This window comes from Peromyscus eremicus, chromosome 16_21 (assembly GCF_949786415.1).
Source record: "Peromyscus eremicus chromosome 16_21, PerEre_H2_v1, whole genome shotgun sequence".
In the NCBI taxonomy this organism is placed as follows: domain Eukaryota; kingdom Metazoa; phylum Chordata; class Mammalia; order Rodentia; family Cricetidae; genus Peromyscus; species Peromyscus eremicus.
Window position 1 is genome coordinate 7,701,166 of NC_081432.1, and position 70,687 is coordinate 7,771,852.

A 70,687-nucleotide genomic window follows, 5' to 3' on the forward strand; every position below is an offset into this window, starting at 1 on the left:
CACGAGAGAAGCCTGCTCCAGACTTCTGCTTCCTCCACCTTCTCAGATATCCCTCCTCCCAAACACTTCCCAGGTACACAGCAGATCCCAGTGATGAACTTGAGGGCAGACCCCGCTGTGGAAGCAGCTGGGTTTGGAAGACGCTGCTGTGGACCCACCAGGAGAATTCAAGCCCAATCATTGTGCAAACAGGATATTCGCTTGTGTCAGGAAGATCAAACAAGCCTTGAGGTTTTTCTTCACAGCCTCCGCCTGCCTCCTTCGCTGCCGCTCTCACTTTATCTGGTCCTTGCAGTGAGCAGGCGCCTCTTGCCCAGTAAGCAGGAAGACATGGCTGCTGGGGAGACACAGCTCTACGCCAAGGTCTCCAACAAGCTCAAGGGCCGTAACACCTCCTCGCTCCTGGACCCCCTCCTAGCCATGGGCTTCCCCACACATACCGCGTGAGTACTTGCAGCTGCCAAGGCCCTACAGCCTGGCTTCCCTGCCCGGGTAGACCCCTCCCCTGCACCACCTGCCATGCCACTTGATAAGCAGATGTTGCTGACTTCCTGGTAAAGTGGTCACCTTACAGTGAGAGATGGTGTCTCAAAAGAGGGCCCCTTTCTCCTGTTTATACATGGGATGGTCTTGACCCTTGAAAGATCAGCTCTTCCCCCTGACTGATAGAGCTCCTAAAACATGTGCACAGTGGAAGCCATGTGGGTCTCCGGCTGCCCACTTGTGGAGTTTGGGGGAGAGTGAGGGCAGATATAACTCCCCTGCAGATCAGTGACTCCAAAGGTGAGGTTCAAGGTCTCTGACTCTGATATGAGCTTCTGTGGCTAGGACCCCCTGATAGAACTACCATTCGAGTTTCTAAGCAGCCCAGGGAAAACCATTTGTCTCTAGGGGAAAATATCTGGAATGTCCGGTAACAAAAGAGAATTGGTGAGAAGTTCCAGAGATGGCCAGACTCGGCACCACCTGGCTTGTCCAAGTCCCCACGCACAGAGAGGGCAGAGATACTGCTGACCATGGTCACATCATCTATTGCAAACCTGCTTCTTAGCTGTAGTCCTTATTCCTAGGGAGACACAACTAAATGTGCTTCTGGGAGCCCAGGGCTCAGGGAGTGAGCCAAACGCAACCTTCAATGAGATAAAAAGACCCTGGCCACTGTAGAGGACACAGTATTGAAGCTAGTCCCTTCTCCTAATATCAGGAGGGCTTTGTTGTCACCAAATGGGGAACAGAACCCAGTCCATCAGGAAACCATCAGTCACATGTTCACCATCCCGCTGCAGATGAGGATACCAAGGCCTAATGTTGGGGAATAGTATCTTAAGGTGTGTTACTTTCGTTTATGTTGCATTTGTTTAACTCTGTGAAGCTCTGTTACTGTGCCTGTCTAAAACACCTGATAAAGCCAATGGTGAAGCAGGGGAGAGAAATAGGTGGGGCTGGCATGCAGAGAGGAAAAATAGAAGAAGAAATCTGGGAGGAAAAAGAAGTATCCAGAGAAGGAGGAAGATCATCAGGCGCCAGCTACCCAACCAGTAATGGAGTAAGAAAGAAAGATATACAGAAAAAGAGAACAGGAAAAGTCCAGAGGTAGAAGGTAGACAGGATAATTTAAGGAAAGCTGGCAAGAAACAAGCCAAGCTAAGGCTGGACATTTATAAGTAATAATAAGCCTCCATGTGTGATTTATTTGGGAACTGGGTATCGGGGAGGCCCCCAAAAGAGTTAAAATAAAATAAAGTTTAAAAAAAAAAACAGCAACAGCCTAAAGAATAGCCTGTGGCAAGCCTAGCACAGGAGCCAGCTCCCAATGCCTCCCAGAGCCACTGTTTTGCTGCTCAAGCTGTGTGGTGGGCTCGCCTTCAAAATCCCTGCTAGCTCAAACAATAAACACCTGCTTGTCTTCAAGCTCTTACTTAGGCGGGGCTCGGAGTAGGGCTCATGGCATGGCCTCTCTGGCATGGCCTCTCCGGGTGGCTACATCCCCACTGCTCTTCACACAAATAGCTGTAGTGCTGGGTAGCACCACGTTGGGTTCCAATGGGGACTGCGGTATCAGCCAATGACTGCTGGGTCTGTGGGCCACTCTGCTCTGTTTAGCCTACCTCAGGCAAACTCAAGTCAACACATCTACATCCCAGGTCCCAGAATAAATAAGACACATGGAGCCCCAAGGAAAGCCCCAATGAGCATTTGAGAGTGGGGGACACAGGAGAGGGATGTGGACCAGTCTGCCCAGTGGTTGGGTAAGGGATGCTTCCTGCTGGGCAACTGGGGTGGGGCTGCATGTGTCAGGGAAGCACATGAGAGCCAGGAGTACAGCCTGCCCCAGCTGACTTTAGCAGCCACAGGTAGGTAGGGTTGGGCTTTGCTGCAGGGTAGCAGGGTGCAGAGAGAAAGCAGAGAGGACAGAGGTCTTGAGTTCTAGGACTCCAGGGCCCAGGAAGAAGAGGTCAAACCATGGGAAGGGGGTGGGGGGTGGGGGGACGAGTTGGGACATGAATCATTGTGTGAAAGATGGAGATCGGAGTTGGGGACTTAGCTCAGTGGTAGAGCACTTGCCTAGCAAGCTCAAGGCTCTGGGTTCGATCCTCAGCTATGGGGGGGAGGGGGGGGTGGAGATCTTGGCATGGCCCTGATAGGACACAGCATGGGTGAGCAGCCACTTGACTATTAGAACTCACCCCTTCCAAAGGAAAAACACAACTGGGCTTTGACCATCCTGTGTTCACGATCCGCAGGCTCAAAGCGCTCGCAGCCACAGGGAGGAAAACAGCGGAGGAGGCTACAGACTGGTGAGTGGGATGGGAGCTGCAGGCCTGCAGGGGAGTTGGGGGACTGCCGCTCAGACTGTTCCCTGGGTGGGCCCTCGGGGGTGGGGGTTGTCTATGAAGTGTAGCAAAATGACACCCATTCCCACCCAAGCCCCCTCTGAGCCCAGGGAAGTAATATTACTCTCCTTGAGACATTGAGAGATTTTCTAACTTAAAAGCCAGATTTAGGGCTCCAGACGGATCCTGCCCAGCATGCTGGGTTCCACCCCTAGTGCATAAGCATGATCCAAATTTGACTCAAAAAAAGTTTTTTTGTTTATGATATATGTTAAATAAGTAGGAAGGTGTCATTTTTGTTGATATAAAATTCACCAGCCGGCGTACTTTCAGGAGGGGAGGCTAAAATCTTTTTAGATTATGGATTAGCCTATAGAAAAATGTCTGCGGTAAATCAAACAGTGGAGGGGAAGATGAATAGGAATCTCACTTACACAACCTAAGTAAAACACAGCTCTCCGAACAGATGGAGATAGGTCTCTTCTGTATCCCAGAATCTAATCAGTATTTATATGTATAATTCAGCTATCATTTGGCTTAAAGGGGCTTATTGGAAAATGTTATCATTTATACTATTTTCTACAGAGAAAATATTTTACTATTTAAAATAACCTTGGACTTTTAAATTATAACCTGTTTTTATGTTCAGGCTATCTGAGTATTATTTCTCCTGTAGTTGTACATAAAATGCTTTTACATTTAAAAAAGGACAAATACTATAGACTTGTGTATACATGAAATATATAGAATATACAAATTCATAGAGACAAAAAGATTAGATGTTATCTCAAGACAGGGAAGAAAGGAATATAGAATAATGATTTCCTAAGTATAGAATCTCTTTTTTGTGTGATGGAAAAACCCCACAAATGGACAGTAGTATCAGGACACAATATCACGAATGTAATAAATCAATACAATTAATGTAATTAATGAATATCACAAATATAATTATTGACTGAATACTTTGAATGTAATCAATGAATACCACAAATGTAATTAATATCATGAGTGTAATTAATGAGTATCATGAGTGTAATTAAAAATAAATTTAAAAAAATTCGCCAGGCAGTGGTGGCGCACGCCTTTAATCCCAGCACTCGGGAGGCAGAGCCAGGTGGATCTCTGTGAGTTCGAGGCCAGCCTGGGCTACAAAGTGAGTTCCAGGAGAGGCGCAAAGCTACACAGAGAAACCCTGTCTCGAAAAACAAAAAAAAAAATTAAAAAAAAAAATTCACTAGCCAGGTGGTGGCAGCGGCTGCGGTGCACACCTTTAATCCCAGCACTCGGGAGGTAGAGTAAGGTGGATCTCTGTGAGTTTAAGTTTGAGGCCAGCCTGGTCTATAGAGCTACAGAGCAAAATCCAGGACAGGCACCAAAACTACACAGAGAAACCCTGTCTCAAAAAAAAAAAAAAAAAAAAAAAAATTCACCACGCTCTCAGGCCACTGCAAATGGGAGAATTTAAAGACAGTCATGAATCCCCATGGTATCTTGGGATACACCTGGAAGGGGGTTAGGGAAGGATGACCCCTCCTTAACTCCCACTTCAGCCACCTGCCCATCACCTCAGCCTCCTGCCTTTGAGGGGTGGGGATTCTTATTCTTAGGAGCTCCTCCCCAGCCTTGGTGTAACTTGACGCCATCCTTCCACCCCGCTGGGAAGTCCCTCCTGCTCTCTTCTGAAGCAGCCACAGTGAAAACCAAACAGCAAAAAGCAGATCCTGGGCTTGGTTGTGGCTCCGCGCTGAGGGCCTGCCAAGCAAGCAAGCGAGCGAGCGAGCGAGCCAGTGTGCACGGGAACCTGGGTTCTGCGTTAGTTTCCTTTCCTGTTGCTGAGATCAAATGCCTGACAAGAGCAACTTAGAGAAGAAAGGCTTATCTGGGAGTGTTTGGGTGTGCACTCCGTCATGGCGGGAAAGCCACGCAGCGGGAGTGTGAGGCAGCTGGTCTCTTCGTATTCACAGTGAGAAATCTGAGAGCAATGAATGCATGAAGCACACTCAGGTACCACACACACACACACACACACACACCGCTGGTGCTCAGCTCACTCTCTCCATTTTACTCAGCCCCATACCCCTGTCCATGGGATGGTGCCACTCATTCAGGTTGAGTCTTCCTTCCTCAGTGGACCCAGCCTAGAAGTTCCCTCATGGATGAGCCCGGCACTTTGTCTTTAGGATTGATTCTAGAGTCAAGCAAATGAACAACCAATATTTACCGTCCCAGGCTCCATTCCCAGCCTTACCAAAACAAAAGAAACATTCTTCCAGCACTGGGTAGAAGCCTGTGAATGGATCTTGGGGTTCTGTGTTCTAGGAGAACCTCTTCCTATAAGACCACAGGCCAAGTGTGCACAAGCAGAGGGTGTGCAGGCAGAGGGCGTGTAAGCAGAGGGCACACATTCAGGGCCTCCACTGGAGAGGGGAATGCCCAGAGTCCTGGCAGTCCGACTGCAGACTGAGGGTGGACAAGCAGGGTCTCTACAAGATGTGGGGAATGCCCAGAGTCCCAGCCTCCAGATTCAAACTATACACTATAAGCCAAGCTCAATACTGGGAGGGGCCTGGATGTCGCCTGCCAGAAACAGCCTAGCCAATGAGATTCACCCAGGAAGAGGAATGAAGCCAGGTCCCCTGCACTTATCTGAGAGTAGTCCTGACATCCTACAGGAACTAGGGAAGCACAGATTACACCATTAAATCAAAAAGTACCTTTGATGCTGTTGGGAGGGGGAGGAGGTGGGAGCCGCTCATGTCTGTGGGAGGCAGTGTGCAGTGTCCCTCAGCACTGGGAACGTGGGAACTTGACCACCTAGCTCCACACAGTTCCACCTCTGTGCAGAGATCTTAAAGGATCAGATACACACGGAGCCCCTGATCACCATGCTAGAAGCTTTGGAAAAGGGATAGCAGTTAAAACGTCCCTTGATTTGGAAATAGCTGGAAGCGATGTTCCGTCCGTGTAAGATGGTCGTGAGGCAGCCTTGGAAAGCCTCACACTGTACCTAGATGTCTATTCTCCACACGAAAGAGCTCATGATCGATACAAACACACACGTGTTTGATGGACCTGCTGCAAATACACCATTAGGGTGAACTCAGGAAAGAGGCACCAAGGGAGCCAAGAGGTGTGCAGGCCCCTCCCCTTTCAACATCCCCATCAAGGGAATGGGTTTACACACAAGGTGTCGGCCCAGTGACAGCACCACACTTCCTAGTCCTAACGTGACATCACAGGCAAGTGTCCATCACAGGGAATTCTCCAAAGCTGTGATTGCAATGTGTGGGTGCTAAGCAAGCTAACTACTGCCCAGCTATTGCCTTACAGGGATTTTCCCATGTGAATTTTGGCCTGTGCTTCTTGCTCCTTCCCCAGGGGACAAATAAATGTCTTAGGGCAGGATTATGAAGACACTGAGTGTTTTCCTCTGCACATGCCGGCTAAGTAAGGGCTGCAGAGCTGTAGCCTGTGGTCTTGCTGCACTTCAGACATGTGGAAAATAGCCTTGAACCTTTGAAATAGACGCCTATGTTAACTCGACCAATAAAGGGAAATTGTGTCTTTTCCGTTTTTTTACCTGTTTTGTGATGAACTTCTATTTGGTGCTGTGCATCCAGTTTTCCTGTCTTTAGAGTGATTTTCTTAGCCAGGTGTGGTGGCTCACACCTGTAAGCCCAGCAGTGAGGAGGCCCAGAGGAGCAGACTGACTCACCACTAGACCCACCTGGTGTGTGGACAGATCTGCCTCAATAAATAAATAAATAAACAAACGCTTTTTTAATATAAATAATTAAATAAATATTTCTTGAGTCAAAAAAAAAAAAAAGAGCAGTATTCATCTAAATTTTGTCCAGTCTTCTGTGGTTTCAATTTTTCCATTTAATTTGAAGTCTGTGGTGAAGTTAAAATGTGAAAAATTTTCCGTGTTTCTATACCACAAAGGTACCTAGACCAGGATTCTCCTGAAGACTGGGGTCTGAGCCCCCTCTGTCTTTGGTTGCGTTGGCAGACTATAAATGGGACTGAGAACAGGTATGCATTGGTCTAGCCTGGAGCCACACAGCTCCACCACTGGACACCATCTTTAAGGGATGGCCACAGCACCAATGTGTTTGTGTGAGAGCAGCATGCCCCTATCTTTGAGCCGGCGTCCCTGCTGTCGCATGTCCTCGATGGGGACAGCTCCAGTTGATATGAGGGTGTTTTCTGTTGCAGGCTGCATGGCCACTGCAGTGACCCTTCTCTGGATGACCCCATCCCCCAGGAGTACGCCCTCTTCCTCTGCCCCACGGGGCCCTTGCTGGAAAAACTCCAAGAGTTCTGGAGGGAGAGCAAGCGCCAGTGTGCGAAGAACAGAGCTCATGAGGTCTTCCCTCACGTGACACTCTGTGACTTTTTCACGGTGAGTCCACCCCAGAGGCCTTCAGCGCTCACCAATTGCAGCTGATGCCAATTGTCTCTAGTAACTAGGCAGCAATAGAACACAACTGATTTATTTTAATCAAGACACTAGCATGAGCTGGCTCCTTGGTGGGAATCTTTTCCTTCCTCTGGCCAACTTCAATTCATCCTTCAGGACCCAATTCATTTTAGTCTTCAGCTCCCCCAGGCAGAAGGAGGTACAACCTCAGGCTCTCTGTGTCTTTCTGTCAGTATCTCTAGGGGTGCATTCGGGTGCTATGAGGGTGATATGCCCCTAGGAAGGCAGATGCTGCCCTGGTCCTTAGCTACCCAGAGATTAGTGAAGTCCTGAACAAAGCAAGAGCCCCCTGTGTGATGACAATATTGAAGTATTGAAGAGTACTGATTTAGGTTGGACATAACCAGGGTCTTCCCTATGTCAGGGCCTGGCCCTCTGAGGAAGAAAAAAAAAAAAAAAGGTCAAGTCAGCAGCCTCCCCAGGTACCAGGTACCATTGCCAAGACAAGAGGATGCACACTTGCTGACAAAGAGAAGGTCTGAGTACAAGGAAGAAGACCCAAAGCCATTTCCTCTATATCTCTGTCTGATGAGCTAGAGAAGGGCCCGCCTGATCTTGGGACAGCCGGGCAGAGCCTTCTCCTGCCACTCCACGGTGCTAGAGGAACGTAAGGCATAATGTGCAAGAAGGAAGCTTCCAGAAGCTGTCTCCTAGAAAACAACACCTCCCAAGCATCCACAAAGCACCTCTGTGTGCCTGAGACTGAGAGATCTCTGGGGACAGAACTAAACCGTTGCTTTCTGGGGGTCTGAGCTGGGAGCCCATGGGGTACCATGAGCTTTCTCCGAGTTGATTGGAGACTTCCAGAAGCTAACACACAAACACTGAGACAAGCAAGGAGCACAGAAGGAAAGAGGAGTGACCAGGGAGGTAACAGGGAACAGTGACAGGGGAGTTCCAACCTAGGCACGTAAAGGAGATTATATTCCAGAGAGACTCTTACCCAAGATGCCTCAAATAACCGATCAGAAAATATGGGGGTGGTGACCCTTTACTCCATAACTGCAGGGGCTGCATAGGAGTATCCCAGTGCCTTGGATGGAGAACTGGCCATAGTGATTAAGCCTTGATTCTCAACAGGTGAATTAATTCAGCAAACACTGAGGATACACGTTCTCTGCTTCTCTTCTCTTAGTGTGAAGACCATAAGGTGGAGTGTTTGTATGAGGCTCTGAGGCGTGCAGGGGACAGGATCCTGAGCTCCTTTCCTACCCTGGTTCCTCTTGTTCTCCATTCTTCTATCAGCTACCTCGGCTTCTTCATCAACGACAGCCCTGCTGATGTCATCAGAGAATTCGCCATGGCGTTTGCCACGGAGGCATCAGTCTTGGCAGGTAGGGCACCCCAGCTGTGGGCAGACACACCATACCCTTTGGGTCCCAGGAGAGCCATACCTAAGGTTTTGGTAGACTATCTCCTGTCTGTGGTGATGGCTCATTAATGTCCAACCTCCAGAGGCTAGTTTGGTTCTTGTCCAGAAACAGCACACCAGCCACCGTCCTCAGACAGACACCCATCTCCATGCCCCTCGATGGGTCTTATAGGCCTCACCTTTAAAGGAGGAAGGAAGTTCCAGGGGTATATATCAGTTGGGAAGAGTGCTGGCTAGGACATGAGGTTCAATCCTCAGTGCTATGTATCCCAGGCATAAGGTCCACATACCTGTAATCTGGAAAGGGGAGGCAAAGAGGATCAGAAGTTCAAGGACATCCTTCACTACATAGCAAGTGTGAGTCACACCTTTATTACATGAGACCCTGTCTCAGAAAGAGAGAGAGAGAGAGAGAGAGAGAGAGAGAGAGAGAGAGAGAGAGAGAGAGAGGAACGAAAGAAGGAAAGAAGGAAGGAAGAAAGGGAAGGGAGGGAAGAATGATGAGGAAACTACACTGCCCAGCAGGAATCCCTATCTAGCATCTCTGTACTAGTTTATACAAGGTCCCCTCCCACCAGGAACCCCAGAATGGGACCTTATTTAACAGCGGGCTCTTTAAAGATGCAATTAGTTAAAATGAGGTCACACTGGGGTAAAGTGACCCTAAATCAATACCTGGTGTCCCGAAAAGGACACATGGCAATGACAAGGAGGCCACTTGAACACAGAGGCAGAGATGGGTGGGATAGAGCCATAGCCAAGGGATGCCTGGGGCCACTAGGAGCTGGGTGACACCAAAGGACCCACTCCCAGAGCCTTCGGAAGGAATGTAGCTCTGTCCTCACCTGGATTTTGAACTTCCGGCCTCCAGATTTCTAAGACAATAAACTGTTGTTTATGCCACCCAGTTTTGATACCCTGTTGCAGCAGGAAGTGAGTGCCATGCTCCCCCATCCTGGTGGCCTGGAACTGAGCATTTGCCTCATTGAACATGACCAGGGCTCTGTGTTGATAATAAGCCTCACTTCCTGGGAGAGCTGGCCCTGAGCTCTATCTATCTCCTGACCCCGAACAGGCTCTTCCTGCCTTCCTAGGTTATGTATGCCTTAGTCTGACCCGAGAGAGGCTAGGAGACTCTCCTGGGATGACAGCTCAGATGTGTCCTGAGTCCCTTCCTGCTCATACCAGCCCTCTTGGTGAAACTGAACCCAGGGACACGGGGCAACAGAGGAAAAACAAAAGCCTATTAAGAAGTCAGCATGACTCACCCCTGGGTCTCCGGGGAAGCCAGACCAGATCTTTTCCAGGCTGTGCTGACTCACAAGGGGAACCCACTCTGCCCAACTGCTGAAAAGGGTCACAAAAGGAATTTCCCATCACCTACCCACACCTTCATGCCACCTTTGCAGGCTGCTTTCCCAGAAGCTTGGGGTTCAGGGACCTAGCCAGGGTCTAGCTGGTGCTAAAGTCCCCTGGGTGGAGAACGCTGTGGTGAACCTAGCGTCATGGTGCCTGTACCTTCCAGAACTTTCATAAGGGGGATGACAAGTCCTGTTTGCTTCATGGCCTGCACGGAGAGGTGACAAGCAGCTTTAGGGCATTGAAAGTCCTCCGTGGACTCCAGAGTCTGGAACCAGCTATCTTTGTCCTCAAGTCCTGGCCATCAAAAAGCAAACCAAGTCAGAGCGTGACTGTCAGCCAAGGCCCCTGTGGCGATGAGGACAAAGGTGAGGACAGGTCTCTCCACAGCCAAGTCTGTGCCATTCCTGTGAAGACACCGGACTGCCTCCTCAGAGTCTGAAATGCTTTGTGATCCAGCTGACCCCAGACCTGGCTGTCCCCGGGGATGCCACTCTCTGTTCTTTATCAACCTGAAAGACTCACAGGCCAACCAGGAGCCAAGGGGTTCTCAAGGTTAGAGGCCATCCGGAAGACTGGGCCTCGGCACGCCCAGGGCAGCCAGTGAGGAAAGGCAAATGAACGTTAGACATGCTGCGGGTTTTACAGGCCAGTGCTCAAGGAATTGTCTTCCTGAGACTCTGCTTCAAGCAAAAGGCGTTGGTCTGGGGTGAGGATGTAGCTCAGAGTGTTTGCCTAGCCACAGTGAGGCCCTAGGTTCAATCCCTGGCAACACACAAACCATGTACGGGAGTGTACACTTACGATCCTGGCACTCAGGAGGTAGAGGCGGGAGGATCAGAAGTTCAAGGTCATCCTCAGCTACATAACAAGTTCAACGCAGTCTAGAACACGCGAGATGCTGTCTCTAACTAAAACCGAAACAAAAACCTAGTCCTGGAGTCTAGGCCCTGTCGTGTGTGCACCAGAGGATGAAGGAGCCGTTCACTACATTTCTGTCCTTTAAGCTAGCATGCAGACTAAGAGCTCTGAAGACCTGAGCCATATCCCTGTGCCTGCCTTTTGTTTTTCTTCAAAAACTCTGCAAGCGTCCAACCACATCCTTCCTAACAGGGAGAGCCCAGTCCTTGCCTTGTCGAGAAAAAGCCAACACTGAGGAGCAGGCATGGTAGAACCCAGGCATGACCAGATAGGGTTTCTGTCTGTGCCAGGCAGGCAGGACTGACATTCAGGGACACCTTTCAGCATGCCTCTTCTCACCTGACATTCAGAACGGGTACCTAGCAGCCTATGTCCCCTCGACATTCAGGGTGAGATACTCAGCATCCTACGTTTCCTTGACTCCACAGACTGCACCGTCAAGCCCTGCACCAAGCAGCTGCACCTGACCTTGGCCCATAAGTTCTACCCTCACCACCAAAGGACCCTGGAGCAGCTGGCCAGAGCCATCCAGCCCAGCCACACCTGCCAGTGGACAGCTGCCCTGTACTCCCGAGACATGCGTTTTGTGCACTACCAGGTGAGAGGACCCGGACCGCCTGGTGGGCTAGCCCAGCCTTGGTTGCAGTAGGAGGTGAATAAATAAATGCTCCTCTGTCAGCACTCACTTCTACAACCCTCCCTGAAGAGAAGACCGGCCTCCCCTCTGCTAGATCCCTCTCCTCATGTGCAGTTTATAAAGTAGCATTCCTTTATAGCTGAGTTGGCCATGCACAATCATTTCAAAAGACCATGAAAGCTCTCCTGTGGTATTAGAAAAGCCCATTGTCAAGATGTGTTAATATGTGGTTTGCTTATTAATTCACCCTGTGTAATGATTTTGGTGGGCTTCATTCCAAGGTTTCTTTCCTAAGAGCTGATTAGTTGAGGAAGAAAGTATGTTACACAGGGAATAAGTGTGAAGGAGTCACCAAATTCCCTGTCATAAGAGAAGTTGTGAATAGCTTCACACCAAGGAAGGTGGATATACACATTTGGTCACACTGTAAGGTCTTTCCTATAAAAGAAACAGATACATGGATAAATGATGGATGAATGGATAAATGGGTAGGTGAGTGGGTAGGTAGGTGAATAAGCAGATGGATAGATGGATGGATGGATGGATGGATGATAAAATGGGTAGGTGAGTGGATGACAGATGAATGGATGGGTGGGTGGATGCATAAGTGGATAGATGGATAAATGGGTGGAATAATGCACGGTTGGATAGACAGATGTCTGAATGGATGGGTAGATGGATGGATGAGGGGAGGAATGGGTAGATGAGTGGATGGACAGATGAATGAATGAATGAATGAATGAATGAATGAATGAATAGGTGGGTTGAGAGGTGGGTAGGCAGGTGGATGGACGAGTAGATAAATGGACAGATGGCTGACTAGACAGATGACAGATGGATGAATGGGAAAATGAGTGTGTAGATGAATGGACAGACAGATGAATGAAAAAGTAGATGGAGGGATAGATGATGGATGAATAGGTGGGAAAATGGGTGTGTGAGTGGATGGACAGATGAATGGATGGGTGGATGGGTGGTAGGTAAACAAAAGGATGAACAAACATGTTGGTGGGCAGATAAATGAATGGACAAGTGGGTTGGTGGATGGGTACCCAAAAGGACGGGTAGAAGAAAGGGAGATAGACATTAAACTTATTGGTATTTGGTACTGTTTCACACTGTTCCTCACTGGCTCCACACTGTATATCATTAGGCAAAGGCATGATGGGGGCTTGTAGGCATAAGACACCTCAGAGGAGCCAGAAGGCTAGACAGGAGGTATCTGGCTTCCTGCTGAAATTGTTTCCTAGCCAAACCCTCACTAAGACATGGGTCTACCACCTCCTTTCTAGACCCTGAAGGCGCTGTTCCAGTACAAACCCCAGAACGAAGACGAGCTGATGCTCAGGCCTGGTGACTACATCTTCGTGGATCCCACTCAGCAGGAGGAAGCCAGTGAGGGCTGGGCCCTCGGGATCTCACATCGGACTGGCTGCCGAGGCTTCTTGCCAGAGAACTACACAGAGCGAGCCAATGAGGCTGACACCTGGGTTAAGCACAGGTGAGAACTGCCCTCTCTGTGCCTGTTACCACCTGAAACAGTGGGCATGGTGGTGATGGGCTTCTAGATGGTTCTGTCCTTAGAAAAACAGTCCCCATGCTGGCCACATTGTTCCTCTGCCCACACAGTAGACATGTGATCTATTTATGGTTCTGCTGATAACCCTCTGGAAATCAGATGGCTTCACTTGCTCTTCTGAGATAGTACTGTGAAATACTTCCTTTTTATGGACATCACACAGTGCACACAGAGGTCAGAGCTGGGCCTCGTAGCATTCTAAGGAGGGTTAGCAATTTTCTAGTGTTCTAGAACCAAAGGACACAAATTTAACTGGGTCGTCTGCTTGGGGTCCTACAAGGCTGTGATCCTTCCCTAAGCTCATGTGGCTGTTGGTGAAATGTACTTCCTGGAAGCTGGCATGGTCCTGATGGTTCGTTTCTTCCAGCACAGTTGGCCAATCTCTTTATTTTAGCATTTAGCACCATCTGTCAAGGCTAAGGATTTTCAGAATGATCAGAACTAGGGTGGTGTTGCTTTTTGAATTTATTGGTTCCTCCCTCAACATATCTGTCTCCTCTCCCATTTTACTATGAGCAAAAAGGAGAAGCATGGTGACAGCTTTGACACTGTGCTTAGAGACAGCCTGAGCTACTTAGCCAACTTCATTCTTTACCAGGTCTGTTCCCCATGAACAATGTTGCTAAGCGTTTGGCTGGAACCTTGCCCCAGCTTCCTATGTCTGTGTCTCAAACCTGTGGCTGTCACCTCACACTCCATATGCACTCTGCTAGTAATAACCATGGCTTCTTATTTGCTTTTTCACTGTGCGTGCGTGCATGCGTGCGTGCGTGCGTGCGTGTGTGTGTGTGTGTGTGTGTGTGTGTTTATGTGCACACAAGCATGTTGTGCGTGTGTGTTATGCATGCTTGCTGGACATTATCTGTGGACAGATTTTTTAGCCTCCCTATATCCAGGAAGCTTTTTCCTGTATCTCTTCTTATCAAAGCTGGCCCGCAGCTTGCAAAGCTGTGGAAACCGTACCGTTTCATTTATGTGCCTATTGGAAGCTAAAGAGTGAGGTGAAAGTTCTGGTAGCTAAAACTTCTGTTTAGAATAAATTAAGAAGCAGCGTATTTTGAATATTTAAAGCAAATGATTGATTTTGGTCATTTTTACAAAACCTTTTTCTAAAAGTGTAGCCATGGGAAAAATAACTAGACTTAGCAAGAAACTATTATTTTTTTTAAAATGGAGATTTTTCCAGAAAATATTAAGTGAGATCCGAAGAGCCCTATGCTACTGTTTCTTCCCATTAATTAAGCTTACATTTGAGTTTGTATGACAGGCCAGGGACAGCATTTGTGCCCTTCCCCCTTCCCCCACCAAATGCAGTTACCAGAGTAGGTCCCTCGCCACCCCTACCCAGGCAGGATCTCATGTAACCCAGGCTGCCGGGGACTTACTATGTTGCTCACTATATAGCCAAGGATTACCTTGAACTTCTGATCCTCCTGCCTCCAGCTCCAGAGTACTGGTATTACAGGCATGAGCAATCACAGGGGTTTCATGTATGCTAGGCAACTGAGCCAACCATGGATTCTTACATGCAGTTAGGAATCTGTCATATACACTGATATAAAATAGCTTTTAAAATGCACGGATTCAGCTAGTTCTGCAGTGGGTCATTCCATGTCATCTTAGCCTCATATGCTAAGATAATTAGAGCTGAGGAGCATATCTACAAACTCAGAAGAGCAAATTCAGCCACGATTCCAAGGTCTTTATATCAACTGTCGGCTCATGATCCACTGAGTCACAAGGGCCTGTAGAGAGAGCGGAAGACACCCTCCTGTGAACGCTGAGTTCCCAGCTTGGGTGGTGACGGGATGAACAATATCACAAAATCAAGGAATCTTTGGTTTCCTGCAGACCCCACGTGATCAGTCAGCAGCTTTAGAAACAGTTGGCAGAACTTAAGACAGGAGATGTTGGCATCAGAGTCCAGGAGGCTGGGGCTTGGGTGGCCTGTAGCCCCCCGTCCTCCTCACCACAGCCGGGGCAGAAAACCTCACTCTGGCAGAGGAGCCACCAGGCAAGGGACAAGCCTGGATTCTGCAGCTACAGCAGAGCCTCTGCAGCGAGCTGTGGCTAGCAACATTCCACTTCCCTGTCAATGTGTCACCTGCCTAAGTGTCCCACCTTGTGACCTGACCTTCCTGAGAGACTGCTTTCGGATAGGAACCAGTGTATAGTCACAAAAATTGCAAGAAAAACAAGTTCTGGCTGAATGCTGTGGCGTACCTGATGGGGACCCCCCGTATCAGAATCACCCCTTCCTCACAGGATAGCAGCAAGCCCCCCCCCCCAGCTGACTGAGGGAGGACTGTAGGCTGGGAGGTGGCAGTAGGTTGGCTATGGCCTCTCACGGTGCTAAACATCCTTTCAAATGTTTAAAGAGGTTTAAAATCGGGGCATGATGATGCTCAGCTTTAAACATGGTGATGCTCAGCTTTAATCCCTGGATTTAGGAAGCAGAGGCAGGCAGACCTCTGTGAGTTCCAAGGTGGCCAGGGCTACACAGTGAGATCCTGTCTCAAGAGAGGCCCCAGCATATCTGAATGTGTCATGAAAGAGTTAAGGGGGGGGGGGTAATCGGACAGCTGTGTGCACAGATAGTTGGCCAGTGGGCAGACAGCTTGCTGTCTAGACATTTGATATCTATCTCTCAAGGCCACAGGACTCACACAGGGAAGAATCACTGGTACGCCACGGCCCAGGGGAAGATGTGCAAACCACGTGGGAAGAGGCCCCTTCCTGCTCAGAGAACACCTCCCCAGCCCTGGAGGTGGCTGCCGTGTAAACACATTGTGATTTACCTACAACCCACTACCAGCAGTGTAACCTCTTCAGCCTTTAAGCTGGTGGCTCCAGGATTCTGAGGACCAGTAGGCCTGATCCGGCACAAGCCTGTTATTTTGAAATCACGGGTTACCGGAAGGTGGCTGCTGCGGGGGAGGGCACACGCCTGAGCTACCTGTTTCAGACATCTTCACAGGGTGCATGTATACAGCCTGGCTGTAGCTCAGAGAGGCAACGGCTGGAAGTTAGAGCCCAGGAGAAGCTGAAGCCATCTTCCAACCACGTGAGGGCGATTCCATCACAGAAGACGTCGAATCCCACAAAGCTGGTGGCAGGAGATGCCGACATAGCAAGGGTACTGTTGTAGGATGAGATGTCTCCCTCCCAAAACTCCTATATTGAAGCCCGGGTGGGTGTTTTGTTTTTTTGTTTTTAAGAAAAAGACCTTTAAATTAAGGTAAAACAAGATCCCTTATCCAGTCTTACTTTGTTCAGAGGGAGGATCATTGAGGACCCAGGGGGAAGATGCCATCTTATCTTCAAGCCCAGGACAGAATCCTCAAGATGAATCACAAGCCCCTTGATCTTGGACCTCCCACTCTCCAGGGCAGTGAGAAAATGAAACCTGTTCTGTCACAGAAGCCCCAGTCTGTGTGACAGTAACCCGAGGATACTAACACGGTGACTTGGCCTTTGAAATGCCACACACTGGGGTGACCCCCTTCTAAGAACAAAGGAGAATGGAAACATCTATTTCTATGGCACAAGTTAACCACTAACTGACTCCCTTAAGTCCAAGAGAAAAACAAAAATGTCACACGCTCCCTTCTCTCCCTCTACCACCAACACGCCCACCACCCTCTCGCTTGCATTTTTAATTGAAAGACTAGTGGACAAACTTGACTTCCTCTCTGACTGTAAAGTTCACAGATGTCCCTCAGAGATAACAATGGTTTTACTGTCTGATCACGAGCCCCGGGTTACACAGGTGTCCTCGCCTTGCCCTCAGGAAGAAGAAAGCAACCAGTACTTCCTGAGTCAGGATGTTTCAGCTGTACCTGCCCTGTGTGACAGGCTCGTTGAAGAGGGACTGTGAGCGGCTCCGGTGTGTGTCACTCTTCAGCTACGGGAGCCACAGACGCCGGCATTTCAACCCACTGGCGTCTGCAGTGTGAGAATGCATGAGGAAAGTCCATGCCCCTTTGGTTGTGTGCCTAGCCTCTAACGGCTGAGCCCTCGCTCCAGCCCAAGTCCATCTGGAAGAGCCCATAAAAGGTTACAAATCAAGACAGGACAGGACACAATGACAGGGACAGAGGACCATAACTTACAGGTAACCAAAAAATACATGGTAAGACTAAATAAATGGCTCAGCAGTTAAGAGCTGAGTGCTCTCAGAGGACCCAGGTTCAATTCCCAGCACCAACTTCGTAGCTCACAACTATCTGTAACTCCAGTCCCAGGGGATCTGAGGCCCTCCTCCAGCCTCCATGGATATCAGGCATATGCATGATGGACAGACATACACACAGGCAAAACTTCAGAATACATAAAATAAAATGAAACATTTAAATGCATGAACTATGTCAAAATCAATAGGTTTTTCTATACCTGGATAACAGGTTTCTCTGCCAACGCAGCAAACCAGATTAAGCCAAATTGAAAAATTATAATAACAGGTTTATTTGAGCAAAGCAATTCCCAGGTGGGTTCTCCCGTCCCAGGGATGGAGGCCAGAGAAGCCACACGCCTGAACTAAAGCGAGGAGATTATATAGCCTGTAGGCGAGGGGTGATGACGCATCCGCCACAAGCTGGGTTTGTGCCCAAGTAAGGTCAAAAGCTGGAATGCTTAGGCAGGGACTCGGGCTGCTGGCGGCAGCAGGGGAGGAAGTTACAATCTCGTCACTAGGAATGCAGAACTGGGCTTTTGGGCGCCTTTTCTTTGTTGGAGATTCTCTGCGATGGTGGGGTTTGGAGACAGAGACAGACAGGAATGGGGCTTTCCTGGTCATGGAAGGACAAGCTGGAGGTTCCAACCTACAAAAATGCCACAAAGGTCACAGGGGTCAGGCAGACAGCTGTAGCCAAGATGCAGGGTGAATGATACCATATTGCTCTAGACAGGTCTCAGGCTGGAATCACAGGGAGCTGTTGACTGCCATATGATAATCTGTTATAAGAAAAGGGCTGAGTAAATAAAAACCTACCTTATGGGTGGTTAAGGAGAGTGAATCACAAGGACCTGTCAACTTCAGAGTTACTTCCGGGTTTGATGACATTTAGGACAAAGTCCTGGTGCGATCGTTTGTTTGAATGTCACAGAAAGAATGAAGCATTTTTATCTGGAAGAAACAGCAGGAGAGAAGAGCTGAGAAGATTCTGGGAGCAAAGTGATGAGGGGGGGTCAGCCTGCGGCTCAGCTCGTCGAGTCCTTGCCCAGCCTGGGTTTGATCCGCAGCAACCCCTAAACCTAGATGTGGCGGTGCACACCTGTAGTCCCAGCACTTGGCTGGAGGATCAGGAGTTCAAAGTTATCCTTGGCTACATAGTTAGTCTAAGGCCAACCTGGCATATGTTGTGAGACCCTGTCTCAAAAATATATTATTTTAAAGAAGACATTCATGGTGTAATACATTAAAAAATCAAAACAGGGTTTTAGCTCGAAGGAAAGGCGACAGCTGAGTGGAGCAGACCAGGTATTGGGTGACAGAGAGGCTTACTTGGCATCCTGGGAATCCATGTCTGGGAGCCCCACAGAAGCTGGTGGGGAAGAGTGAAAGACATCAATGGTATTTATACCCCATCCACATAGTTCACCAAAGTCAAAGCCTGGCAGAGATAAGAAATAAATAGAAAGCGTGTCTCTGGCTTCTGGGCTGGGAGAACTTGGATGGTGCAGAAGCAGCCGGGTATCTCAGAAAGCTTAGTAGGCCTGTCTTTGATGGTGACCAGTCACTGCTTGACATTCATGCCCTCTTTACGTTCAGAATGACAAGGGGCATCACAGGACAGAACAAGACGCTGTGGACTCCACACTCCTGTGAAAGGCGTCTGTCTGAGCAGGTTCCTGCCTGAACCTCTCCTTTGACTCTGGCCCCAGCTGGTCCTGAGCCATATTCTCTCACCCAACGCCGGCTCAGTGGTGCCACGTGCAGCTGCATCTCACTAGAGGAGATCCAGACTTAAAGCAGGCCACGTCAGCCCTTCCCAAACTCCTCATCTCGTGTAAGAGCAATTCACTCTTTCCTATCACTCAGCTAGAAAGCCCAGAGTCGAGCTTGGATACGTGTCAGTGGTAAAGCACTTGTCTAATGTGGGAGGCCCAGGTATGATCCCTAACACTGCAGAGAGAGGATGTGAGCGAGAGGAGGATGGGGGAGGGGAAGAGAGAGAAGCCTGGTGTGGAATCCTCCCCATCACCCATTGCCCAGGCTCTGTATCTAGTTTATCAAGAGCTGCTGTTCACATAGTCACCAAATCTAACTGCTCCTCATACTCCAGGCACAAACCTCAGGTGAACCTATAGCATCTGGCTTCTGCACCCACAAAAGCTCCTCTGTTGCATGCCTCTCCTCCCTTGGCTCCTTCTGCTCCAGACACACTGACCTCTGCTGCCCCTCAAACCCTCAACAGAGTTGAGTCCCCTCACGACTGCCTCCTCAGCCTGCCCCTCCATCCCCATCCACCCACCTGGTACATCACCCACAACCCTGAGGGGCTTAGGGTTGTTGTTCCCACCCCCCAGATAACCAGGAGCCTACTCAGCAAGACCACTCCTGCCTTATTGCAGCCCATAATACTCCACCTTCTGAAACTCAACTTTGCAATCTGCTTTTCCCGAAAAACTGGGTTAGAGTCTAAATATGGGTGGATGCGGAGAAGATTAAGTGGTTGAATTCGGTGGCTGACGAATCATGGGGACCTTTTCTTTTTCAGTGTGTTGCAACCGTTTCCCATGTTTCCAATAATGACTAGAATCAAAATGTTCCTTGTACCTAAAAGAATTGGAGAGTAACCCTGCTGGGTCAACAGGAAGTGAGAGCAAAGGTTCTCAGACACAAAGGGTGGTGATAGGCAGGACTTCTCACAGATGCAACCCAGAAGAGCCCAGAATGTCTGTCCAAGAATCACATAAGCAATTTGCTGTCACTGGGGCTGGGAATTATTTTTAAATCGCTTATAGAAACTTTTCCTTGTATGGCTTCTACCCTGGGGAAATCACTTCTTTTCTGCTCCAGGGAAGAGCCACAGGACCATTGCTCTGTGTTGCTCATTCCCCCTCTCTCTGGCCACCTACCTGTTCCTTCCAGACAGGAAGGAACCCTGTGAGTATAACGCCCCTTGCTGTTTCATATCTTGGGGTTCTCACTCCAATTTGCTTTGACTCTCCCCTACCTGAGTTCCTGAACACCTGTCCACCTCACGGCACTTTAAGTAATTCACAGTTTCCTGGTTACCTGGCAAGTCCTCAGGTGCCTCAGCACCCAGCACCCACAGAGCACATCCCCATGCTCCCGCAGAGCATATCCCCATGTTCCCACAGAGCACACCCCCATGTTCCCACAGAGCACATCCCCGTGCACCCACAGAGCACACCCCCGTGCTCCCACAGAGCACACCCCCACGCTCCCGCAGAGCACACCCCCACGCTCCCGCAGAGCACACCCCCCGTGCTCCCGCAGAACACACCCTCGTGCTCCCGCAGAGCACATTCCCGTGCTCCCACAGCTCTTGAGGGTGTCTGGCCACTATTCCAGTATCCCACCTACTTCCACCTGAACAAATGGTAAATCAGAGGATGGTGTGTGAGAAAAACAGATTTGATATTCACCAAAGGCACAGAACCAGTAGGTTGTAGAGATGGGGGTGAGACACAGAAGTTTTGATTGGCAGATCCGAAATCTGCAGGGTGGCCTGGTAGGCAGGGCCCAGGAAAGATCTGAAGCTACAGCTTGTGTCTGAAGGTGGCCTGGAGACAGAATCTGCCCTTCCGTGGAGACCTCCCTCTATCCTGTCCTAAGAGTCTCACCTACCCTACACACATGGGGTCTATTTTATTCAAGGTCTGCTGGCCTCACCACTACTGTCCTTACCTTCTTAGTGACATTAAAAACAGAGCTTGGCACAGTAACGCACATCTGCAGTCCCAGCTACTTGGAAGGTTGAGGTGGGAGGCTGTCTTGAGCCAGGAGTTCATGGCCAGCCTGGGCAACATGGAGAAGCTGCCGTCTCTAAAATAACATAGCATTTGAACAACACCTGGGTACGGTGTTGAGGCAGGTCTGGCATCATGGTGGTGCTAGGGTGATGAGCTAACCACAGGCTTCACGAGTCCTGTCCAAAGCACTCTGCACATCCGTCTTATTTTGTGGTCTTGATTCTTACTGTAGAGGTTGAGACAGATTTCCCAGGAACATCCATAATCAGATACCACGGTAACAAGATCTTCTGCGTCTATTCACTGCCTCTCCTCTTCCCCCACAGGACATATACATTTAGTCTAGCCATGGACCTGAACTCTAGGAAGGATGGTGAAGCCAGCAGCAGGAGAAATGGAGAATTCCACACCCCGTCAATGTCAAGGAGCATTAGCAGCATACAGGCTTTGCAGGTAACAGGACCCTGGTTGGTTGGTTGGTTGGTTGGTTGGTTGGTTGGTTGGTTTTCTTGTTTTGGTTTGTTTTTTGTTTTGTTTTGTGTTTGCTAGTAAGCCATGCTTGCTGGTTCAACACCTTGGTAGACATTAGCTGCTAGATTTGGCCTTTCTCCCAAGTGAGAATGGACCCCCACACACATAGGAGCCCCTCCTGAAGAATGATGCATCACTGCTAAGGACCCTCAGCAATGCCTTCCCAAGAGCATAATGGGCAGGTACCTTGTGACTGGGAAGTACAAAGGACAGCCTGAAAAGGAAGGAATGTTCCAGAGAGCTGTTGCCTCCTGTGACCTGAGGCTGCTGGACACTGTCAGGCAAACAATTAAAACAAAATAAAATATGGCCTCTGGATCCCTACATCACAGGTTTCTTTTATCCACCGACTCAACCAACTGGGGGTGGAAATCATTATAGAAGACTACATCTTGTCTTAATCAGCTCCCCAGTAGTGCATCAAAATACCTAAAATGACCAGCTTCAAAAAAAATCGAATATTTGTTTTGGTTTGTTATGGTCTTAGTGTCTTCCGTCCTTCATCATTGGGTCCTGTTGCTTTGGGCCTCTGGTGGTGCAACTTACCGTGATGAAGGCAGATGGCAGAGGAGACTTGGTTACCTGACAGAAGCCAGAAAACAAAGAGAGGAAGGAGCTGGGTCCCAATAACTCTTCAAAGTCACAATCCAGTGACCTAACTCCTTCCCACCAGGCCCTGCCTCCTAAAGGTCCCTGTCTCAGCAGTTTCATAGGCTGACAACCAAGCCTTCCACATGCAAGTCTTTGAATGACATTCAAGATCCAAACTGGCTGTGGTGACACATGTCTGTAACCCCAGCACTTGGGAGGTAGAGGCAGGGGGATTGCTGTGAGCCTGAGACCAACCTGGGGTACATAGGAAGTTCCAGGGCAGCCTGGGCTACAGTGTCAGACCATGTCTCAAAAGAAAAGAAGAAAAGAAGGAAGGGAGGGAGGGAGGGAGGGAGGGAGGGAGGGAAGGAAGGAAGGAAGGAAGGAAGGAAGGAAGGAAGGAAGGAAGGAAGGAAGGAAGGGAGACAGTAGTTTCACCAGTACTGAACACATACAGACTTTCCCTGCCACTGTTCTCTAAACAATACAACACAGCTATTGTTCGCATGACATTAAACGACATTAGGTGTTTAAGTTGCCTGAGATGAGTTAGAATACACAGGGGATGTGTCTACGATCAATGCAAATATCATGTCATTGTATACAAGAGACTTGAGCATCTGTGAATTTTGGTACCTGCAGGAGTTCTCAGCCTACCTCAGGTGCACTGAGGGATGCTGTCCTGCTCACTAAGAGCACTTGGGCAAGCAGAGGTTGTCCAACTAGAGGAAGACAATGAAGAAGAGGAGCAAGACTTCTTACCTGGGTGCTCAGAGGAAAAACACATACCTGGGTGCAGCAAGAAAGCTACCTTGGGGTGGGTTCAAACATGGGTAGTCCTGGAGGGCTTCTCAGGAAAGGAGGAGCAGCAGTAAATGAGGAAACTATAAATAGCTTGACATGTGATAGAGAAAGGAGAGGAAATAGCAAGAAAGAGACGAAAGGAAGGGAGGAGGGAATGAGGGAGGTAGAGAGGAAGAAAGATGATAGATAGACAGACAGATAGACAGACAGACAGATAGATAGATGATTGATAGATAGATAGATGATAGATAGATAGATAGATAGATAGATAGATAGATAGATAGATAGATAGATAGATAGATAGATAGTAGGTAGGTAGATTATTGGAAGGTGATAGATGAATAGATAAGATGGTGGATAGTACATTGATAGATAATGACTATGTATTTTTCTTTTGCTGTGATAAAACACTACAACCAAGGCAACTTATAAGAGAAAGTTTATTTGGCTTACAGTTTATATTAGTCTGATTTCTCTAGAGCAACAGAACTGATAGAATACATATGTATTAAAAGCAGTTACTAGAGTGGTTCACAGACTGTGGTCCTGCTAGTCCAACAGTGGCTGTCTCCCAGTGGAAAGGCCAAGAATCCAGTAGGTGTTCAGTCCAGGAGGCTGGATTCCAGCAGTCTCCGTTTAGTGCTGGAGTCCCAGAGGATTCCTAGAGTGTTGCTGGTCTTCAGTCCATCGTGGTGGGAAGGCACAGCAGCAGGCAAGAACAGGAAGCCGACAGTTCACATCTTCAAATGTAAGGACGAAACATGGAGCGCAAACTGAAAGTAGAGCCATGCTTTCGTCTAAGTCCAATGATGTACTTCCTCCAACAAGGGTGCGCTTACTAAACCCTCCCCAAGCAGCACTGCCAACTGGGGACCAAGTGTTCAAATACCTAAGCCTATAGGGAACACTTCCTATTACAATCACCATAGGTTGATAGATGATTGAAGATAGATAGATAGATAGTAGATAGATAGATACTTGAAAGAGACAAAAAGGTTGAAAAGTACATGTCTATGATGGGGCGACCCCAGCCTCATCGCTGTGAATGAAGGCTGTCAGCCTGACCCCAGTGGCTGAACAGCTTGGGAGACACTCTATCTCTAGGCAACAGCTGGCAGATACTGTAGAGTATTAAATCTAATTAATAACTCCGTGTCCCATTGCTCCTGCTCCAGGCTACCATCGTGAGGAGAGGCGTGCTGGTAGTACGCCACGGGGAGAGAGTGGACCAGGTCTTTGGGAAGTCTTGGCTACAGCAGTGCACTACCACTGATGGTAGGTTGAGTCCGGGTGACTCTAGACAAACTGTCTCTGTGTCCTTGAGGGGCCCTAGATCCCAGCAGTACTGTCCTCTAGAGCAGCCATAGCACAGCTGCTGCTGGGAGATGGCTTTGGGGTCACTTGGGTGGGTATGGACACCCACCCACATACACATTGGCCACATGTCTGAGCCAGGCCCTTGGCACCAGTCCAGTGACATGTGGCAATTCTGGTTTCCCCTTTTCTATGATGAGAGAGGTTCAGCCACTTGTTTCTGGTCCCACAGCTCATAGCTAAGGGTCAGAATTCCTACCAGATTGACAGATCTGAGAGGCCAATGTCAAATTCAAGGGGACCACAGTGTCATGCAGCCCCTGTTTTCTGGTCCTACATTTAAGCCCCTGACTGAAGAGTTCCTAAGGTGGGGTACCTCCAGCCAAGTGTGGACTGTCCCAACATCAGCAATACACCCAGGAGGCTTCATACTGCCCCCAGTTAACGGATACCCACTCAGAAGCCTGTCTTGGAGAGACACGCTTCCTCTCCCTTGTGTGAGTGATGAGGGCTGAGAGGATGAAGTAGGCTCATAGTCCCTGGGGCTCAAACCTATGTGCTCTGCATTTGAGAATATGTTACAGGCCTGCAGAGCAATATTTGCTCCATGAATTGAATCCACATCACAGAACATTCCAGAAACAACAGCATTGGCAAGGACTTAGGCAATACCCTTCCCATGTGGATCTCGGTTTGGGGATCTTGAGGGACAAATGGATCTGATTCAGTGGTCCCAGATGTCTGCCACTTGTTTCTACTTTAGGAAAATACTACAGGCCAGACCTGAACTTCCCCCGCAGCCTGCCCAGGAGGAGCAATGGTATCAAAGACTTTGAAAATGATCCGCCCTTATCATCCTGTGGAATTTTCCAGGCCAGACTTGCTGGTATGTGTAGCTCGAATTCTAATAGGTCTTATAATAAAAACCCATTGCCTGATATTGGGGTAATTGCTGAAAGATCAGAGAGACAAAGGAACAAGCCACAGACACCTCTTACCTCTAGGACTTCTCAGCCTGAAAAAAAACCTCTAGTTCCTGTCTCCTCACGCCTTATATACCTTTCTCTGCCCACCATATTACTTACTTCCTATTGCTGGGCTTGAAGGCATGTGACTTCCCACATACTGGGATTAAAGGTGTGAGATCTCAAGTGCTGGGATTAAAGGTGTGTGTCACCACTGCCTGGCTCTGTTTCTCTCCTAGACTGAGTCAATCTCATGTAGTCCATGGTGGCTTTGAACTCACAGAGATCCAAACTGATCTCTGCCTCCCACATGCTAGGATTAAAGGTGTGTGCCACCACTGCCTGGCCTCTATGTTTAATCTAGTGGCTTGTTCTGTCCTCTGATCTTCAGGCAAGTTTTATTAGGATACAAAATATATCATCACAGGTATGTTTAAGTGTGTTCCCACCAGAGAGAAAGTGATAATAAGGATCTTAGCTGTGCACACTGAGCCCCTGCCATGCATCCTTTGACATTAGTGCTGATGCCTTCCATACTCTGCCCATACAGGGACACAGAGATTGTCTTAGTGACTGTTTCATTGCTGTGAAGAGATGTGATCAAGGCAACTTATAAAAGGAAGCATGTAATTGAGAGCTTGCTTACAGTTTCAGAGGATTAGCCCGTGATCATCATGGCAGGGAGCATGCATGCATGCAGGCAGGCTAGCATGGTGCTATAGCAGTAACTGAGGGTTTATTTCCTGATCCACAGGCAGGAGGCAGAGGGAGCCTGGACTTGACATGAGCTTTTGAAACCTCAAAGCCCAACCTCCAGTGACACACCTCCTCCAACAAGGCCACACCTCCTAATCCTTCCCAAACAGTTCCACTAACTGGGGACCAAATATTCAAATATATGAGCTGGGGTGGAGTGTTCTCATTTAAACCACCACAGAGGTGTTAGATGATTTAACTAGGGTCACACAGCTAGTGACCAAAATTGGAGCAGTCTGATCCAGTAATGGATGGTTGGTGATGTGAGCAATGAAATACGGGGAGAGGGACACCGTAGGGAGAGGAGAGATCAATAAATATCAGATGCACCAAGAGTGTCACTTATAAAATTAACACCAAGCTGGGGAGTCGGCTCAGTCGGCCAAGTGTTTGCTGTGCAAGCAGAAGCACCTGGATCTGATACTCAGAATCTACATGAAAAAAGCTGGGTGTGGTGGTGTGCACTCGTATTCCCTGTGCTAGGGACATGGAGACAGGCTGCTGCTCCCTAGCAAGCCAGCTCCGGGGCCGGCCAGCCTAGCCTAGCCTACACGGTGAGTTTCCAGGCCAGTGAGAAATGCTGTCTTAAAGGGTGGAGAGCATTCCTGAGGATGACTTTTGAGGTTGATCTCTGACCTCCATATACACACACACACACACACACACACACACACACACACACACACACGGCACATGCCCTCATGGGTTATATTGCACTCAGAGCTTTGAGTTAATGACTGGGTATTCTCCTTCCATTAGATCTAATCTGGGGAGCTGATGAGATTGTTGAGTTCATCTGGTTTGCATTTTATAAATTCAGGAAGCTGAACCTAAGGGGACAAACGGGCACCCCAGTCTCTGGCTGGTTAGTAAAAGGAACCTAGTAGAACCAGCTCTCCTGCTTCTTGCATGAACACATAGTGCTTCCCTGCCAGCTCTCTGGATGAGGATGCCACATTCATACTGTAGCTGTTTCAGGCTCCCAGTGAGACAACGGTTGGCTCTGAAGTTGGGATACACCAGCCACACACAGCCCCACAGAGTCCCTTCTCCCTCAGGGCAATGCACACATGTGTATGTATATGATGTGTATGTGTGTCCCAGAAGTCCTGTCTTTGTGCCTGAATACTTATGGAGATGTTTGAACAGCTCCCAACGTGTGTGTATCTTGTGTGGGTGAAAAGTCACTTCCAGTGTCACAAAGAAAACATGGTTGGATTACAGCCTATCATTGCACAAGCCATGGATGGCCTTGAAGTGACCAACTAGATGACCATGAAGGTATAAAGCAATGTCCACGTTAAGCCTACAGTGCAGATCTGACTTGAGCAGGGTCCACAGAGTCACTTCTATCTGGAGCCCATGGCTCCTTCCAGACTCACCCAGGCTATGATTAGAACTCTCGTCCTCACGGGTGCAGGACTGGGGCCTTCCCTGGCTGCTATTGGCCACTCTCTGCTTCTGAGGTCACACCCATGCCTTGTAACATGGGCCCCTCCATTTCTCAACACAGCCAAGGAACATGGGTCACATGCCAAGTACATCCCCCTTTGGTTTCCTCTCATTCCTGCTCTGTGGCCAGCTGGGAGGAACCTCCACTACCTACGGGCTCACTGACCCCTGGGCCATCCCCCTCCACCATACAGTGTAATGTAGTCACTAGAGTGATTACTCGTCACAGTTGCAGTTTCTACCCTGACCTGGTGGGGGATCCTGCAGGTGTGTACAGCAGTGGGTAGATGCCCCATACATCCCTGCACACCACCAAGGTAAACCCTCATCCTGGGCTGATGCATGAAGGGTGTTTCCTACCTTGTTTTCCAGGAGAGGCTCTGCTGGACAGCGGCATTCGAGTCACAGCAGTCTTTGTGTCTCCAGCCCTGCGCTGTGTGCAGACAGCCAAGCACATCCTGGAAGGTGGGTGAGAAGTTCAGCAGACCCTCCTTTTGATTTGATCTTGAGGCAGCTCTCCATGGGGAGCAAAGAGGGGTCGGAGGTGAATGAGATGATGGACAGGGAATGGCCACATCTAAGCCAAGAGGCGGTTAGAAACTGCCTTCTAGGAGCTGCTGGAAGAAATGAGCCACTAACATCCTAGATTGCTAAGGTTTTAGGACCCATGGTAGGACCACTGGTGTCACAGGATCAACGTCTGCTGATGAGATTGTTGAGTTCATCTGGTTTGCATTTTATAAATTCAGGAAGCTGAACCTAAGGGGACAAACGGGCACCCCAGTCTCTGGCTGGTTAGTAAAAGGAACCTAGTAGAACCAGCTCTCCTGCTTTGCCCCGTGGTTCCTTTCTGCAAAGTGTCTCAGTACTTAGAAAGGAACATTCGCAAGCCTAGAAAGCTGGGGCTGCTGTGGACCCTTCTAGATCCAACATGCATGACATCCCAGAGTAGGGTCGATGCTCGGAGGGAGCTGTCCAGCATCACCTGTCAGGACACCATTAGCAGATCCTCTCAGCCATGCAAGATGGTGTAGCCACCTGGGCAGCTGGTGGGCACATGAGATCTATCCACACTTAGGGGGTCATGGAAGTGTTTGCTGCAGGGAGGAAGCTCTCTTTGTCCAAGGTCAGCAGTCAGGAGGCAGGGGCCCTGCCCCCCATCTGAACCCCTCTGGATTACACTTTCATCCCATTCACAGCCTTACTTGACAGGCCTTTGGGGCGGGATGTAAGATGCTTGGGGGAGGGTAAGCTGTGAGCAATCAGAATGTTCCAAACATTTCTCTCTGACCCCTTACCTCCTGCCCCATCGGTCACTATCGTCACATCATTCTATCAAGAGTGAGGCTGTGGCATGGGTTGAGTGAGCTGTATTTGAAGTTAGAGTGACACCCTAGGGTGGGACTGCTGCCTGTGGTGTCCCCCTAACAAGGCAGCGTGGTCCATCCTGGTGGGCAACATGGTGTCAGTCCTTGGATTTCTACAGCTGCCTGGTGGTTTAGGTCTCAGAGATGGCAGAACTGAACTTAAAGCCCAGGATGACCTTTGCCAGGAAAGAGTCACACTTGTGAAGGGTTTCCTTGGACTCGAGGATAGGTTGGTGTCCTAGTTTGCTGTTCCATTACTGTGATAAAACACTAACCAAAACCAACTGGGGGAGGAAGAGGCATATTTGACTTACACTTCCATGTCAGCATCCATAAGTCAGAGAGGCTGTGGTAGGAGCTCAGAGCAGGAACCTGGAGGCAGGAGCTGAAGCTGTGGAGGAGCGCTGCTGACCCCTGGCTTGCCCCGCCCCCATGGCTTGCTCAGCCTACTTTCTTAGAGCAACCAGGATCGCCTGTCCAAGCATGGCACCACCCACAGTGCTTTTGGCCCTCCCACATCAGTAATTAATCAAGGAAATGGGCATAGTGGTGCACGCCTTTAACCTCAGCACTTGGGATACAGAGGCAGGCAGATCTCCGGGAGTCCAAGGACTCTACATAGTGAGTCGCAGGACAGCTAGAGATTGGCCTACAGACCAATCTTATGGAGGCATTTTCTCAGCTGAGGTTCCTCTTCCCAGAGGTCTGCCTTGTGTCGAGTTGACAAAACCACTGACCAGCATGGTGGACCTAGCTATGAAGAAACGTCTTTAGGTAACGTGCATGCTTGTTTTGCATTGACCCCAGAACTCAAACTGGAGAAGAGGCTGAAGATAAGGGTTGAGCCTGGAATCTTCGAATGGATGAAGTGGGAAGCCAGCAAGGCCACCCCGACCTTCCTGAGCTTGGAGGAGCTGACAGAGGCACACTTCAATGTTGACCCTGATTACAGGTAGGCACCTTACAATTCTCTGCCATCGAGGCTTCTCTAGTTCATGTTAAAGAAAGTCTACCTACTGAGGTGGGGCCCTGCAGTGGAGAGTGAGGTATATTGAGCTGTGGGTATAGGAATGAGCAGGAGGGAGGCCATGGGAAATGGCGTGAGGGTTGTGGTCTTGCTCAGCCTACCAGCAAGACTCCTGGTGAAGGTAGCTACAGTGAACACACATCACCTAGGGGCCATGGAGGCTGGGGAACCTGACCACCTATGGGAGGTGGGGTGCTCCTGCTACAACTGGCCCTGCAAGGATGGACGTAGAGGGACCTCATCCAGAAGAGGGTTCTTGTGAAGGGGAGTGTCTTTGTCCTTCTCGGGGTGACTGACTGGGATGTACAGAATTCCTGTTGCTCAGTCAGCATCCATGCTGGGGGTGGGTACCACAGCCCTCTGCTGATGTGGAACACATCCAGAAGCCCCTGCTGGCTATGAACCCATGAGCCCTGTCTGACAGGCATCTGGAGGATCATGGTCCCTCTCAGCTGCTCCAGCACACACCCTCTTGGTCACCAGAAGGCTAAGACAGCAGCCATATCTCTCTCCATCCTCCTTTCAGGCCTGCGTTCCCCCGCTGCTCCCTCATGCCAGCCGAGAGCTATGACCAGTACGTGGAAAGGTGCGCCGTGAGCATGGGGCAGATCATCAACACATGCCCACAGGACAGTGAGTGTCCCACAGATTGGAGGAGGAACAGCCTCAGGCTTCTCTGGGATGGGATTGGCTGACTCTGAGCTATTAATGTCCCCACCTCCCTACCCCGATGCTCTGGCCAATAGTATCTCATCTCCACCATGACAGGGAGTGAATGCATACACACATACCCCATGTAGCCCAGGTCTGCATCCTCTGGTGCTGTGCACTGATGGGCCTTGAGAACATCAGGGTCTTCACAGTTTATCCATGTCTAAAAGGCTAGAGTTAACTGGAAGGAAACAAGAGAATCCAGAAGGAATGAAAGATGGAGCAGTCAATGCCTAGGGAAAGTGAGGTGGAGTCACAGCCCTCCTGCCCTAACCACCAGCCACGCTCCCAGCTCTCCCAGCCTCGCCTTGTCCAACACAAAGCTCACACAGAGGTGCTGGGTCCCACACCACTCTCTAGCTGTCTGGAGCCCATCACATCAACCATGCTGAGGCTCCCTGAGCCCGTGGACACTGCAAACCCTTATCTAAAGCGGGTACCATCTCAGGCTCACAGTGATAAGCCAGCTAAAGTGATTGGATAGGGTCTGGGTGGCAGCCATCACATACCCCACCTGTGGTTGACAGGACCTAGGCAGCCAGCCACAAGAAGATAGTGGCTCGGATCACCCTTATGCCATCCTTGAAGCTGGCACACAGATGCTACACCCTCTCCCCAGGTGGGGAGGTGGTACACTCCAAATCATGGACGAGCGACTGAGTTTTCCCACCCACACTACTCCCCACCCCACCACCTCACAGGGGCATGGTAGCTGGACCCGCAAGACTTAAAGGAGCCCTCTGTCTTACAAAGTGCTCCCGGTGCCTGCTCTGACCTCCAGGTGTTTTGTCTACAGTAGGCATCACCCTCATCGTGAGCCACAGCTCAGCACTTGACTCCTGCACTAGGCCACTCCTCGGGCTCCCACCCAGGGAATGTGGAGATTTTGCCCAGCTGGTAAGAAAGGTATGTGTCCCTCTTGTGCCTCTTTTATCTCAAAGTAAAGCAGGCACAGGGTCATGGCACTCTTTGTAGAATGAAAACAAGTGTCCAAACCAGAGCTGGCAGGACCATGAGAGTGTGCCCACCTGCTCCTATGGAGGGCACACCTGCAGGAGCTGTGGGACAGGCCCGCCATTCTATCACCATATGGCAGTCTCAGTTCTTTGTAGTCAGTGATGTCAAGAAGTTTCCAGGTTTGTTCAGTCAGCCCACAGCCCATGTCCCTGCAGCTCTAATTGCAGAACTAAGGTCCTGTACGGAATCAGGAGTCATTGTTTGAGTAAGGGGAGAAGGGTACCTCTGGGAGGAGCACTGACAGACAGAAGGAACCTCCACCCACTCACCTCCTGAGTCACCTCTCAAGGGGCAAGTGTGAACTCACTGTAGCTCTCTGTCAGCATGACCAGGTGCTGGGCCAGCGCTGTGCAAACCTCTGATGGCAGGCTGGTGGCAAGCATGCAGAGGAGCGGGACTTTGGGTGACCTATTGAACAGAGAGGGTGGTGGCCAGGTGATGCATTGTTCATCTGAGACCAGCCCTTTCTCCCCTGGTGACCTGCTCAGGGCTAGCCTCCTACATTCATATTCTCTCTTTCTCTTTCTCTCTTTTTCTCTAACTAACCAGTGATCCCATGCCCTGACTCGACTGGTATAGAATTATAGATGAGGCAGGATGACCACATGAGCTAATGAGTTTGAGCCCCGTCTGAGAAACACAGAGACCGAACCCTAGTTCAACAGGAGGAAAGGAGGAAAGAGAGAAGGAAGAAGGCATAGGGAAGAGGAGGATGAGGACAAGAAAAAAAAAAGATACCTATAAACTTTTAAACTCCAGAACGTTCTTATGCTGACTGTTTAGAGTCTACTTCCACCCCACCCAAATTCAACAGCCTGCAGATCAGAAATTTATTCAAGGTCTCTGCTGAATGATGAGCCTTCCAATGGGGATCAGCATGCAGGACCCTGAATATCCAAGGCCTTCCTTTGTCCAGCCCATTACACCCTGATGGTCCCTGTCTGCAGCTAAGATGACTGGTCCTTGAGTCCACAGTAGCCTCTGCTCAAATTCCTCCATGCAGCTTGGGATTTTTGCAAACCTTGTCTGACCAAAGAATTCATAGACATAAAAAAAAGAGGGTGAGACAGGGTAAGCAAGGTGTGCAGACAGAAAAGCCTTCGACACAAGGACCCTCCTGGCAGGTCCACTTACAGATGAAGGCATGGGAGCCCAAGGATTGACTTTGTATTTTATTCTGTGGTCTAAAAACCTCAATCCTGAGCCTGCAGGTGAAGCAGGAATGAGGTACTTTGTAGCTAGTTGGCAGGGTCCCCGCCCCCATAGGCATGTGGACCTGGTAATTCTGTGGGCAAGAAGGACTGACCCATGGCTCCCAGAATGCTTAGCAGCCCCACTCCAAGTTATGACCAATCTCACCCAAGGTCCCATTTTTGGGAGGGCTGATCATCCCCAGGTGGAAGTAACATGATGGAGGCTGACATTGGTTCCATGGTGCCCTGGCAGCCTGGGATCATCTGGTCCACTTCTATGATGTAGAAGCATAGTCAGTGGGCTTGAAAAGTACCCCAGTGTTGATTGACATGTAACAGAACATTCTAAACATTCTAAACTCTTTTCCAGATCCCATGTCTGGGAATGTGCTTCTGTGAAGAAAATAAAGAGGAAGGGAAGTGGGAGCTGGTGAACCCCCCAGTGAAGACGCTGACACATGGTGCCAATTCGGCTTTTAACTGGAAGAACTGGATCTCGAGCAACTGAGCCAACCCAAGCTTGTCGACAAGGCATGAGGGGCTGTGATTAGGATTACAAAGGCATCCTATCCCCTCGTCTGCCATGACTTGGAGAAGCACTAAGTACACTTGATATTCAGGGGTACCGCCATGGCTCATACCTTCATCACAGTCGTCTGCAGCTCTGCTACCCTGCCAGCCTGACTGTGGAAGCCACAGCAGAGGTCTGGATTAGGACACCGCATTGCAACATGTGTGCTGGGTTGGAGAGAACAGAGGAACTGCCTCACTTCCAGGAACTAAAGGCTCCCCACCCCCCACGCCAGAAGAGGCTACCTTTCTATTTTGTATGCTCTTAGGAACCCTCCTTCCTTCTATAGCAATTACTCTTCAGCCAGGGCCACACCAGCTGAAAGAGGAACAGTAGTCAGCCAAAGAAACGGCCCACCGGATCAAAACCAGGGCAGCTGCTGGCACCAGCCTGTGTGTATTGGTTCTGTGCTGCTGCCAGAACACATTTGCCAGAAACACTGTGATGATCAAGGCAGTGTAAAATTCCTAATGCACATAGACCAGGGTGTGGTTCTGGAGGTCCCTGTGGGTTGCGTTCCCCTACAGATTCTAGAGGCCCCTTCCTCAGCCATTTCCAGAATCTAGAGGCATTTATACTTCCTGCCATTATATTTATAATGTTCTATTGCAAATCAGTTTGGGGAAGTTCTAAGGCATGGTCACAGAGCCCCTTCCCCGAAAGACCCTGTGGCAAACTATGCTCAGTAACCTAGAATCTTCCTTGACAACCGTGCCTACAATGTCCCTTAGCCACAGAGGTCACATGTTTATGGTCCCAGAATTAGGATGTGGATGTCTTTGAAGGCCATTCTCCAGCCTGCCACAGCCTCTGTCCTTCTGAGCACATCGTGGCTATTGTACAAGGGTCTAGACATAAAGATCTGAGCCCTATACACACACTTTGTGCATGTCATTTTTGGCTTCTCCTTCTCACCAATCGGGGGGCTGGGGCTTTCTGAGTGGAAGGAGTAAGTCCCTTGTCTTTACCTGTGTGTGTGTGTGTGGGGGGGGGGAACGACTCTATTCCAGAATGACTCTGACTTGGGAAATCTTGGTCTAGCAGTAAATGAGATTCTCTGTCTAGTGTCCTTCCAACTCAAGCTATAGAGGCCACCCCGTCCCCAAAGCCCATGCACAAGTATCTTACACTGCAGTCATCCCCCACACCATGATGGTTCTTTTGAATGGGTCTTTCTTCTTTGCCAGTTTCCTGTTGCAAGACTCGCTGCTTTTCAGTGTTGCACTCTGGGTTGCGGCTGAAGGCAGGAAAGAACTGGAAGTGGGGGCAGGGAGGGAGAAAGGGAGAGAATAGGGAGGGAGACTTCTGGTACACTTTTCCTTCCTCCCCAGGGGCTGGCCATTGATGTGTCTGAGCTCATCTGACCCCTGCTGGCAACATCTGGGAAGGACACCTTCCCTGCCCTGGCCCACCTTCCAATCCCACATTCTTTGACTTTTTCATTTCAGAGCCAACTTGAGTTTTTTAAATAGGATTTCTATCGACGTGTCATAGGCAGAGCTGTGCTCTTTCCTCCCGAGTTCAACCAGTAGACGGTTCTGCAGAGTTCAGCGGTGCAAACAAAGAAAATGGCCCTGTCAGTGGACAGCTCAAAAGCTCAAGGCACTCCCCTCCCCCACCCCAGTTCCTGGGAGAGGCTGGGGAGCAACTTGGGGGCTGGGTCACCCAAAGAGCTGCTGAGCCTCACTGCTGCAGGCTGAATCAGTTCATCAATCACACGGAAGTCCTGATCCTAGTACTTCAGTACTTCAGTGTAAGACTGTATTTGGAGATAGGATCTTTAGAAAAGAAAAAGTGTGTGTGTGTGTGTGTGTGTGTGTGTGTGTGTGAGAGAGAGAGAGAGAGAGAGAGAGAGAGAGAGAGAGTTACGTGTAAGCACTCGTGTATGCTCAGGCTACAGGGAATATGCGGATGTCAGAGACAACTTTGTGGAACTGGTTCTCTTTTACCTACTCACTTTATGTGGTGTCTTAGATACATTTCTAGTGCTGTGACAAAACACTATGACCAAGGCACTTTAGAAAGTATTTAATTGAGCTTACGGTTTCAGGGAGTTAGAGTCCAAGGTGGCAGAGCAAAGGCATAGCACCAGGGACAGCCGAGAGCTCACATCTTGATCCACAGGCACGAGGCAGAGAGTGTGCACCCTGGGAATGGCATGAGTCTTTCGAAAGCCACCCCTGCCCCCCCACTCCCACCGCAGTGACACACCTCCTCCAACCTCTTAGTCCTTACCAAATAGTTCCCACCAACTACAGACCAAGTATTCAAACATGTAAGCCTATGGGGCCCATTCTCACTCAAACCAGTCCACTTAGGTTCTGGGGATTGAAGTCAGGTGGCCAGCCTTGAGCAACAAGCATCCTTACATCCTGAGTCATTTGCTGACCTGGAGACAAAATCTTGAAAGAGGCACCTGAGGTAAATGAGGTCATCAGGATGGACCCGATCCTTATAAGAAAAGGAAGTCAAGATGCAAACAGACACATTGTGGCAGTTGAATAAGCATGGCTCCCACAGGCTCATATATTTGAATGCTTGGTCGTCAGGGAGTGCCACTACTTGAGAAGGATCAGGAGGAGTGACCTTATTGGAGGAAGTGTGATGCCAAGGGTGGGCTTCAGCATTTCAAAAGCCCAAGCCAGGCCCAGTGGCTTTCTCTCTTCCTGCTGCCTTCAGATCCAGATGTAGAACTCAGCTACTGTGTCTGCCTGTGTACTGCCTTGCTCGCCTCCATGAGGATGATGGACTAAACCTCTGAAACTCTAAGCAAGCCCTAACTAAAATGCTCTCTTTTTATAAGAGTTGCCATATTGTGGTCTCTCTTCACAGCAATAGAACGCTGATGAAAATACACACACAGATGAGTAAGCCTGTGAAGACACAGCAGGAGATACCTTCTGCCAGCCAAGGAGAGAGGCCTCAGGAGGAAGCAGACTGTGACATCTTGCTATTGAATTTCCTTTTAATTAAGCCATCTAGTCTATGTACATTATATGACAGTCACAAATAACTTCTACACTGCATGAAGATCATTGCCAAGAGCACCAAAACTGCCCCACCCAGGAGCTGGACACTAGGTAGGTTATGCAGCTCCACATGAAGTATATAATAAACAGTACTATTAGCTGGGCCTGTCTACACATCATGCATGTTGCATTAAGCATTGTAAGTAATGTAGAAATGATCAGTCATGAGGATACATGCTGATTGTGTACAAAGACGGCTCCATTCTATATAAATATCTTGTGTATCCCAGGATCTTGGTATCTACAAGGATCCGGGAGCCTATCTATAACAAACAGCAGGAAGTGACTACAGACAGCAGAGACCAGGCCCTGGAGTCGGGGAAAGCTGTCTGTCCAGCTATTGACTAGAGCAAAGGTTATTCTGAGAATGGGAAGTGGTCATATCTGACCACATGGTCTTCTACTGTCTCTAAGAATAGACATGTCAACATCAGAAAACTCTGAGTCCAGCACAGAGGCCCAGAGCCTGGCCCTCACCTACACTTGTTGATCTGTTATAATCCACTTCCTTGTCTGGGAAATGGGCGAATAGCAGAAGCTTCTCAGTGGGTTGTCGCAGAGTGGCAATCAGCCAACTGGGGGATGGAACTGTCTTCTCTAGCTGTGGTAACAGCTCTGGTGCTGCTCATGTGGCAGCTGGATTACCCAGAACTTTCTAGAGTGCCTCTCCGACCCGTGAACAGGTGTGTTAAGTCTAGCGTAACTAAATGCCAGCACACAGTATCAATTCTGTGGAGGGAGAAGGCTGTACCACCTGGGATTGGAGAAAATTGACTAAAATAGATTTTTCTACACCTTGGGATGCAAAAAAAATCATATACAAAAAAAAAAAAAAGTAAAACAGCAATTTTGTTGAAGTCAGAAATTCAGGGTAAGGAAAGGAAAGGAAAAGAAATTCAGAAATGGCTCCTGAAAAGAGGCAGACACCAAGAATGGCTTTTACAGACCCTGGTTTCCTGGTGTGGTTTTCCTCCTCTTGGTTTGTGCTTTTAACCCCTCATGAGCTGAGAGCAGCAGGCTGTACCTCAGTCAGACTGCTGGAATGGCTGGTGAGCAGGGACTGCCTGCGCCAAACATGTCATGGTGAAAAGCTGGATGCCCAGGAGAAAGAAACAGGGCTAGTATCCATAGAAAGGGACTGCAAGAGGGGGATGGGGTGATGAGCCGTGTGTCACGAGAGTGGAAAGGGTGTTACTGGGAGTGGAAGAGGACAAGGGGGTGGCGAGGGGGGAGCAGAAGGGAAGAAGGAGGGGGAGGGGGAACGAACACAGGTTGTGCTTAAAAATGCTGCAATGGAGCCCACTTTGCATGCTAATTAAAAATGTGGGTTGGAGAGATGTCTCAGTCAGGAAAGCACGGCCACCTAAGCACGAGGGCCTGAGTTCCACCCAGAACCCAGGCCTTCGAGACAAGAGGATCTCAGGCGCTTGCTGGCTGTGTTGGAAGATCAGTGAGCTCCAGGTTCAAAAAAGAAGGTAGGCAGCTCTTAAGGAAGACACCTTTGGAGTCCACCCATGCATGCACACACACGTGCCTACACAAACGCACACACAAATGCTAATTTAAAAAACAATTTAAATCATATCAGTCAGTAAAATAACAATACTGCTAGAAAGAAGAAGAAGTAGGACCAAGTTCAAGAGAGGATGGATGCCAAGAAATTGGTGATTGACAGCAGCTGTTATCTCAGGAACAAAATCATCCTGGAGTAAAATGTACTTTAAACCTGCCGAATACATGAATGCAAGCATGTACACACACATCACACTTTAAGTACAGGAAAAACAACAGTAACAAAAAGCTTCCGACCCTTTTCAAAGTGATACAGTGCAATACTAAGTATCAAACCAGCGTCAGCAAACAGAGACTTCAGCTCTGGGGCAAAGAGGGCCCACAGGGACATGCTCTCCTCTCCTCCCAGGAGAGGACAGAATACATGCACGGGCACACCTCGAGCTATTACAGGTTCACTCTCGCACCACCACCATAAAGCAAATGGTGCAATAAAGTGAACCACACAGAATTTCTGGTCTCCCTCCGAACACAAAAGCTATGCCACACTGTTCTCTATTAAGTGTGTGATAGCAAGGTGTTCTAAAATACAGTGTATATACCTTAATTTAAAATACTGCTGAAAAAGAAACAGTAACAACCATCTGAGCTGTTGGGGAAATGGTGTCAGTAGATTTCAATGGATTTGTGTGTTGTGAAATTGCCACAAATCCTGAGGGGAGGGGAAACAAAGAAAAACCCACCGCAATGCTCTGCAGGCAGCTATAAAGCGAATAAAACAAGGCACGCTCCTTGCAGTTGTTACTTTCCTTTGCTATGAGAAAACACTCGAACCCTTGGTGTTTTGCATTCCAAAATATCTATCCATATCTCCATTTTGTTTGACTTCCTCCACCCTACTTCAGATACTTCCCATTTCTGGAACCTCATATTCCACGCCAATGTCCCTCCTATCCTTCTGTGATCTAGTATGTGAACCCTTCCCTGCTGCCCATGCTGGACTCTAGAATGTGCCCCCACAGGCTGTGTCTGAATGCTCGGTAGCTCCTCCTAGGTTGAAAGGTGTTGTTTGACTTACACTTCCAGGTCACAGCCCATCACTGAGGGAAGTCGGGACAGGAACCCGAGGCAGAAATCTGGAGGCACACTGCATGCTGGCTCTCTCACCCAGCTCGGACTTTGCTTTCTTATACAGCCCTGGAGCACCTGCCTGGGATGGTACCGCCCACGGTGGGCTGGGCCAGTTCCCACCCAGACGAGCCCCCAGACCAATCTGATCAAGCCAGTGACTCAGCCAAGACTCCTTTTTCAGGTGATTCTGGTCAAGATGACAATCAATGCTAAGTAGGGTATTCATCATGGTCTTTAAGAGATGTGTGACAGGGCAACAGAAGACACTAAACCCTGTCGCCACCTGTAGGAAAATCTGCAGCCATTTTTCATGGGTTTTAATAGGTCAGTAGTCACTAAAAACGGAAAGAAGGAAAATCAATAAATACATAAAAGACCCGAAAGCACTACCAATCAACTTGACCTAATCAATACTTATGGAGAACCTCACCACACGGTGGTAAATTCACTCTTTTCGAGTACAACATGGCTTGTTTGCCAAAATGACCACATCCTAGGCTATAAAGCAAACTGTAATAAATGTAAAAGCATTTGAATCGTGGGATATACATTTTCTGTCCACGAAAGAACTAGATTAGAAATGATGACAGAAAACGTAAAAAGAAAATCTACCTATTTGTAAACTAATAACACATCTCTAACTAATTCCTGGGTCAGAGGCCAAGTCAAAGGGGAAAATGGGGTGGGAAAATGGATCAGCCATTAGAGGTCTTTGCCAACAGGCCTACCCACCTGAGTTTGATCCTCAGAACCCACCTGGTGGAAGCAGAAAACCAACTCCCACAAGTTGTCCTATGACCTTTGCAGGCATTCCATGCAGAGTATGAACACACACATTTGTACTCACACGCTATAAATAAATCTTTGTTTAATCTGGGGAAAATTTTTTAACTGATCGAGAATAGGAATACAACCTATCAGAATCTGTGGGATGCCATTGCAACAGGATTAGAGAGAAATTAAAACCACACTAAAAGTCATTATTGGAAAAGAAACCTAAAATATTTGGCCTTACCACCCTAGCCAGAAATAACAAGCAAAATATAGTAATTCGATATGAGCAAAAGAAAGGAATTCTCAAAGACCAGGGCAGAAATCAATGCAATAGAAAACAGAAAAAAAAAAAAAAAAAACAAAAGCTAGTGCTTCAAAAAGATCAAGAAAACTTCTAGACCCCAGCTAGACTAATCAGAGCAAAAGAGAGGGCAGCCCAAATGGTCAGAAACAGAGAGTGTATCACCACTGAGGTCACAGATGTGAAAATAGAACACCAGAAACCTTTATGCCAACAAACAACAAACCAGGCACTTGCGTGAGACAGGAGGCAGTTCCCTAAGGACACAGCTAATCACATTCAGAGAGGAAAAGAACTGGAGGGCTGGTGTGGGCTGTGTGCCTGCCAATCAAAGCTTAGCAGGCAGAGACAAAAAATAGCAGGGAAGCTCAATCCAGGCTGGTCTATACAGGGAGTTCCAGGTCCGCCCAACTGTAGCAGCGAAGCTCAATCCAGGCTGGTCTACACAGGGAGTTCCAGGTCTGCCCAGCTGTACAGTGAGTCCCTGACAACAAAAAGAAAAGACAGACAGACAGAAAGGAAGGAAGAAAGGGGAGGGAGGGAGGGAGGGAGGGAGAGAGGGAGGGAGGGAGGGAGGAAGGGAGGAAGGGAGGGAGGGAGGGAGGAGAGCAAGAGACAGGAAAGGAACAGGGAGGCAAGGGGAGGAAAAGGAGGGGAGGGAAGAAATCTGAGTTGTGACTTGGTGGTAGAGTACTTTCCCAGTATGCACAAGGCCATGGGTTCTAGCCTCAACTCTGGAAAAGCACATTGAAACACCTTACATTCGTTAGCAGAAAGTGTCCCACACAGAACGACAGGCCTGAATGATCTCATTGATAAATTTTGACATGCAAACTGCTCATGGAAGGTGGATGTGCTTTATCATCTGTAAGACATACTTCAGGATACTGTGGTCCCTCTATCTGTGGCATCAGTGTCTGTGAGTTTAGCTGCCATCCTTCAAGGCCCAAAGATACACCACAGTGCAAGATGTTGAAGGAGGTGGGATGTTGCATCCACCTGAATTAATAGTGAGGTTGTTCTGTGTTTCAGGAGCTATTGTTAAACTTGCTGCATGTGATTTTGAAGATCAACTTCATCGTAGACATGTGGGTTAGAGACAGCATCGTGTAGGCAGGTTTGGTGCAAAGGTTTCGAGACTCCCCCCGGGCTCTTGAGAGATATCATTATGGGTAAAGGGAAGGGGAATACTGCAATGCTTTTGTGAAACTGGGTACTTGGGGGGAAGGACCGGTGATAACTGCCCTGAGTCTCCCTGTGGGCCCAGCGGAGGGGCAGCTTTTAGCATGATCCATGCCTCCCACTTGGAGAAGCACCAAGAGGTTCATTCCATGGTCCTATGACCAACAGCGATGATGGAACCCCTTGTGTGTATCCGTGATTGTTGTAGTATTTGAATGACTGACTCCCTACTTCTGAGCTATTTGGAGGAGCAGCTGGGAGAGATGCTGTTAGGTCCCACACGGGAGCCACATTCTGTCGTGGCACCAGAAGTCCAGGGCTGTCCTTCTATGTCCTTCTGGGTGAGTCATCCCCTCTCTTTCAGTCCTTGTCAGGAACTCCGGGGGCCCCCCACCCCACCTCTCTTCTCCCATCCTTCTGCCCCTCCTTCCTTTACTCGGGGCTTGTTGGTATTGACACACGCAGATAGAGAGCCACACTCTCAGGATGCCCCATGCTGACCATGTTGTATCTTCTACCCTCCACCCCATCTCCAAACACGGTGTCCTGATGATAGCCCGCTTCATAACTGTGCTCATAGAATAAGCAAATAAGTGTAATCCCTGAGTATAATTGCACATTGTACGGTCTCAGCTGCTGCTTCTAATGTGATAATGAAATTACTGTAGTCAAGTTACAACATGCTTTTATATTAACACATCCTGCAATTCGTAGAATCCAGAACTTTCTTGCACTTATGAAAAATGTTTGTCTTGCATTTTCCTAAGGGTCATAAAATCCAGCTATTTGTGTAATTCATTTTTATATACTCTTAAAAACCTGAATTGTGGAAAATTCCTCTCCAATAAATCTTTTATTCAGCAGATGCTCCATGGATCACTGTGAGGAGTTTGATGGAGTCACATGGTGTTAATAGATGTCCACATCTCTGTATGTGTAGTGTTCTGAGGACCACTGTGAGGAGTTTGATGGAGTCACACAGTGTCAATAAATGTCCACATCTCTTTACATGCAGTGTTCTGAGGACTTCTCCTGCATCACCTCACACAGCTTCTGAGAGTCACAAAGAAGAAATTACATAATACAGAGCCCCCCAGCTGGCTTCCCAAACAGTGGGGACCTGAATCTGCAATCTGGACCTTCTCAGCTTTTGGACTAGACCATAGTATACTATGGAAAGTGGCCTCCCATCCAGTGTGGCCTATGACCCAGAAGCCTCTGCACCCCTGGAACCTGAACAAATACACACTCACATTCCTCCATCCTTGCTGAATCAGAAACTCAAGAGGTGACCAGCTGTCTATGTTTTCTCTGAAGGTGAGTTTCCCACATGTGCAGAGAGCCTCCACAAAAGCCAGGTATCACATCAGCATGCCATAGTGTCACAGTCCCTCGCTGTTCGTGGTGACTGGGTGTCCGTTGAGGAGGTCAAAGCACTGGCCATCACGGCTGTAGCACTCTCTATCCGAGAGTGTGCAGAGTGTGGAGCCTGGGTGGGGTGACTCTAGGGGGCCGAGGACCTGAGGAGCTAGTGGGTAGGCTATTCTGACATGGCGTCCTCACCTGGGATTTAAGACTTACTGTGTGATTCAAATATCGAGAGAAGAAGCGCACAGTAGTTCATTTTACTCACTGAGGCCTGAGCTAGGAGGAGTCAGCCCTAATGAAACCAAAATGCTTCAAATTTCTGCTGCGATGTCTCCAGGAAATGAGAGATGGGAAAATGGATGGGTTGTTTACAGCCGACACTCTCAATCCCTAGCATCCTATCCCCTAGAGTCTAGGGGATAATGAGAAGAAATGCACTGGGCAGTACTGGAGAGCTGGGAAGGCTGCCCCGCTGTGGGCAGAGACCTGGCTCAGCACTGGAACTGACTGCCTGCATCTCACTGGGGCTAGATAAAGCACTTCCCTTCTGAGCAACTTCCCTTCTGAGCAACTCGAGGGAAGAGGAGGTGAAACTTTTTCGGATGGGATGTCCGGGCTTCTGCTTTAGCCCCCAGGAACAATGCTGGGGAAAGGGAACAGCTCCAGGGAGGGAAGGGAGGCACCAGGTGGGAGTCCCTATGGCACTTGACCACGAATGAGGCAGGAAACTGCAGTTGCCAAGGAACCTGCAGGGGGCGCTCACTACCAATGCCTGTGAGTGGCCTCTCTCAGCCTGTGGCAGAGACCTTGCTAGGAGATGGAAATCCAAGAAGAGGGCAGAGGATGCAGGCAGCTGGCCTTCTTACAGAGTCTGGGGCACACTCCAGATGCAGTGTTTTGTGAGAGGTGCATACCTGAAGTCCACACCCGTTGACACCACACTCCAAGGAGTGGTGCCCGTGAGCAGCTGGAAACCAGCCCTCAGATGCTGTGGCGGAGGCGCCTTCACAAACACTGAACACTGGGAGATTTATTTCCAACTGCAAAACAACAACTGAGAGAGAAAGATTGACAGCTGGTTGGTACTAGCCCCAGCTGCCTGGAGTAAACTAAGGCACGGCTGGTGTGTCTGTGTTCTTCCACTTCCTCCATCTTACTCCTGGAGGTCTAACTGCTCTTCATCAAAGTTCGCGTTTCCTGGGAAGAAAAGAAAACACGAGAGAAACGTAAAAGTTAGTGGTAAAAAATGATTACAACTATTTAAGCATTTAGCTCTGTTCTCTGCAGGCATTCAGGTCCCGAGCTAAGGCTCCTACTCTTACTCGGGGACCAGACATCATCCACTGAGCCCGATCTCCCTGGACCTGGTCCTAAGCATCCTCATCTCCACCTCCATCCCCTTCTTTCTTTCTCCCACATCAATTTTTGGGCTACGCATCTTCCACTGGTCCCCCTGGTTCTCGAGCACCCAGCCTGAGGCTTCTGCTTCCCAAAGGCCCCTCAGTCACACCCACAGAGCTGAGGATCCAGTCCAAAGGCCCACCATGAGACGTCAAGAAAGGGCGCACGAGAAAGCTATGACCTCGTCCCCCACACTCCCCCAGGCTTCAGGTTGTGTTTTTGTCTGGAGTTTCCTCTCACCCCCATTCTGCCCTTTCTCGCTGCCTCTCAGCCTTTCCACTCATCTGGAGCTGACCCTTCCTAGAAATAGTTCCTGCTCTTGTTCCCGATGAGTTCTTACCTCTCTGGGGAACGTGGTGATGGTCCCTAACACTCTAGAGTGAAACTGTGGACATGGGCGGCTCTGGATGAGATCCCTGCCCCTCTACTCCACACTGAGTGTGCCAGAGACCCAGAGCCGTATACAAATGTGCAGGTGTGCCAGGCGGTGGTGGTAGTGGCGCACACCTTTAATCCCAGCACTCGGGAGGCAGAGCCAGGCGGATCTCTGTGAGTTCAAGGCCAGCCTGGACTACAGAGTGAGTTCCAGGAAAGGCGCAAAGCTACACAGAGAAACCCTGTCTCGAAAACCCCAAAAAAAAGGGATCAGGCCAGTTCGTGCCATGGACAGGCTCGACTGGGAGACAAGCTGGACTTGGGGATGTATTCTTACCCTGGTCCATGTCGTAACTGTTCTCTCGGCTCTCCTGCCTGAGGGCGTCGATGTCGTCCTCGCCGGTCCTCTCCATCTCACCCTCGAAACCTTCTGCCAGAGCCTGGGCTTCTTCTGAGGTGTCACCCATACCTGGGATGAGGACAATGATGGATGACAGGAGGAGGTCACGAAGGAACATGAGCGCAGATATGTGTGTCAAGTGGGTCTCCTGCTCCTGACACCAGGGCCTCCTTTCCCAGCCTCCAAGCTCGAGCCCAGGCCTGGCCGGCCATCAGATCACCCTGCCCCATCTCCCAACTCTCTCCACAAGACCACTGTAAAACGTATACAGAGAGATGCTGCTGCCTCGATCCTTCTTCCAACAGGGACATGTGACCCCATTTGCTATTGGCTACCCAACCCAAGTCACGCCCACAGAGAGGCATTGCCAAGTAAACTCTGGCTACTGGGGAATCCCCCAAGGTGGTGGAGACCTACATCATAGCAGGACATTTCTTCCATCCAGCTGATCTGCATTCTTCCCCTCTACTCTCTGGGGGACTCCCATCCCAAACCCGTGCCCTTATAGCATCCTGCACCCAAACTGACTCAGAGGCCATCTCCCAGAGAGATCAGCTACACCAGGTCTGAGGACAGGTGTGCATGTCCCTAACAACACTGGGGCGCTTGCTCTGACAACCCTGGGGCCCTTGACCTGACAACCCAGGGGTGCCTGCCCTGATAACCCCAGGGCCCCTGACTCGACAATCCCAGGGTGCTTGCCCTGACAACCCCAGGGTGCTTGCCCTGACAACCCTGGAGTGTTCCGTACCAGCAGCTCCTGGTGTTTCCTCCTGGCCTGGTCCCTCAGCAGGAGGCTGCTCCTCAGAGAGGGTTGGCGTCCACAGGGCCAATTCTGTGATTTTCAGAGCTTTCCATTTTGGAACAATATTCACTAATGTCTCTTCCTCCTCCTCCTCTTCTCCTCTTTCCTATTTTAAGTGCAAAAATACAAAGTCATCGACATTGCTATTATTTGGCCTGGAATATTAAAAGACCACAGGGCAAAGATGGGCTCTGAACTGGGACTTGAGACTTTCGGCGACACCATTCCTGACCGGAACAAGTGTGACTACTGGTGGCATCATCTAAGGGCTGAAGACAGATCTAGCATGAGCCAGACAAGTCAGGAAGCCACAGAGCACAGCCAAGACACTGTGAGTTGGCTCTCAGGCTTGGCATGTCCCTCAGCAACTGAGGATAACCGAGGAGACACGCTTTTCAAGCCTTGCTCCACTCTCCAGTCCCAAGCAACATCCACTGAGGTAAAGACCTAAAGCCCAAGATGTCCCCATGATGGCAGGGAAATGCACAAACACAGGGGCTCTCCTGGCATGGGTCCAGAGATCAAATTCAACAAAAGAGAACTGGGAGGTCAACACTCGTAATTCCTACAGGGAACTGGAGCCAGCATGCATCAGTTTTTTTCAAAGGTATCTGTCAACTCCTCAATTCTGCAGCTTTTTAAACATTCCAGAGATCAGAACATCAACCTAAAGAGTCAGCAAAACCTCCTGGACACGGGTAGGAACATCTGCTCATTCACTCAGAAATGAACTTTTCCTTTCACGAGGAAGACACAAGTGTTCAAGGCCAGTGGTGCCCAAGCCTGCCCTGCTAGGAGTCACCCAGAAGGCTCTCTCAAACACACATGCTGGCCCCCACCCACGCCACTTCTAACTCAGCCGGTCAGGATTGCAGCCTAATTTGCATATGTTCCCAAGTGACCCTGAGGCTGCTGAGCCAGGGAACAAACTCTGAGAACATCCCCAAAGAATGCACTTGTGCTCCAGCAATAGGTGAACCTTTCCCCAAGTGGCAGATGTCCCTTCCTTCAGCAGCTAGCAGTCCACAACTGATGCCTCATCACTTGACACCCCTCACACACACTGTCCCTGAGTGTCCACATCAGGAGCACACATACATACACACACACACACACACACACACACACACACACACACACACTGTCCCTGAATGCCTAAGAATGATGACATTGATGCCAGCCAGAGAAAGTCAACCTGGTATTAACATCTGTGCTAAACGTAGCAAAGGGACTTACTAACCAGGCTTTAAGAGATGGTCAACCATGAGCCGTGAACAGACACCTGACGTTCTTGCTGACAGCTATAGCATTCAGATGCCATTCTGGGACCGACACCTGCCGGAACTCAAGGTTTAGCCAGTTCCTAGCCACAAAATCTAGCTCTGATCTGGCAGGCATTGTGAAATGACATCGATCACTTTGGCGAGCTGCCTAGGAGCGTGCTCAATGCCAATCACCTTTTACCTAGCAGGGTCAATGTCACTGGGCTGATATTTAGACTTTGGAAACAGAGTCAGTCATATTCTTCAACTTACCACGTCTGTTAGGCGATATTCACCATGCTGTTCACATCCAATGTCAAAGACGTACTTCCCAGGACCAACAGGCTGTAGGGAGAAAGGAACTCAGTGCATTTTACTCTTCATGGTCAATGTCGAATAGTAAGTACAAAACGCTTCCTAAGTGCCATGCCCAGAAAGCTCACCCCGAATGACCTCACCGTGCAGAGTCTGAGAAGTGTTACAAAATGCTTCTGTTAACTGACAGCTGGCGGAACTGTTCAAGGGTTTGTTTTTGAAGGTCTCAGCCATGCTTTTACTGCACCGAAAAGGAGTAAGGAATCTATCCACTGTAGAACCTGTAATGAATCGGTGCCTATGGGCAGACTGACTAGAGAGGGGCTGGCTTCCAGCGCTGTGATCTGTTTGCTGTAACACTGGATTTAGTGCAAAGCATTTTTAAATAATTTGTTTACTCGTTGATGGGTGTGGGGTGCACATGGTGTCACAGTTCATGTGTGACAGTCAGAGAGCAACTTGCGGGTGTCGGTTCTCTCCTTCCACCGTGTGGGACCTGGGTAGCAAACTCAAGTTGTCAGACTTGACGGCAGGCACCTTTACCCACTGATCCATCTCACCAGCCCCCCAGGAGATTTTTTTTTCAACAAAAACCTGGTGTTTCACGATGACACGCACTGTCGCCACTTTAACTTAGAAACCCAGTGTGAGCCACTCCCCAGCCTTACAGATGTTTCCCACATCACCAGTTGTCAACCTGACATTTGCGTTCACCTTGGACCACGAATTATAATGTGCCTTGTTTACCGATGCTCGGCGTTGCCATGCCGACACTGTTCTTTGTCCAAGCGTTAGCAGGAACATGCTGTTTTGTTGTGTTTTGACCCTGTGTCTCGCTCCGTAGCTCAGGCTGGCTCACAATCTCTTCACTGTCGACATACACCGACCACCACCCTAGGCTTTCAATTTTCTAGTCATTACATTCCTTCTTAGGAAACTAAATCCATTTTTCCTTTGTGAGTCTGTTTAGGGACTCTTTCCTCGTCTCTGCATTCATAGATGTCACCTCTTTTGATTAGTTTCGTTCATGGCGACATTTAAATATTCCTTCCAGAAAATTCCTTTCTCTCTTTGCTGAAGGACGGACTAATTTTACTGTTCCCTATCCCTTTTATAAAGTGATAGAGCAACTAGACTTTTAAAAATACAACCGGTAGTGGCTCCCTTGGCCATTGTTGACAATAGCATCTGTCACCTCCCCAGACTTTGCCGGGTGATGTGATTTGGGCGGGCTTATCTAGTTATCTAGTTCCTCAGCCCATTATTGCCCCTCATGTCTTCATTAGCTGGCAGCCATGTCCTGACCGAGTGTTCAATGACTTCATCTCTTCCTAGCCTGCCTGCCTTCTCCATCCCTCCTTATCTCCATCCCTCCTTATCTCCATCCTTCCTCGCCCTGCTTTAATGACTTGTCAGCAAGGACAGGGATGGGGGTTCTGAGAAAGAAACACAACCAAGTGCTGAGAGGATGAAAGATGCCTGACCCCGCTTGTAACCAGGGAAACACACAGTTTCAAAAAAAAAAATGTTTGCACATCAGATTGGGGGAGGGAAAAAAGCAAAGGATGTATCGGATAAATCCAATGTCCTGAGAACCTGTGATGAGACTCAGGTTCTGCTAGTGAGGGGATAAAGTCGTGCAGCTTTTCAAGACAATGGACAGTGTTTGTGGTGTTTCAAAATATCAGCTCTTTACATTCAGCAGTCCCGGTATCTGGCTGTCAACTGTAAAGGAGGAACCTTCTGTATAGAAGTGCCTCCATCAGACTGGCCTGTGGGGCATGTCTGTGGGGCACTTTCTTAATTGTTCATTGATGTAAGAGGGCCCAGTCCACTGTGGACAGCACCATCCATCCCCAGGCAGGTCAGCTGGAGCCGTATAAGAAAGGTAGCAAACATGGCCAGAGACCAAGGCTGTGAGCAGTGTTCCTCCGCTGTCTCTGGGTCAAGCTCTCGCCCTGCTGGAGTCCCACCCTCCTTCAATTCCTGTCCTGATTTCCCTCAATGATGGACCTGTGCGAGGAAACAAACCCTTTCCTTCCCAGGTTGCATTTGGTCATGCTGTTTATCACACAGAAAGGATTTGTCTGTGTAAATGCATTTCTCTAAAGACAGAATGACAACCAACTTTAGTCTACTGGCTTTCATTCCAGGGTCAGGCACTGCCCCTGTCTATAAGGTGAAACCTGTGCTCAGGTTGGGTGGTGAGTGGAGGAAGTTAACCGGGGAGCTAACAAAAGCAGAAATGCGGAACCAAACGTAGATTAGGCTGGTTCAAAGTTCCTTTCCCTTTAAGGGTCAGAGCAGAGGGGATGCCCATGCCCTCACTCTGCACCTGGAAAACCTGCTAGGGATTTGGTGTCTGGAGTCAGATGGCTTGCTTGTGTTATAGAACAGAAAGGCAGCGTGGAGGGCCATTCGGTATGGCCTGCTGAGCCAGGGCAGGAGCACTGTCTAGACCCGGAAGCCACCTCTGCATTTTTATCCCACATGCCCAGATGTGCAAGATGATAGCAGGTGTGCCTCTGCGTCCTGGTACCTGACAAACTCTCAAAATGTGTAAGTGTGTGCCTGCATGTGGCATGCAGAGGTTCTGAGGGAGGAGCAGGGAAGGGGCAGCCAAGGGGAGAAGGATGCTAGCGTACGACACGTTACAGTGTGGGCATTCTTCTGTGGTTTGTACAACTGTGAGCCTTTTACTGACTGACAGAGCAAAGCCTCCAGGTTTCCTCTCCCTTTTCAGACTGTCTAGTCTAGCTTATCGATTTCCCCAACAGCTGAGGCTCAAGTTACATGTAAATGAACCAAGGCATGCGGAGAGTCTGAAGGGGGAGTGAAGAAAGTAGTTAGCCATACCCCTTGTCAACTTCCCAGTCAGTGTGCTCAGCAAACTCTCTCTGGGGAGTCTCCCTCCAGCCCTGAGTGGCGGTGCTCCCAGGAAAGCCTGGGGAGAAAGCTCGCAACTACTGAGATCCCCCATCTTCCTCCCTCTGTGCAAAGCAACCACCAAAGCTGGAGCCCACCAAACAGCAGCCTGTGAACATGTGGAGGTCTCCAGACCCAGGGCAATCACTCTGGGCCGTTAAAGCCTTCCCAACTGGGAGTGGCAGGCTGGCCTCTGGCACGGGGGGGGGGGGGGGGGGGGGCGGGGGGAGCTCTGGGATCCCCCTCCCATTCAACATGGTTTACCAGAGGGCAAGAGCACACACAGCCAGCAGAAGATGCCCTGGTACCAAGGGCGCTGGCCTTAATAGAGATACAGTGTGCCACCGGGGCCCCGGGAAACAGGCCCAGCTTTCTGCCTCCACCCCACCCGACTCTGTACTCTGTGGGCATCCGAAGAGCTTGGAGTGGCGCAGCTGTCCTCAGCTGGTGGTAATGGAAGGGCTCCTCTGAGTGTTTAGTGTTAGCACAACAGCACGCTGACTTACGTTTTTGTTCAGGAACTTGCCCTGGTACCTGTGGTTCAGGTGGATGAGCTCGGCAGCACCCTCCTGTTGCCCGTTCACCCAGCTGCCGACGTACTTACTGCCTGTCTCTGCATAGAAATAGGTGCCTTGCCCATGCCTGGTGAAGACGAGACAAGGGCACCTGGTTACTGTCCACTATGGAGCACTGACCCTAAGACTGAGGGGGACGTAAGTAGATGCCAGCTTATAGGCAACTGGTTCCCAGTATCTGTGTCCACTTGAAGACTTGGCATGCCACCTACACAGGGTACATGGAGCCAGCATCATCTAATGCCACAGAGGCCGGCGGCCTGCCCATGAACCGATTTCCCTGGGCAGAGTCAGGGTTTCCCTGGGCCTGTGGGTGGAGGATCCATGTATCCTGGCCCACTACGAGGAGACAGTCGTCCCTCCTCGGCCGCTCTCAGCGGCGCCTCCCCTACACACCTGCCCTTCAGCATGGGACTGCCTTCAGTGGGCATTACCCTGTTCTTACCCCGCAAATGGACCCCCAAAGACTACAGGTAGAAGCCAAACCTTTGATGGGCGAACCACTCCCCCGTGTAGGTGTCGTTATTGACGTAGTAGTACACGCCATGCCCGTGCCTCTGATCATCTGCCCACTCCCCTACAAAGGACAACACACACGCAAAGTCAGATGAAAAGATCAGACTGATGCTGTGGCCCCTGCTAGCCCAAGGAGGATCCAAGCAATGTGTTCTGCAAAAGAGAGAGAGCGTTGTAACCATAGAGCTAAGCCTGCTGCCCCTCTCCTCCCTGACTTCCCTCCATCCACCTTCCCTTCCCCTTGGGCCAGCTTCGGGGAGAGCTAGCTAAGGAGGGCCGAGTTAGGAGCCCGGGGACACAGATCTGGAGGGTGTATGCCTGTGAGGTGGGCCCCAGACGTTTTCACGCTTTTGCAGGTTGGTGGGCTTGAGAGGTCAGGGTTGAGACAAGCTTGTCTGACCCTTTGCCACTGACCCCAGCTATACTCCACATGCCTTGCAGGTACCTGGCAACTCAGCAGCATCTCCAGGGCTTGGTGGTCTAGCCTCAGCACTCACTCGGTCTCCCAGCTGGGTACCTGGTTCCAAGGCTGCCCTCTTGCCAACTCCTTCACTCTACCTTTCCTGGCCTGGGGAGCCTGGCCACTCCCCTGCATGTGGGTAGGTCTTGCTAATTTCTCACGCACATGGCAGAAAACCCTAACACTGGAAAACCAGCACGGAATTCGGAACACTTGGCTTGGCAGCAAACTGTGTTTCCAGCCAAAGGGGATTTGAAATCAGTCTCTCAAAAACTCTTCAACTCATACGGCTCCCACGGAAAGGAAACCAACCAGCGGATACCCAAGGTGGACATTACCGATCACATATGACCAACAGCAAATCAGCACCCGGATACAACTTTCTAGACTACTACCCGGATGGAACTTTCTAGTATGGAACGAGTAATTAAGAACTAATCGAGATCAATTTGTTTCAAGAGAAAAAGGATGATTTTGTCTTCTATTCCCTACAGAAAACTATGCCAACTGTTTTCTTGTAGGAAGACTACTGGCTAGCACCGGCGGAAGACGCCTGCCTTGCACGTGGGAGGCCCTGGATTCGATCCCAGTGCTAAAGAAAAGCCAAAACAGGTGAAGGAGAGCCACTCTAGAATTCTATGAGGATGTCTGCCATTAATTAAAAATACACCCCAGGATGCCTTCTTAAACTCTGTGTTGTTTATGGCACTTACATTGTTAATTTTAAAATGTTCAGTTTATTTCAATTTCCCATTACAAACGAAAATTCGTTTTTATAGCAACTCTATATCCTTTTCCTTAAAGAGGACCCTAGAGTGTGTGTAAACTTCTGGCTGACACAAACACTAGAGACATTTCCACATCCATGAAGGGAACATACACTATGCTAACAAAATGTTAATTATCCAAACTATCCATTTCCACAAACAAACCCCAAAGTGTATCCAAAACTAGGAATTCTATAGAGATTGCCTCCCTTCTCCAATATTTACTCACAAAACATCCTGGCCGCCTTGTGAACTAGAACATCTGCAGAAACGGACAGCATAGGACCCCCACAGGCTTACACCAGATGAAGACAGAGGCCCAAAAGGATGTGATCGGCAGCCTGGGGCAGAGGCAAGAACAGGACCTCAAAGGTGAACGGCAGCTTAGCACAGAGCGGCCTCGCCAAACATACACAGAGAGACGGGAATGGAGACTGCTACGGGTTCAGAAAGAGGACTGGGTCCCACAATAAGATACAAAACAGGGACCGGAGCAAGAGAGATGGAGAACCCAAAAATTAAGATCATTCACTAAAATATACATTTGGTGCCAGGTCTGTAGTAATCATGGGACAGTGCACACCATGGCCGAAGATCTGGGGGTTGTCCTGGACCTTCAGAGCGGCATCGTATCTGCATCTGCAGCATCCGCCAGTTTCTGCGGTGGAATATTCCCACTGAGGCCAATTTGGAGCTGTTTATGGAGCTGCAAGAAGTGCAAAATTGGCTACCGTGAGCTACTCAGAGCTGTTCTAGCACACCCTGGGGCAAAGCGGCCACAGCTGGAACAGTTACTTCAGATGGTTTCCTTCCCCCAAAAAAGATCATAACAAAAGGAATCCATCTCTCTTCTCTCGCCCTTGGGAGCCGGGCTCCAGGCTGACGTGACAAGAAAAACGTTGTGTGTTTTGCAGAAACTTTTCAGAAGTGAAAGAGGACAGTTAAACTGCAAACACGCTAGATTTCATGTTGATGAGGACCCATGAGCACAGGCTACACCACCTGAGACACTTGTGGGAGGCTCTGCCCAGCCCAGGAAACCCTGTGCAATGGAGCAGAGTTGCTCAAAGGAAGGGGACCTGCACCCGCTTCGGGTTTCAGTAGCCAGGAATCAAGGCTCCTCGATGGCATTTAGAAACATATTATTCCTGCTTTCAATTTACATTTAACCTTTTTTTGAAACTTTTTAAACAAGTCTTTCTTACTCTCATCATTCTTGGTCTCCTCACCAGACCTCGAGTATAGGGGAGGGAGGTACCTGCCAATTAAGCCCTTAAAACCCCTTGAACAGTGAGATTTGATGAGACTTGGGGTTTTGGAAAGTGTATATATATGCCAGCGTGGCCATGCACACCAACTTCTAAGGAACAGAGGCCCACACTGGACCCTTCTAGAACTCACACTGCATACCCGTTCATCTGACTATCACCAGTATTATTTGTGGTTTCCTTTATAATAAACAATTAACAGTGTTTCTGTGAGTTCTGTGAGCTGTAAGAGATCATTGGCCAGGAGATAGGATTAGGGGACCACCTAGTTAGCAAGGAGCTGGGGCAGAAGTGTGAGCAGACTGGGAGTTTCTAGCACGACCACTGCATCTGAGTCAGGGGACAGCCTTGTAAGGACGAGCCTTCCCTGAGGCTATGGTAGCTGGTGCCCCGATTGAACTGACTCCTTGGAAAGCCATTGTCTGCAGAGCCGGGGGATTGCTTGGTGTGGATACCCATGCTTGAGCTCACAGGTCTTGTGCGTAGACTTTTCTCTTCAGCTGGTGCATCTCCACGTGAAGAATTCCTGATGCCTCTTCCCTTCGGTGGGGAGGCGCTGTACCCACACTTGGGTATGTCTTACCAAAGAGGACCTCTTTGTCTCCTAATCTTCATGCCTAAGTCTATATTAAAATATCTTTAATAAAATCCCCAACCCTGCTTCAGAGAAAGACTTCCTAAGACCCTCCCCTTTTAATGTACTTTATATGAAACCCAAATTGTATTAACATCTACCCTGAGATCAAAAGTGACAACAAGATTAGGCTCCCAGAGGTCTGGGAGGAATTCAATTAAGCCCCGAATCGAATCATCCAAAACTCGTTACAAAGCAGAATCATCCAAAGCTCGTTACCAAGCCTGCTAAGGGTTAGGAACAAACCAATTTAAGCTCCACATCTAATGCAGAGGCATAAACGCCTCTGCCCCATCTCAGAGTCCAGGAGAAACCCCTTCCTTTGCTGTCTGTTAGTTTTAGTTTTATCTGGAAGCAGGGTGGGTAACTGCTGTGGTCTGGATAAGTGTCCCCCAAAGGCCATGTGTAGAGGCTTGGTCCCCAACTACTGTACTGTTGGGAGCTGTGGAACCTTGGGGAGATAGAATCTAGTGAAAGAAGCCAGGTCACTGGGGACATGCCCATCCCTCTTCCCTCTGTTTCCTGGCCACCATGAGGTGAGCAGCTGGGTTTATGGAAGACTCCCACCATGATGCTCTCTGCCTTGCCACAGGCTCACATGTTTACAGACTAAAATCGGGGGCTGGAGAGATGGTTTAGCAGTTAAGAGCACTTGCTGCTTTTGCAGAGGACCCAAATCAGCATCCACATGGTGATTCACAAACATCTATAACTCCAGAACCCGGGGCTCCAATGCCCTCTTCTGGCCTCTGTGGACAATGTATGCACGTATTTCACTGGTATATGTGCAGGTAAAATACCCACCCATGCATGTAAAACGCCCATGCACATAAAAATAACCCAATCTTAAAATCTCTAAAAGTCAAAATAAGCCTTCCTTTCCTGGAAGATGAATATCTCAGGTGTTAGTTAGCTTGCATTTTAAGGAAAGTGAGGTTGTCGCGTAAAGTGCATCATGGTCCTTGCCAACAAGCTCTTCCCTCGAGGCAGGAATGTCTATAGGCATTACACACATTTCAATCTATCCCATCTGCATGCTACAGATAAGAAAGCTGAGACAGAGAGGTGACATGCAGAGTCACACCTACGGTCCCCACAGTCACAGCTGAAGACACAGATCTTTTTGGAAATCGGATGGAAACTAGAAAACCCTTTCCGGGGACAGAAGAAACAGAGAGTAGAGGAAAACCCGAACATACCAACCAGCATACCCTTTCTGAAGGTCCACAGCTTACTTCCTGCCTTCTCCTGTCCTGGCTCTGGGATTAGACTTGTACCCACCAGGTACGCAGGGACCGGAGCTTCTTAGAAATAAGCTAAGAGTCTTCCTGGGGCATGACATTAACATGTAAGGAATGGGAGAGTGGGAAAGACATCACAGTAAGGCAAAATGCCTGGATAAAGGGACTCCACAGTCTAAAGAGACATGGCCGTCAGAAGAGGGATTGGGCAAAAACAGAAAACAACAAAGAGCTTCAGAGGAACAATGCCATAGGCTGTCGTGGGTCTAGGCCACACCTGGATTCTGTGCCCACCCAGAAACCCCCTTTCACTCACTCTAAGTCTCGGCTTACAGGAGGGCATGTTTAGTTACTTAAAAGACTTCTGGCCTCTATGACAATGGAGGAAGGAACACATTTTTGTTGTTGATGTTGAGTGGTAGATCTAGTGAACGTTAAGCTCTCTTATACACTTTAGTATCTGCAGACGAGCTCTATGTCAGAAACAACCTGTACAGCAAAAACAAAAATCTTCTCCGTGGTGATGGCATGTTACCTTCATATCTGGATCCATCCGGATAGATAAAGGTGCCTTGACCGTGTTTTTTATTTTTAATATATTCTCCGATGTATCGAGCACCATTCTTAAATTTGTAGACCCCCTGAAACACACCGATGACACAGTTCTTAGCAGCCCTAAGTCCGACATGTACTAAGACAATATTTAAGAGAAAACCAGCTTCCTAAGTCCCCAATTCTGACCTGGCCATTTCTTTTTCCAAATTCATAGTGTCCTTCGTATGTGTCTCCGTTGGGCAATCTCGCTTTCCCGTGTCCATGCCGTTCTCCCATTTCATTTCGCTCCCCCTCATATTCCTGGGCAAAAGAAACAAGCCAATTGTGGCTGCTGTTCAACAGCCCCGCGCATGAGCCAAGCATTCTACAGCTATTGTACCACTGAAGCCTCCCAACCTTGGGCACTGTATTCACCTGTCACATTGCCCTGGTGAGGCAGGTAACCAAGCCTAATGGGCAGAGCCCCGGTCCAAGGTCTCACAATTAATGCATGTGTCCATGGAGGAAGGGCTCCCTCCAGCATTTGAGCACGTGGTTTATTATGCTTATCCTGACACTATGAACATGAACCAATGAAGGGAAGATGCTAGATGTGCAGTCACCACAAGGCATACGCTTAGAGAGTTCATGCAGGTGGGACAGGTCCCCAGCCTTCACAGACGCCTCCCTCTTCACTCTCTCCATCATTCAGGACTTAAAATGCCAATACCCTAAGAGAAGGGCTCTTCCTTCATGGGTTTGCTGGAGAGTCTGTGGTCTGCCAGAGGTCTGTGTCCTGCTGGGAAGTTCTGCTGTGAGGGAGAGGGGAAGGAGACGCAGAGATTCCACTAATTTTATTGTCCGACTCCCTATCAAAGGACTTACAGTCCAAACACTTTTGGCCCTGGGACTGGAGAGATGGCTCAGGGGTTCAGGGTACTGGCTGCTCTTGCAGAAGACCTGGGTTCAGTTCCCAGCACCCACATGGTGGCTCACAATCATCTGTAACTCTAGTTCCAGAGGATTCAATGCCCTCTCCTGGCCTCCTCAGGCACTGCATGCCATGTGATAGACAAGCAGAAAAAAACACCCATACACACAAAATAAATTAATCTTAAAAAAAAAAAGTAAAAAAATAAATCAGTTCTAACCCAATCTGAAAAAGTTATGAATCTATCTTGTAAGTAGATTGGACTGGGGTGGAGCTCAGTGTGAGTGGGGCTGCCTAGCATGTACAAGACCCTGGGTTTCACCCCTTACACACACACACACACACACACACACACACACACACACACACAAAGATGTTTGCAAGCAGTACTACTTGTGTTTTGTTTTGTTCTGTGTGTGTGTGTGTGTGTGTGTGTGTGTGTGTGTGTGGTTTTTGAGACAGGGTTTCTCTGTGTAGTTTTGGTGCCTGTCCTGGAACTCGCTCTGTAGACCAGGCTGGCCTTGAACTCACAGAGATCTGCCTGGCTGTGCCTCCTGAGTGCTGGTATTAAAGGCGTGTGCCACCATTGCCTGGCTCAAGCAGTACCACTTGTAAGGGCTGAGGCAGAAGGATTGCAGGATTGCTTGAGCCATGAGTTGGAGGCCAAACCTAGCCACATAGCAGACCCCTGCCCCAACTCCAAAAACAAGTAAATAAAAAAAGTAATGCAAGCTTGCAATTCTCCTGCTTTTCCTATACTTTCTGAAATAAGTGTTCTCTGGCTCATATACACGGATGTGCGGTGCATATAGTACATAATATAATGGCCAGAGCGTTCCATAATGGTGCAACATGGCTAGCTTAAAATATCATGCTGCATACTTTAAACATACACAATTAACATATTCATTTAGACATTTTAAAACATGATCTGTGAACTTAGACCTGTGTCTATTACAGGTACAGGACATCAAGTGGAAGGCTTTAGAAACAAACAGGCAGGCATTTCTTGCCTTCTTCTAGCCCCTTTTAGCCCAGAAATTCCTGCCTAGAATATAAGCCTGCGACCTTACAGATTGTTTTCAGGGTGGTTTCAAACCACAATGTGGTGATTTGAGTGAGAATGTCCCCTTAAGCTCAGACATCTGAACACTGATTCCCTACTCGGTGGCACTATTTGGGGAGGTAGCGGAACCTCGGGAGGTAGAGCCTTGCTGGAGGAAGTATGTCACTAGGGACGGACTTTGGGGTGTTTATAGTCTCACCCCACTTTCTGCTTGCAGTCTGTGCTCCCATTTGAAGACGCGCACTCTCAGCTTCCGTCTCCTGCTACCATGTCTCCCTCCGCTCCCCCCATACCTGCTGTTTATCTATATGCCTTCCCCACCATGATGAACTCTTATCCTTCTGGAACTGTAAGTCTAAATAAACTCTTCCTTCCATGAGTCACGGTATTCTATCACAGCAACAAAAAGTAACTAATACACACGTGCAGAGTCCCTGGTCCGATCCTAGAGGCCTCCCAGTATGGCCAACGCTGAGCCATGTGGGTGGATCCCTGCTCCCATCTCAGGGACCTCCCAGCCTGCCCAACACTGACTGAGCTGTGGGGGCGACTGAGCAGAGAAATCCTTTCAGCTGATCCACGGGTGGTCTGCCTTCATACCTACAGGCTTAAACATGTTACAAATCAGGTGGAGAACAAACTAGAAACTTGGATGGACAGGAATGTAAGTTGAATATGAGCAGAAGCAGATCGTAAATTAGTGACCTCTGTGTGTGTGTGTGTATGTGTGTGTGTGTGTGTGTGTGTGTATGTGCGTGCGTATGAATAAGTACATGGCCATGCCCATCTGTAGGAGCCAGAGATTGACAGGCAGTGTCTTCCTCAATCCTCTCTACTTTATATTTTGACACTGATTTTCTCACAGAAGCTGGAGCCCACCTATGGCAGCGAAGCCGGCCAGCCCGTGAACTCCTGGGATCTTCCTGTGCCCAGCTTTTTACATGGTAGCAGAATCTAAACTCAGGTCTTTATGTTGTGCAGCAAGCTCCTCACAGACTGAGCCATCGCCCTGGGAACGTTTAGAAGTAGAACCCCGAGAAACCAGTGAGAAGGTCAGCTAGATTATTAAAAAAGAGGGAGCTAAGCCAGGATGTACTTTGCAATTTCAGGTGAAATACCTGTCTCCGACTGATTGCATGGAGACTGTGAAGCCTAGATTTCACACCGGAGTCTGCCTGCCTTTGGCACTAGCTCCTTGCTGTTGGGAGCACGTGACTCCTAGGCATTTCTGCCTCTTCACACTGACCAGGCTGCTCCAGGGCATAGAGCAAGCAGAAGCTGAGAGGTGATGGCCGGGGACCAGCAAAGAGGTCTGAGCAGGTGCCAACCCTACATTACAGAGGAGGGGCCCGGGTTTTCACTTTATCCTCAAACTCTCTTTGCTCACACACAGCAAGCCTGTTCCCACTCTGTCAGCCAGGGAGTGGTCACCTCTTGTTTAAGGAGTAACCCCTGGCCCACAAGGCACTCAAGTCAGAGCACATCGCTGGCTGAGAGTCTTTTGCCTCTCCTCTAATGTCTACACTTAGGAAAGCGATTCCAGTGGCTTGGGACAGTTCAGAGAAACTGATCCAGACCTACGTGGTGAACTCTTCAGAGCCCGGGGCACCTCAGCACCGTGCAGTGAGTTGCCCGGAAGCAGCCTTTGCCATCCTTTTTCTCATGCCCTCTGCCTAGAAATCTTCGCCTTTAATGGGAGGCGGGATGGGAACAGGGAGGGGGGTGGAAACAAGACGTCACGGCGTTTCACCTTTCAGAGCGACTTCCTGGACGCACCGCCGCCGGTGTGGCCGGCGTGGTCCTGTCCGCGGCCTCTCGGCCCGCTGGTCCCCCCACGTCTCCCGCTCCGGAGCTGCTGCGCACCCCAGAAGTCCCTCCCTGGCCAGGAGCTCTCACCCCAAGATCGTTCTCTCCTTCCTCCTCTAACTCCTCGGAGCCCAGGTCCGACATGATCTGGTCTCAGCTAGGATCTCCGGAGTAGCGTCTCTACCAAGCAGGTACTAGCCACCCCCACCCGCGTCTCGCGTCGCCATGGAGACGCTGCCCGGCCCGCTTGGCTCTCAGCCTAAAAGGGTGGCGGGAAAGGGCGGGACGAACGGTGTGGGAGGAGTCAAGGGCTGGGATTGTGTTCTAGCTACTGGAAGGGCATCTCTGCCAATCGCCGCCCGGGAAGAGGGGGGGGGCGGGTAGAGGAGTGGCGCGGAGTGGGGGGCGGCTTGGCGACTTGGTACTCGCACAGATCTGACAGTCTAACCTGAACAGTGTCACTGGCCTCTGGAATGTCCTCAGTGATCTGATTTATGGACGCCACTAGGAGCCACCTAAAAAGCTGACCCCCAGAAGGACAAGAGGCGCGTCTCAACTCTGGGCCCTGCCTCTTGGTCCCTTGGGTCCTCCGGGGGATGCTGCAGGACCCTTCCAGGTTCTTCTACACTGAGATGTTTGTGGTCTCCAGAGGCGTGTACACACTCGCGAGTCTTTTCTGTTTTCTGTCAACACGTCCACCCTGGAACAACGAACTGTGGCCTCTTAAGCAGATGCTCTTGCACACTACCCGGGTCAGGGTTTAAGCATCTCAACCAGCCCCTACTCAGGTGACTTCTGGGCTCTCACTTACCGGTAACCCATATTCGTTCTGCTCTGTCCTCTGGTGCCTCGTCTGGTGCCTCTGGCTTCCTCTCAAATGCCCAACCTGACATGCCACACATACAGGCCCACTCATTCACATGGGCTCTCCTTTGCTTCTACTCCGGGGTGGGAAGGGGGCGCTCCAGCGCCATATTCCACCCTGCAAGGCCCCTCTGGATCCCCTTCCCACTCCTATGCTGTCGTCTGGGGCTCAGACCTTCCTATTCCCCCACTAAACCAAGACTTTCTGCCCACGTGTCTGGCCTCCTAACATCCCCACACCTTCCCCTGTTCAGAAACCCAAACGCACACAGGCTCCCTGTATGTCCCCAAGCTTCTCTCCCTGCACTAGTTTGCTGCAAACAAATCAAACTACCCAATCCTCCGGTGCCCTACTTCTGGCTTCTACCTGGGTCCGCCCAAATGACTCCCTGGAATACTTGCTTTCCCACATTGGGAAACACACCAGCACACCTTTCTTCAAAGATTGGCTGAGGGGCTGTCTCTCCAGTCAGCTTCGGGTACAGGATAAAGATATTCTGGAGGAAGGAGAGAGGACTGGAGATTGGGGAAAGGACCTCAACTCTATCGCCCATCCCTTGCAACGGCAAGCATGTGATAAAATGTGAAATTTAACTTGAGGGCAGTTCTTCATATTTACTTGACAAGTCAAAATGTTAATATGCAGCGTACTGATTGACACACATACTCACCAAGTGCCGATCTCTACAAACACGGCCTACACACACCCACTGTAGTCACCAGTGTGTGTGTGACACTTAGAATCTGCTCTTGACACTTCACGTGACAGTTCCTTGTCATTGTGATGGCTAATTCTGGTTGCCAAGCTGGCACACCTGGGGAGAAGGAATCTCAGTTGAGGAATTGTGTCTTGGTCCGTGGGTATGTCTGTGGGAGTATTTATTTTCTTACTTGCTAATTGGTGGAGCAGGGTCCAGCCCACTGTGGGTGGCACCATCTCTAGGCAGGTGGGCCTGGGTTGTATAAGAAGGTATCTGAGCAAGCAGGAGGGAGCAAACCAGTAGGTGGACCTCCTCCTGGGTCTCAGATTTGGTTCCTGCTCAGGCTTTCCATAATCGATGTTCGATTATGGTCTGCAACCTGTAAGCCAAATAAGCCACCCCTGCCCCTGAGTGGCTTTGGCCCCTGCTATTTTACCACGGCAACAGAAAAGCAAAACACAACACTCGCCATGCTGTGTGGTGGGTTTTATACCTGAGCCTTTGATCAGCATCCTTGTAATTTTGACCTGTTACATCTCACAGTGCTGGGATATCTCCTGCAGAATGCAGGTGTTGTTGACATATGTCGGTGACTTTTCTGCCACTATGACAAAATATCCAAGGCCGCAGCTTGGCTCATTGTTACAGAGGTTTTAGTCCATGGGTAACTGGCTCTGCCATTTTGAGGCCTCTGTCAGCATTACCTGTAGGTGGAGTTTTCTGTCCCACCAGTCAGTTCCCAAATAACCACACAGATACTTAATTATAAATGCTCAGCCAGTAGCTTAGGCTTGTTTTTTAGCTAGCACTTGTAACTTAAATGAACCCATTTCTATTTATGTGTTGCCCAGAGGCTTGTTTACCTCATGTATGTACTTCCCATCCTGCTCCCTCTGTGTTGCATGGCATCTCCTCAGGCTCCACCCATCTTCTCCCCAGCATTCTCTCTGCCCTGAAAATCCTGCCTAGCCACCCACCAATCAGCTTTATATTAACAATGAGAGCGACACATCTTCACAGTGTACAAAAGGATTATTCCACAGCAATTACCAGAACCCTGGTCATGAGGTCTGCCTCTGGGTGTGAACATTTATTTGGATTAAGAACAAAAACATAGAGTATATACAGAGAAATGGGGAAATTCATTCAAATTTTTATCCTGAACTGTGGAGAGAGAAATTCTCAGTTTCTCTGCCTCTGTTCCACAATAATGTTACCATCTATAGAAAAGATAAGGAAATCTGAACGTGTAGATTGGCCTTGGGTCCATGTTACTGGAGCTGAAAGATGAGTCTTTATCTGGAGAGAGTCCCAGCTCTGGCACCAGGACTTCAGAACATGACCTGTCCTCACCTAGCATAGAATGTGCTAGAGAAATTCAATTCCTCATGGCCCTTTCCATTACATCTGCATGTCATGTCACGGTGGGAACGAGTTACAGAGGAAACCAATCATGACTCAGAAGCCTCCTCTTAGGGCATGCCTCAGTGGTCTGACTTCCTCCAGTTAGGCCCATCATTTTAAAGGTTCCACCACCCTCTACTAGTGCTGCAGGCTGGTGACCAAGCTTCAGCATAGGAGCCCTTGGGAAACCCTTCCAAACCATGGCAGCTGGTGCCAAGGAGAGGCCTTTGCAAAGTGAACAGGCCATGAGGGCTTCCACCTCATCAATGGCATCCAGGCTGCTACACAGGAGGCTTCCTGAAGCACAGGACATATCACTTGTCCTCTGCCCTTGTATCTCTTACCATGTGAAGAAAGAGCAAGAAGACCATCCTGGGACGGCCTCGGGATCCCTGAGGAGGCAGAAATAGGGTAGGAGTTGAGTCTTTCAGCTTCACTTAAGGATATACATTTTGATGAGAAACTTAAACCACCCTAACAGGACAAGCAAAGACTGTTTATTCCGAGTCTGCTGAGGCAAGGGAGCTGGTGGCCATAACCTGCGTTTCAGGGGAGAACAAGGGCAGAGAGAGCAGGATGGCCCTAGTGGAGAGAAGGAATGGCTTTGGCCTTGGGCTCCTGAAGCAGGTGGTTACATAATGGCCAGGGTGTGTATTTGGCCTTCTTGGTTGGTCCTAGTTTAAAACGGGGATAAAAATGAGGAATGTTGCCTGCTATTAATCAGGTCTTGGCCATTTTGGTAGTTACAATGGTTATTGTTTGGCTTCCTGGGGTTTTGGAGAGAGAGCAGATGGCATCCTCCAAGCCTGGCTTAGAGACAGCAGCTGATTCGTGGATGCGGATGTTGTCAGTTTTGTTTGTTTTTGAGACAGGAGGACCAAGCTGGCCAAAGCTTGCTCTGTCATTGTCCTTGAACTCCCCATCTTTCTGTTTCCCTCCTCCAAACTCTGATTACCATCTTGTATCACCATGCCTGACTCAGTGTTCTGTTTTGATACACCGTCTGGCCATTGTCCATTTCTATATCCAGCCCTTATGTGGTTTTGCAAATTACAATTTATATTAACTCAAAATATTTTATGGCTCTCTTTTTTGCCTTTGGGATGTAATACTTTAAACAATGATAACACAATCATCTTATCCTATTAGTATAAGTTCATCTAAAAGTTTAGTGTAAATGGGAAGAAAGTAGATTGTAAAGCAAGCATCATTTGATGGAATCATTAATGACTGAGGCTACGTTAGACTCTGGGCTCCCATTGCTGGTTTTTCTTTGAAGCATCCTTAGGAAACACCCTGCCCTCCAGCCTCAGTTTCCCACTCTGTAACCTAGAGATAATAAGCTTTTAGAGGGTGAGAGATGATGCCTGATTAATGTGTTATTTGTTGGAACAGCTAAGGAATGAAAGCAATAAAGACAGACAAAGATTCTCACAGCAGACGCTGCCCCCCTCACTCTAGGGAGCCCACTCACTGTGCTGCAGGGCTGTGGAGCCGAGTGAGCACACCTCTGTCAGCCAACATGATCACCCGTGTGGAGAATCACCCATAGGCTTTCCAGAGCACATACTGCAGACCCTTCGTCAAACAGGGTCTCCTCCAGAAGGCGAAACTCAGCCAAACCCTCAGGCCCGAACCGGGAATGAATAAACAAGCCGCAAGCAATTAACATACAAGGCCCTAAAATTATAGTTCCTCAGTTCCAGAGATGAAAAGATTATAAACACATGTTAGCAGCTTCTCTGGTGAGGAAAAAGTTGGGTGTGGGGAGATTGGGTGAGCAACACTGTGTCTCTATTTGTTGGAGGTTTCCACATTTGTTTCAACTGAGTATGTCATTTCTATAGTGAAAAGTATTTTAAATGTTAGAAGCTGAGAATGGCAATATAATCAAGTATGTGAAAACAATAAAAGTGTCAGAAATTCAGGTTTCATATCCGCACTAACGAGGACAGGGGTAAATATGTGCTAAGTTCTCAGGCTCCGCTGGTACCGTGTAAGTTCTGAGGCTCTGCTGGTACTGTCTAAGTTCTGAGGCTCCGCTGGTACTGTGTAAGCGCCTGTCTCATGCGTTATCTTAGAAGCCCTGGCTGTCACTGCATCATTGTACAGATAAGTACAGAGTCACAGAGAGCTGAGATCACTGTCAAAGACCGAGCAGAGCAGCCGCTGGGTTCAGAATGAGCTATCTGATTCAAGAGCAACTTCCACCAAGCCCCTGATCTCTGATTTAAGGGAGGCTATAGCTCATTTCGACTGACCTTCATTTGTCTCCCAAGCAGGGACCCACTGGCTCTGAGAGTCTTCCACTGAAGCTCTTGAAAGTGACTTAAGCAAACCACATTAAGCCATGGCTGCTCTGTCAAGTCCTGAGCAGTGGGTACCAGCAATGCGACAGAGCCCTAAGTGTGCTGTTTTATTTTACCTGTAGGAGTGAGTATTCTTCTCAAAGCTTTCCGGTAACTTACAGAAATTTCATTCAACTGCATGTGTAGCAATTATCCACATAATTGACAGAAACGACAGGGACGAAGATGCAGACACCCTGGCAAAGACTTTGCCTCACTAGATAGAGATCAGGGACTTGTATCTCTAGCCAGGGAAGATCTCTTTCTCATCAGGCCCCTGAAGAGAATTTCCAACATGCACCAGCAGGGGGCGCCGTCATGCAGTGTGAAAGGCTTCCCATCAAGCCCCATGGGCCCCTTGCTGTGTCATTATCCCCAGCCAGAAGTACAGCAAGTGCAGCCCCCCAGGGATAGGCCCAGATGGCCAGCCCTGTGATGAGAGAGGAGGGGGGCCTTCTGGCTCCCTCTGCTCCACTTCCCCGACTGACACCTTCCTGTCTCTTTACCTGCCTCCTTTTTCACTGGAAAAGAAAAGAAAAAGAAGGAAGGAAGGAGAAACATCCCCACTGACCAAGCTCGTGTGTGTGTGTGTGTGTGTGTGTGTGTGTGTGTGTGTGTGTGTCCAGGGTGTGTGTGTGTGTGTGTGTGTGTGTGTGTGTCCAGGGTGTGTGTGTGTGTGTGTCCAGGGTGTGTGTGTGTGTGTGTGTATGTGTGTGTCCAGGGTGTGTGTGTGTGTGTGTGTGTGTGTGTGTGTGTGTCCAGGGTGTGTGTGTGTGTGTGTGTGTGTGTGTGTGTCCAGGGTGTATGTGTGTGTGTGTGTGTGTGTCCAGGGTGTATGTGTGTGTGTGTGTGTGTGTGTCCAGGGTGTGTGTGTATGTGTGTGTGTGTGTGTGTCCAGGGTGTGTGTGTGTGTGTGTGTGTGTGTCCAGGGTGTATGTGTGTGTGTGTGTGTGTCCAGAGTGTGTGTGTGTCCAGGGTGTGTGTGTCCAGGGTGTGTGTGTGTATGTGTGTGTCCAGGGTGTGTGTGTGTGTGTGTGTGTGTGTGTATGTGTGTGTCCAGGGTGTGTGTGTGTGTGTGTGTGTGTGTGTGTGTCCAGGGTGTGTGTGTGTGTGTGTGTGTGTGTCCAGGGTGTGTGTGTGTATGTGTGTGTCCAGGGTGTGTGTGTGTGTGTGTGTGTATGTGTGTGTCCAGGGTGTGTGTGTGTGTGTGTGTGTGTCCAGGGTGTGTGTGTGTGTGTGTGTGTGTGTGTATGTGTATGTCCAGGATGTGTGTGTGTGTGTGTGTATGTGTGTGTCCAGGGTGTGTGTGTGTGTGTGTGTGTGTGTCTGGGGTGTGTGTGGCCAGGATATGTGTGTGTGTGTGTCTGTGTGTGTGTGTGTGTGTGTGTGTATGTCCAGGATGTGTGTGTGTGTGTGTGTCTGGGGTGTGTGTGGCCAGGATGTGTGTGTATGTGTGTGTGTATGTGTGTGTATGTGTGTCTGGGGTGTGTGTGGCCAGGATGTGTGTGTGTGTGTGTGTGTGTGTATGTGTGTGTGTCTGGGGTGTGTGTGGCCAGGATGTGTGTGTGTGTGTGTGTGTGTGTGTGTGTGTGCTGGTGAGAGCACCGTGTCTTTCTGGATGAGATTGCCAAGGAAACTGGCCATGAAACCACCTACCAGGGCTTTACCTCCGTAGCTCCCACAGCCTTTCAGGTCCACCTCTCAACCGGAGGCTCTGTCTGCCTGTCAGTTGCCATGGTGACGGGCCGAGGCCTGAATGTGCCCCTTCTGGGCTCTCACGTGGAGAAAAGGCCTTAAGAACGCAGGAGGTCAGGAAAATGCAACTGCTCAAACAAAGCAGGTTTTCAGCCAAGTCGCTTCAGCTCTGCCTTAAGTATGGGAGTACACAGCTGCTTTCTGATGGTCGCCGTGGTCCTGTGAAGGTAACGATGGGCAGAGAGCTATGCCTCACCGCATGCTAACCATGTAGTGACAGAAAATTCTATTGTAAAAAGTGGTTTCTGTAGCACCACACGTTGGGCCTGTAGCAGGAATCCAATCCAGGGTTGGGTCTCCCTGAAGTCTGTTTAGGATATGGTAAAATGAAGACAGTGGTGTCACGGCCCCCTGGGCTGCCACAAAGCCTGAAAGAGACGCTTGTTATGAGCACAACACCGTGCCGAGTGCACAGCCAACCTGGCGTAGGTGGCACCCATTATTAATGACGCTGATGTGACCGGCTGTATCCGTTACTCTTCTGTTGTTATGATAAAACACTCCAACCCAGGCAACTTGGAGAAGGAAGAGTTTATTTGGCCGGCAGTTCCAGACGGAAAGAGTCCATTATGGCAGGGAAGCAAGGTGACAAGCGGCAGGCATGGCAGTGGGAGCAGACAGCTGGGAGATCACATTTCCACCACTAACACAAAACAGAGACAGCAAAGGAAGTGTCCCCAGGCTTTTTATCTCAAAGCTGCCTTCAGTGACCACCTAAACCTCCCTAAACAGCGACACTAACTTCAAACGCCCAGAACTATGGGGGACATTCCTCATTCAAAACGCCACAGTGGTTTTCTCGGTTTGTACTGTGGGATGCAACCCAGCCCCTCACACACCCTCCCACTGGGCTGCACCCCAGTGCAAACTGTTGTCTCTCTAACAGTGGGTTGAGGACCTTTGGTCTGTCAAGCCATCTCTGGAGAACTTTCAAGGCCTTCATTATTTTCAGTTGGGTTCCTTCTGGGCGGAAGATCATTGGGCCGGGTAACTGTGATGATGGGGGGGGGGGGGGGGGAACACTGTGATGAGCTCATGCTCATTAGCACCAAGATTCACAAGAGTGGGAGGCTGAGGTTTCTAGAAAAACATGGACATTTTAGCCTTTTGGGGTTACATTTCTTCACGTTGGCAACAATGTTAAGCATATGGAAACAATGGAGCGATAACCAAATCTCACTGCCTTTCCTCTCTCTCCCTCTCTCTTTCCCCGAGGCATATGGTTTAATGGCTGTAGTTGTCAGAAGAGAATACAAATTCTCTTCTACCCAGGAAGTGAGAGTGTACAGTAATGCCCAAACCGGGGGACAAACAGCTTGGCAGGAGTCAGCCAGGGGAGAGACAGGAGATGGCAGGTACCTTGAATTCCACACCAGGCAACAGCTTGGCCACACGCCATGTGGCAGGTGCCTGGCATGTAGGAACTAATCAACTCACATTTGTCAAACAGAATTCTAGATATTTCATGACAAAACTATACCTACCGCAACCCTTTAGAAAAGAGCAAGAGCCAGGCATATCAATGTTTCATTTTCTCTTTTCCCAGCTTGTGATCTTATTTTCTTATGTCAGGCTCATTTTCCACAAGCTTGCTCAGTTACTTAACTGCATCAGAGTATCTGTTGAATCCTAGACCAGGGATAAGAGGAAATAAGAAAGAAATCAGAGCTCCACGTGGCAATCTCTGCAGTAATTCACACCCTTAAAGCATTACCAAACCCCATGCTTTATGGCTGTGGGTTACTCTTTCACTTTAAAATGAGCGTGCCACTTACTAGCTGGATGTTGGTTCTGCTTTTGATGTTGGTGGCAGGGTTATGGGGGGAGTGAGCATGTGTGTATGTGTGTGTGTGTGTGTGTGTGTGTGTGTGTGTGTGTGTGTTGCTGAACACAGAACTCAAGCAATCTTCCACTGAGCCACACACCCCACAGCCCTGGTTCTAATACCACATATAAATAACCTTACTGTGGCCTATGGTGGTGGTGCGAAGTCATGTGGTACATATGGCTGTCTCCTCCAGAGCCTAAGAATAGATTAGGTTCTCTGACAGAGGGCCAGCAACAAACTAAGAGGCTGGTTTATTATTTGCCCAGAATAACTCCCCTCCCCAGCCTTCAGGAAGGTCGTGAGAATTGAATAAGATACCGAGGATCAAAATAATCCAGAGTTTCTACAGAAACTGAATGTGTTTTTATAAAATTTGTGACATGTACACATGGACCAGGCTTTAAGTTCTTGTATTTATGTACTGTTTGATGTAGACAAAGGAATGGATGTTCGCTGATCACATGACAGGGAGAATTCAAGTTGGTATTGACCAGGAAGCTTCCTCCCTGCTTGCTAGCCTTCATCATACTGATAGGTGTTATAAAGGTTGCTGGAGGTTGTGGGGGGCGGGGTGTCATCAATAGTCTTATGGCTGTGAACCCTATGGAGTGTGGTAATGACCAGTGTGGCAAGATATACACATGGATGTAATAGTGGCGTGACTGTTGTGGGGGTAACCAACTGATTTCTGATTGGAGTTAAGGCCCACTCTACCACTCCACGGGAGGAAATGCATGCTACTCTAAATCTGACCAAGAATCCATGGTTAGAGAGCTCACAGGCCCCAGGGGTGCACTATGACTATTATTCTACATGGAAATTGAATTTAAAACGTGGGAGGAAAAAAGATGTTCCTGTATGCCAATGATAGAGCAAAGCAATGCAGTAGCCACTTGTGAATCCATTGTCCCGGTGGATGAGCTCGTGTGCGCGTTCACGGGAGTGTCTGAATTCCAGTTCTGGCTTCCTCTCAAGTTCATGCTCCAGAACCCAGGCTTGTAGAAATGGGAGTCGAGGGGCCAGTGGCGAGGAATACGTAAGGCTTGTCAGTTACTTCTCCCGTTGCTGTGAGGAAACATCAGACCCAAAGCAATTGGGTGGAAGAAGGGTTTGGGGCTTACGGTTTAGGAGAGGAGGAGTCCTCATGAGAGAAAAACACAGCAGTGGGAGCCGAGGTGCTGGGGTCATGTGTCTGCAGTGAAGTGCTCAGCTGGCCTCTCCCCGCTTTATTCTGTCTGGGACCCCAGCCCATGGGGTGATGCCACCCACATTCAGGCTGGGTCTTTTCTCCTCATTTACTTCTATCTGGAAACACCTGCACAGCCCAGAGGTGTCTCCTAGATAATTCCAAACCCAGTCAGGCTGACAAGCTGAACTATCACAGACAGGTTCTAAACTCCGTTACTACATTGGCCCCTGGGACGGCAAGGCCCATCCCCACTCCTACCAGGGAGTGTGAGTCACTGCTCCGGGGCTGCCTGGAGGTCATTTTCCCTTCTTTGCTGGTCTAATAGGTAAGAAGGCATCTCATAGTGATTGTGGTTTGTATCTTAGTTACTTTTCTGTTGCCATGGCAAAAAAAAAATTAAATTAAAATGACCAAACTTTTACTGTGGGGGAATCACAGTTCCAGAGGGTTGGACTCTGTGAGCATCCTGGGAGCATGGCATTGGAGTAGCAAGCAGTAATTTACACCTGGTCCATAAGCATAAGGTAAAGAGAGCTAACTGGGAACGGTATGGGTTTAAAAATGCCCTCAGTGTGACATGGTAAAGGCTGGT

The 70,687-nt window shown here is 49.2% G+C and overlaps 2 protein-coding genes across 3 annotated transcripts; one reads left to right on the forward strand and one right to left on the reverse strand.

Moving 5' to 3' along the window:
• The first annotated feature begins 330 nt into the window (after positions 1–330).
• On the forward strand, positions 331–33,484 carry Ubash3a (ubiquitin associated and SH3 domain containing A). 2 transcript variants are annotated; one of them, XM_059243937.1, is made up of 14 exons: positions 331–443; positions 2,745–2,798; positions 7,056–7,242; positions 8,456–8,654; positions 11,401–11,570; positions 12,902–13,110; positions 21,456–21,582; positions 24,231–24,330; positions 25,133–25,255; positions 27,915–28,007; positions 29,717–29,861; positions 30,463–30,569; positions 31,444–31,553; positions 33,228–33,484. In XM_059243937.1, the coding sequence occupies exons 1-14, from the start codon at positions 331–333 to the stop codon at positions 33,363–33,365; spliced, it is 1,875 nt and encodes a 624-aa protein (XP_059099920.1). In that variant the 3' UTR covers positions 33,366–33,484. The 2 variants fall into 2 exon arrangements, with proteins under 2 accessions (XP_059099920.1, XP_059099922.1); XM_059243939.1 differs by lacking the exons at positions 30,463–30,569; positions 31,444–31,553 and having other exon boundaries at positions 33,228–33,379.
• A 10,256-nt stretch (positions 33,485–43,740) lies between these two features.
• On the reverse strand, positions 43,741–60,289 carry Rsph1 (radial spoke head component 1). The gene is made up of 9 exons (XM_059244072.1): positions 60,097–60,289; positions 56,411–56,524; positions 56,205–56,310; positions 51,270–51,360; positions 50,715–50,850; positions 47,242–47,313; positions 45,653–45,812; positions 44,839–44,970; positions 43,741–43,922 (listed from the first exon to the last, which is right to left on the reverse strand). The coding sequence occupies exons 1-9, from the start codon at positions 60,148–60,150 to the stop codon at positions 43,879–43,881; spliced, it is 909 nt and encodes a 302-aa protein (XP_059100055.1). The 5' UTR covers positions 60,151–60,289; the 3' UTR covers positions 43,741–43,878.
• Positions 60,290–70,687: the final 10,398 nt, after the last annotated feature.

What these genes read in the sequence shown, in the direction of transcription:
- Rsph1 (XM_059244072.1), bottom strand. Translation starts at nt 60,150, where the DNA reads ATGTCGGACCTGGGCTCCGAGGAGTTAGAGGAGGAAGGAGAGAACGAT. An exon ending in AAGGAGAGAACGATCTTGGG is followed by an intron (nt 56,525 to 60,096) that starts GTGAGAGCTCCT and finishes TCTTTTGCCCAG; the next exon opens with GAATATGAGGGGGAGCGAAA. An exon ending in AATATCGCCTAACAGACGTG is followed by an intron (nt 45,813 to 47,241) that starts GTAAGTTGAAGA and finishes CACTTAAAATAG; the next exon opens with GAAAGAGGAGAAGAGGAGGA.
- Ubash3a (XM_059243937.1), top strand. Translation starts at nt 331, where the DNA reads ATGGCTGCTGGGGAGACACAGCTCTACGCCAAGGTCTCCAACAAGCTC. An exon ending in TTTCCAGGCCAGACTTGCTG is followed by an intron (nt 25,256 to 27,914) that starts GTATGTGTAGCT and finishes CTTGTTTTCCAG; the next exon opens with GAGAGGCTCTGCTGGACAGC. An exon ending in CAACACATGCCCACAGGACA is followed by an intron (nt 30,570 to 31,443) that starts GTGAGTGTCCCA and finishes TTTTGTCTACAG; the next exon opens with TAGGCATCACCCTCATCGTG.